This window comes from Zingiber officinale, chromosome 3A, assembly GCF_018446385.1.
Source record: "Zingiber officinale cultivar Zhangliang chromosome 3A, Zo_v1.1, whole genome shotgun sequence".
NCBI lineage: Eukaryota > Viridiplantae > Streptophyta > Magnoliopsida > Zingiberales > Zingiberaceae > Zingiber > Zingiber officinale.
This window is the reverse complement of record NC_055990.1, coordinates 88,039,025-88,111,113: the sequence shown is the minus strand read 5'-3', so window position 1 is coordinate 88,111,113 and position 72,089 is coordinate 88,039,025.

The window sequence follows — 72,089 nt, the reverse complement described above, 5'->3', positions numbered from 1 at the left end:
GTCACAAAAGGAAATAAAAGGAGTTTTTATCTTGTTAAAATCTTTCCTTTTATAAAGATCCATAAAAGGGATTTAAAAGAGAGAATTTAATTATTTAAATCTTTCCTTTTTTAGACATCCACAAAAGGATTTAAAAAAGAGATTTTAATTTTATAAAACATTCCTTTTATAGCTATCCATAAAAGGGATTTTAAAAGGGAGATTTTAATTTTATTTAAAATCTTTCCTTGTTTGATGAAAAGGGTGTGACCGGCCATGATAGAGGATTAAAAGGAAGTTTTAATTTTGTTTTAAAACTTTCCTTTTTTGCATTCACCAAGGATTATAAAAGAATAGGAGGTGGTGCCTTATGGTTTAACACATCTTCTATTTCCTCTTCTTTTCCTTGGTGGTCGACCCTTCATATTCTTCTTTTCTTCTTCTTCTTTGTGGCCGATGGCATCAAGCTTGGAGTTCCATTGGTGGCCAGATACTTGGAGGTGAAGAAGAAGAGAAAGGAGGTTCTCAAGTTGTGAGATCCCTTTGGTGTCTGAAAGCTTGGAAGGAAGAAGAAGGTTTGTGTGGATTTCATCTTGGTAGATCGTCACCAACACAACGTCCAAGAGGAGGAGAGGAATATGTTAGTTAGAGCCCTAGAGCCAATCATTTGATGATTGTTGGACTCATTGTATCATATTCTTGTATATATAAATAAAGGCCTTTGTTTTGGTTATTATACTTACTCGTATTGGTGCCAAATAACTAAGTATAATAGCGTCCTTGAGTAGAGGGTTCTTACCTATATCAATCGGTTAGTTGAACCGATAGTGAGATGATATAGGGAACACTACTCTTAATCATTCCTAGTCGAGTATTAACATTCAGGGACAATGTTAATGCTACGAGACTAGCATGTAGGTCAACTCAATGACTTGATCTCACAAGTCATGGATATGGAGATATCAAGTTGACACATGGGTATGCATTGGAGAATGTATACTGAATGACCCGTCATGAGAAAGTATCATGGATCGTTATATGAGTGTCATATACTTTCTCATATGGCTATTAGTATGACTACTAGTCCTTGGACCTGAAGTCACCATGGATCCCTACATAAGGAGTTACGTACTTTGATTTCGTCAAACGTCACCCGTAATTGGGTGGACTATAAAGGCGATTACTGGGTATGTAATGAATTATGCAGAGGGATGTGAGTGATGTAGATGGGATCTATCCCTCCTATATGAAGGGAGTGACATCGATATTCTTGATAGAGTGAGACCACTAAGTGCATGGCCATGCCCAAATGAGTCAATATGAGATATTGAGCTCATTTGATCGAGTCTGCTTGGAGTTCAAGATTTAGATTGATTAGAGAATGACACGGTCTATGCCTCACATTGATCAATCTAGATGTCTAGGATAGAAGGACACTTGTCATATATTGTGAGGAGTCACAATTAGTAGTCACAAGGTGATGTTGGATCTCAACATTCTTGTAACTTGGGTAGTAATGATGTGTTGCTAGATACCACTTATTACTTATGCTTCTAAATGAGTTTAGGAGCATTGCCAACGTTACAAGAACCTATAGGGTCACACACAAAGGGCAATTAGATGGAGATTAGGTTCATTTGATGAACCTAAATGATTAGGTTCATATGATGAACCAAATTGGATTAAGAGTAATCTAAATTGAGCTAATTGAGTTGGACTCAATTTGGTTCATGTGTTAAGTGAGTCTAATTTGGACTTAGACTCATTTAATTAATTTAATTCAATGAATAGAGATTTATTAAATTAAAATTGACTTGAACCAATGGTTAGATTAGATCAACCAAGGGAGAGAAGTGGTCAACTTTGACTTGACTCAAGTAGGAAGATGAAGAGTCAAGTTTTGACTTGACTTTGACTTGACCAATGCCACATCATCAAGGCTTCTTCATTTAGTCAAGTTTGACTTGACCAAATGCCACCTCATGGAGGAGATCAAGAGACTTGACTCTTGATATTCCATGGGGATTACAAGCCTTGAAGTGGCTGACCACTTTTAGTGTTGAATGAGATTGACTTTTTCATTCAAGGCATTCATTCCATCTTCTTCCTCTTGCTCTCAATTTTCTTCTCCCTCTCCTCTCTTGGCCGAACACTTCATAGGTGCTAGCACACCTTTTGTTTGGCCTCTCCATCTCTTTCTTGTGTGGATACACATAAAGAAGTGTCTACTTTGACACTTTCGAGATCCGGCGAACCGAGGACTAGCGGGATTGCGAAGGGCTTCGCATCAAGGGAAAATTCCTTCTCCTAGTGTAGATCTAGTCTTTAGTAAACTCGTACATGAAATTTTTTTTATAAACTTCGCACGAATCTAGTGGCATGGGAGATTCGGGGTTTCCGCAACGCAAAAAGCGGTTTTTGCGGTCCAAAAATCCCAATATAATACAATAGAAGATCAAGAGGTTATTAAATCTTCAAAGAAAGGTATAACTAATTATTAGTTTTCGCTTCATAATTAGTTCATATTCTTTGAATGGATTCTGAAATACCAACACAAGAGGCTAGCGATTTTGTGTTTCGATTTAGTGTTTAGATCTTGTGCTTCTATTGAGATCTTTATAGTTAAACCTAGGGTTACCGTAAGAAGTTTAAATATCCAATTTCTTTGAAAGACTTTGTCTAGGAAGTAGTGGATGATCCCATACCCAAGAAGGTCGAGTGCCTCGCCATGTTTAACCTGGAAGCCAATCCTTGAAATAGATATTTAATCAACTTTTGTAACATGGGATGAACTTGGATTAATAATGTTAAGTATCGTTTGCAATGCAAGTTTTAACTACCAAAGAACACATGAGTTGAACTTGAAGTAAAGATGTTAAGTTCCGTTTCCAATTCAAGTTTAACTCATGAGGAACACATAGGTTGTTAGGAAAGTTCTGTGCTTGTACAAATTTTTATACAAGGGAAGCAGAACGGAATTCTGAGTAGCATCCAATAATTGGTATCAGATCAAGGTTTTCTACCTCTGTGTATTTGGTTTTCAGTTTAATTATGCACAAGTCATACATAATTTAAGTAGGATAATAGTAGGATTTTGCAAATAGACTAACTCTGTGGTTGCAGACATCCTAAATCCAACTATTATGGCCTTATTGGGTTTTTTGTGTGATTGGACCCTCGGATATGTCGAGGGCATTTTATATGTGTGCATGATTATATTTATTAAATACATCAGGAGCTGTATTAGTTTTTGGATTTTACATTCTATTCGACCTAGGTTATATGTACATTCCCTTGTGGAATATAGGATCGATAAATGTAAAATTTTATTTTTATCGCGGATTGTATCCTTGTGAGGTGTGGTGCTATTTGAGGACCAGAGGTGTAGCGGAAAAGGAAGCAAGATAGACGTGATGACATGACCTGTTGGCGGCGGCTAGGGTTAGCAGTATACGGAGAACAGCTATGGATGAGGCCATAATAGTTGGAAAATTATTTTTCATATTTATTACCTTTTATGCTGTCTATATATGCTACATGTATATGTATGTTAAAATTCCTCATTTTAAATAACTAAGTGGGAGAGGAATTATTTAAATTCCACGGTCTCCATTACTGATTTGTAAGTGATGCATTCAAACTTGCGCGTTGGCTCTGAGTGCCTTCCTTCACATCGGATGAGTTTGTTTGTGGATCACTAGATCAAACTTCCTTTATGGATAATTTTAGGAAATTATTTAGGTTTGTGTGATCTTCTCCATCTGAAGGGGCACAATCTTATTTAATGGACTAAGTATCAAGTAATGGTATACACTTAGGCGCATTTAATAGTATCTTCTCCATCTGAGTCACTACTATTATTTGTGTGAATAAAGAAAAACTAACTATTAATTTTATTTGTCATAAAGTTATATTGACAAGATAATAAAATTAATGGGTAAAACCCCCTATTACAAATGTTTGAATTTGTATACGTCCATACTATCGTGGTATACAAAATTCACGGTGTTTTGAAGTGTTGGTGAATTTAAATGATATTGTTTGAGGAATCAATATTATTTTAAATTCTTATGTTTTGACCAAATATTTTGTGATTCTTAGGATTTCAAATGGCCTTCAATCCTCTTGCTATTATATTGAAAGAGAACAAACTTACTGGACCCAATTATATAGATTGGAAGAGAAACTTGGACATTGTCTTAACTGCTGAAGACTACAAGTTCGTACATTATGAGATCTGTCGAAGCTTGCCTAATAGTGATTCTAGTAAAGAGGAGATTGAGTGTCATAAGAAATGGGTCAGGGCAGATGAGATGGCGCGGTGTTACATTTTGGTTTCTACGTCTAATGTATTGCAACATCAACATCAGGCCATGCCTACTGCTTATGACATGATGCGCAATCTCAAGGAACTCTTCGGACACCAGAATTGGGCTGCTAGACAATAGGCTATGAGAAACTTGATGACGACCACCATGACTGAGAGGACACCCGTAAGGGATCATATCCTCAAAATGATGGCTATTTTAAATGAGATAGAAATCCTTGGGGCTGAAATCGATGGGAAAACCCAGGTCGATATCATTCTCCAAACATTGCCTAAAACTTTTAAGCAGTTCTGCTTGAACTACAACATGAGCAAAAGGGTTTATTCGTTGGCAGAACTTCTAATAGAACTTCAAGCAACAGAAGGGTTATTTCGTCAAAGCTCTCAAATTCACATTACTGAAAATGTTTTTGCTTCTAAACCGAAAGGTAGAAAGAATAAAAAGAAACAAATTGGTTCAACAAAGAAAGTGAATCGATCTCTAGGGGCTGGATCGAAAGCAGGTGTGAAGAAGCCGATGGGCAAGTGATTCAAATACAAGTAATCTGGGCATTGGACGGTGGACTGTCCTCATAGATAGGAAAACAATAAAGGTATATCTTATTCTCTAGTAGTTGAAACATGTTTAGTGGTGTTATCTACCAGTACCTGGTGTGTAGATACGGGATCCACTGATCATGTCTATAATTCATTGCAGGGGTCCCAGGTAACTCGACGACTACATGAAGGGGAGATTACCATCCACATGGTCAATGCTTCAAAAGTGGTGGTTGTTGTAGTGGAAGATGTTTAATTATCTTTTGATAGGAATAAAAGATTAATTTTGAGAAATTTCCTTTATGTACCAAGTTTTAGAAAGAACTTAATTTCAGTTTCTAAACTCTTTATGGATGGATATTCTATTTCTTTTGATAATAAACTAGTTGTCAAGAAAAATAGGGAAGTTATCTATTCTGGTACATTGGTCGACAATTTGTATACTCTAAATCCAATTACTCCCATGATGCAACAAATGAAAATTAATAACACATCATCTAATTCTAATAAGAGAAAGCAACCTTCGGAAATGAACCAAACATATATTTGGCATCTAAGGCTAGGTCATATTAACTTAAGTAGGATTCAAAGGTTAATAGCTGATGGACTTTTGGGTTCATTAGTGGTGAAAAATTTTCCAACCTGCGAATCTTGCTTAGAAGGAAAAATGACCAAGAGACCTTTTAAGGGAAAGGGTTATAGAGCCAAAGATGTGTTGGATTTGGTTCATTCTGATTTGTGTATCCAGGCAAGAGGTGGTTTTGAATATTTTATCCCTTTTATAAATGACTATTAGAGATACGGGTACATTTACTTGATACGCCGCAAGTCTGAGTGCTTTGATAAGTTTAACGAGTACATGGCTGATGTGGAGAAATGTCATGGTAAAAGTATCAAGACATTACGGTCTGATTGTGGTGGCAAGTACCTCTTAGGATAGTTTAGGAGTTACTTATCAAAGGTCGGGATTCAATCCCAATTGTCTGCACCTGGTACACCCCAACAGAATGGTGTGGCAGAACGAAGGAATATGACTCTTATGAAAATTGTTAGATCAATGATGAGTTATTCAAAATTACCAAATTCATTTTGGGGATATGCTCTAGAAATAACAGTGTACATTCTAAACTTGGTACCTTCTAAGTTAGTACCCTCTACTCCCATAGAATTATGGAATGGGCGTAAGCCTAGTCTGAAGCATATTCGAATTTGGGGTACTCCAGTACATGTGCTGAAGGGAGACACTGATAAGTTGAAATCATGTACAGAAGTTCACTTGTTTGTGGGTTATCCTAAAGGAACAAAAGACGATTTATTTTATAGTCCTAAAGATCATAAGATCATTGTTAGCACCAATACCCAATTTTTAGAAGAGGACTATGTAATGAACCACAAGCCCATGAGTAAAATTGTTCTTGAAGAAATAAGAGAAGACACGTCTACCTTAGTACCAATGGTATAAGATGAGATACCACAAGAAACTATGACACGTGTCACAAATGATGCACTATTACAAGAAGTGTCATGTCGTAGTGGGAGGGTTGTTCGACAACTTGATAGATTCATGTGTTTTGGGAGAGTCTTCGGACTTGATCCCTGGTAAACATGAACCTGATCCCTACACATATGATGAAGCACTCCAAGATAAAGATGCAGCATCTTGGCAAAGTGCAATGAACTCTGAAATAGAATCTATGTATTCTAATCAAGTCTGAGAGCTTGTAGAACCACCAAATGGTGTAAAAGCCATTGGTTTTAAATGAGTCTACAAAATAAAAAGATGGACAGACGGGAAGGTGGAAACCTTCAAAGTAAGGCTTATTACAAAAGGGTATACTCAGAAAGAGGGAATCGATTATGAGGAAACCTTTTCGTCGGTAGCCATGCTTAAGTCTATCTGGATTCTTTTATCTATTGCCGCTCATATGGATTATGAGATTTGGCAAATGAATGTCAAGATAGCTTTCCTTAATAGAAGTCTTGATGAAAACATCCATATGAAGCAACTAGAGGCGTTCATTGCAAAGGGCAAAGAACATCTTGTGTGTAAGCTCAATCGGTCTATTTATGGACTGAAGCAAGCTTCGAGATCTTGGAACATCCGATTTAATGAGGTGATCCAGTCTTATAGTTTCATTCAGTGTCCGGATGAGTCTTGTGTATACAAGAAGAGTGACGAAAACGTGGTGGTATTTCTTGTACTATACGTAGATGACATTTTGTTCATTGGCAAAAATGTCAAAGTATTGTCAGACGTAAAGGTATGGTTGTCCAAATAGTTTGATATGAAGGATTTGGGAGAATGTGGACATATTCTTGGGATTAAAGTAATAAGGGATCACAAGAAAAGAATGTTGTACTTATCCCAAGCTTCATACATCGATACTATCCTAGCTCATTTTAGCATGCATAACTCCAAGAAAAGTTTTCTACCTTTTCGACATGTAGTACCTTTATCTAAAGAGATGTGTCCAAAAACATCAAAGGAGATAGAGGATATGAAGGCAGTTCCTTATGCATCGGCTGTAGGAAGCCTAATATATGCAATGCTATGTACGAAACCAGATATCTGTTTTGTCGTGGGCATGGTTAGCAGATATCAAAGTAATCCAGGACAGGGATATTGGACTGCCGTAAAGCATATATTAAAGTACCTGAGAAGGACTAGAGATTATATGCTAGTTTACCAGGTAGATGATTTGCTCTTTATGGGTTACACAGATTCGGATTTCCAATCAGACAGGGACAATAGTAAGTCAACCTCAAGGTATGTGTTTACTTTGGGAGATGGAGCCATTACATGGAGGAGTGTTAAGCAGAAATATGATTCGGACTCCACTATGGAAGCTGAGTATGTAGCAGACTCTTAGGGAGCCAAAGAAGTTATATGGCTTTAAAACTTTTTAATGGACTTAAATGTGATTCCTGGTTTGCACAAAATTATCACAATTTATTGTGATAATAGTGGTGCAGTAAGAAACTTGAAGGAACCACGAGCCCATATGTCTAGTAAACACATTGAGCGTAAGTACCACCTGATACAAGACATCATAAAGCGAGGAGAAGTTGTTGTCGCCAAGATTGCATCAGAAGATAACCTGGCAGATCCTTTCACTAAGACCCTTCCGGCGAGAACTTTTGATAGACATGTTGAGGGGATGAGAATCAGATGTATAGTAGCATATATGGTAGCATAGTCTTTTAATATAAGTTGGAGATTGTTAGAATATATATTAAAAACCTAGCTTTTTGTATGAACAGTTATTGAATGAACATTTATTTTGTAATAAGAATCACATTGGTCAAATGTCTCTATTTATGTTAAATGTAGTTGTCCATTTAATTTATATTGTAGATAGCATGGTGTGTGGTGTCACACAGAAGATCATGTTATCAGTTCCTTATAAATTATAAATAGTAGCTCACAACCAAGATAGATTGGGATAAACCATTGGAATAGGTGTAGTGTAATTTGGTATTAGTTTATCTTGACTATAAAATTACACTAGTACACTATGTGTGTATTGAATAGGACCATTTGAGGTTGTTCCTTTTATACTGACTGCATTAAAGAACATAACCTTTGTTATTATGGATGTGTGTACTCTTAATCCCGATATAATAACAACCACATATACTTAATATTTATTTCTTTAATTTATCAATGGGTGAGATTTATTCATTAAATCAATAGGCCCGATAAGTTAGGAAATAATATTATTTATATGGTGTGTTGTTGATTATAAAAGGAAATTATATCCAAATTATCTAGGTTGATGATGCCCCCTTGAGAAGCTCATAAGGATTATCATGTAAACCCTGTAGGTGAACTTAGTCCGGCATAACAATAAAGTTGAGTCATACTACTCTTGGAGCTAGATGTTAATTAAGTGAGTGTCAGTAACTCATTTAATTAATAGACATTCGATATCTTAAATACAGGGAGATTAACACATTCATGATAAGAAGGAGCCCATAATATAATTTGGGATAGGTATGGTAGTTCAATAATAACTCTTTAGTGGTATGAGTTATTATTGATGAACTTGAGTTGGGTGTTGGGGGCGAATACGGGAAGCTCAAGCTCATCGGGAGATCAAAGTCAATTCCTCCTCTAGATCCCTATTGTAGCCTCTTATATAGAGCCTTATATCCACCCAAAGCCAAGCTTCTTAGCTTAAGCTAGGGCCGACCAAGCCTTGCTTGGTGTCCAAGCAAGGGGCCGACCAAGCCAAGCTTGGAGCCCAAGCTAGGGCCGGCCAAGCCTTGCTTGGTGCCCAAGCAAGGGGTCGACCACACATAAATTAGAAAAGGAAGTTTTATTTTTTGTTAAATCTTTCCTTTATAGAGATCCATAAAAAGGATTTAAAAGAATGATTTTAATTATAAAATTTTTCTTTTTTAGATCAGTCACAAAAGGAAATAAAAAGAGTTTTTATCATGTTAAAATCTTTCCTTTTATAGCGATCCATAAAAGGGATTTAAAAGAGAGATTTTAATTATTGAAATCTTTCCTTTTATAGACATCCACAAAAGGATTTATAAGAGAGATTTTAATTTTATAAAACATTCCTTTTATAGCTATCCACAAAAGAGATTTTAAAAGAGATATTTTAATTTTTGTTTAAAATCTTTCCTTGTTTTATGAAAAGGGTGTGGCCAACCATGATAGAGGATTAAAAGGAAGTTTTAATTTTGTTTTAAAACTTTCCTTTTTAGCATTCACTAAGGATTATAAAAGAAGAGGAGGTGGTGCCTTATGGTTTAACACATCTTCTATTTCCTCTTCCTTTCCTTGGTGGCCGGCCCTTCATCTTCTTCTTTTCTTCTTCTTCTTTGTGGCCGGCGGCATCAAGCTTCGAGTTCCATTGGTGGCCGGATACTTGAGGTGAAGAAGAAGAGAAAGGAGGTTCTCTAGTTGTGATATCCCTTTGGTGGCTGAAAGCTTGGAAGGAAGAAGAAGGTTTGGATGGATTTCATCTTGGTAGATCGTCGTCCACACGACGTCCAAGAGGAGGATAGAAATACAATAGAAGATCAAGAGGTTATTAAATCTTCAAAGAAAGGTATAACTAATTATTAGTTTCCGCTTCATAATTAGTTCATATTCTTTGAATGGATCCTGAAATACCAACACAAGAGGCTAGCGATTTTGTGTTTCAGTTTTGTGTTTCGATTTAGTGTTTAGATCTTGTGCTTCTATTGAGATCTTTGTAGTTAAACCTAGGGTTACTGTAAGAAGTTTAAATATCCAATTTCTTTGAAAGGCTTTGTCTAGGAAGTGGTGAATGATCCCATACCCAAGAAGGTTGAGGGCCTCGTCATGTTTAACCTGGAAGCCAATCCTTGAAATAGATATTTAATCAACTTTTGTAACATGGGATGAACTTGGATTAATAATGTTAAGTATCATTTGCAATCCAAGTTTTAACTACTGAAGAACACATGAGTTGAACTTGAAGTAAAAATGTTAAGTTTCGTTTTCAATTCAAGTTTAACTCATGAGGAACACATAGGTTGTTAGGAAAGTTCTGTGCTTCTACAAATTTTTGTACAGGAGAAGCAGAATGGAATTCCAAGTAGCATCCAATATCCCCACCCTGGTCTTTGATCACTAACGCTTTGTTGGCTCGTCTCACTATGCACAAGAGCATTGAGGAGTTTCTTCAGATCTTCGGAGTTCATTTTCATCAGAGGTCATCATCATTCATCGAAGTCAATGCTCATCTTCCTAGATTTCAAACAGGATCAGTGAACTTCAATCTGTCTGTAGTCAGATGAGATGGTGCAGTGCTACATTTTGGCTTCAATGTCAAATGTGCTGCAACATCAGCATCAGGCCATGCCCACTGCCTACGACATGATGCAAAATCTCAAGGAACTCTTCGGACACCAGAATCAGGCTGCTAGGAAATAGGCTATGAGAAACTTGATGACGACCACCATGACTGAGGGGACACCCGTAAGTTTTAGAAAGAATTTAATTTTGGTTTCTTAACTGTTTATGAATGGATATACTGTTTCTTTTGATGACAAGGTGGTTGTCAAGAAAAATAGGGTAATTATCTGTTCTGGTACATTAGTTGGTAATTTATATACCCTAAATCCGATAACTCCCACAAAGCAACAAATGAAAATTAATAACACATCCTCTAATTCTAATAAGATAAAGGAGCCTTCAAAAATGAACCAAACATATATTTGGCATCTAAGACTTGGTCATATTAACTTGAGTAGGATTCAAGGCTAATAGCCGATGGACTCTTGGGTTCATTAGGGTTGGAAAACATTCCAACCTGTGAATCTTGCTTGGAAGGAAAAATGACCAAGAGACCTTTTAAGGCGAAGGGGAATAGAGCAAAAGATGTGTTGGAATTAGTTCATTCTGATTTGTGTGGACCTATGACTATACAGGCGAGAGGTGGTTTCGAATATTTCATCTCTTTTATAGACGACTATTCAAGATATGAGTACATTTACTTGTTGTGCTGCAAGTCTGAGTGCTTTGATAAGTTTAAAGAGTACAAGGCCGATGTGGATAAACGTCACGGTAAAAGTATCAAGACACTACAGTCTGATCATGGTGTCGAGTACCTCTAAGGAGAGTTTAGAAATTACTTATCAGAGGTTGGGATTCAATCCCAATTGTTTGCACTTGGTACACCCCAACAGAATGGTGTGGCAGAACGAAAGAATAGGACTCTTATGGCAATGGTTAGATCGATGATGAGTTATTCAGATTTACCAAATTCATTCTGGGGATATGCTTTAGACACGACAGTGTACATTCTGAACCTGGTACCTTCTAAATCACTAACCTCCACTCCCATGGAATTATGGAATGGGCGTAAGTCTAGTCTGAGTCATATTCGGATATGGGGTAGTCCAGTACATGTGCTGAAGGGAGATACTAATAAGTTGGAATCTCATACAAAAGATTGCATGTTTATAGGTTACCCCAAAGGAATGAAAGGTGGTTTGTTTTATAGTCCTAAAGATCAGAAGGTCATTGTTAGCATGAATGCCCAATTTTTAGAAGAGGACTATGTAATAAACCATAAGCCCTTGAGTGAAATTGTTCTAGAAGAAATGAGAGAGGATACGTCTACTTTAGTACCAACAGTGCAAGATAAAATATCACAAGAAACTGCAAGACGTATCACAAATGACACAACTATAGATAGTGCCTCGTCGTAGTGGGAGAGTTGTGAGGCAACTTGAAATATTCATATTTTTGGGAGAGTCATCAGACTTGATCCCAGATAAACATGAACCTGATCCCCAAACATATGACGGAGCACTCCAAGATAAAGATGCAACATCTTTGCAAAGAGCAATGAATTCAGAAATAGAATCTATGTATTCTAACAAAGTCTGGGAGCTAGTAGAACCATTTAATAGTGTAAAAGCTATTGGATGTAAATGGATCTACAAAAGGAAAAGAGGGATGGACGGGAAGGTGGAAACCTTCAAAGCAAGGCTTGTTGCGAAGGGGTATACTCAGAAAGAGGGAATCGATTATGAGGAAACCTTTTCGCCAGTAGCTATACTTAAGTCTATCCGGATACTCTTATCTATTGTTGCTTATATGGATTATGAGGTTTGGAAAATGGATGTCAAGACATCTTTCCTTAATGGAAGTCTTGAAGAAAAAATCCATATGAAGCAACCAGAGGGGTTTATTGCAAAGGGCAAAGAGCATCTAGTATGTAAGCTCAATCGGTCTATTTATGGACTGAAGTAAGTTTCAAGGTCTTGAAACATCTAGTTTAATGAAGTAATCCAGATGAATGGATTTATTCAGTATCCGGATGAGTCTTGTGTATACAAGAAGTGTTATGGAAACATGGTGATATTTCTTATACTATACGTAGATGACATTTTGTTAGTTGGAAACAATATCAAAGTGTTGTCAGAAGTAAGGGTATGGTCGTCTAAGCAATTCGATATGAAGGACTTGGGAAACCACAAGTCCATAAGGCAAGTAAACACATTGAGCGCAAATACTACCTGATACGAGACATCGTAAAGTGAGGAGAAATTGTTGTCACCAAGATTGCATCAGCAGATAACCTGACAGATTCTTTCACTAAGGCCCTTCCAGCGAAAGCTTTTAATCGGCATGTTGAGGGGATGAGAATCAAACGTATGGCAGCATTTATGATAACATAGTCTTTTAGTATAAAGTGGGAGATTGTTAAAGTGTATACTAAAAGTCTAGCTTTTTGTAAACAATTATTTTGAAATAAGAATCACATTGGTCAAATGTCTACATTTATGCTAAATGTAGTTGTCCGTTTAATTTATATTGTAGACAACATGGTGTGAGGAGACACATAGAGGTGCATGTTATCAGTTCCTTATAAATTATAAATAGTTGCTCACAACCAAGATGGAATGGGGCAAACCATTGGAGTAGTTGTAGTGTAATTAGGTATTAGTTTATCTTGACTAATAAATTACACTAGTACACTATGACTGTATTGAGCAAAATCATTTGAGATTGTTTCTTTTTATACTGAATAAATTAAAGAACAAAATCTCTATTATTATGGAAATGTGTACTTTTAATCATGATATAATAACAAGCACGTATACTTAATATTTATTTCTTTAATTTATCAAATGGTGCGATTTAGTTCGTTAAATCAATAGGCCCGATAAGTTAGGAAATGATATTATTTATATGGTGTGTTGTTGATTATAGAATAAAATTGTGTCCTAGTAATCTAGGTTGATGATGTCCCCTTGAGGAACTCATAAGGATTGTCATGTAAACCTTGCAAGTGGACTTAGTCTGACATGACAATAAAGTTGAGTGGTACTACTCTTGGAGCTAGATATTAATTGAGTTGTCAGTAACTCATTTAATTAGTGGGCATTCTATATCTTAAATATAGGGAGACTAACACACTCATGATAAGAAGGAGCCCATATAGTAATATGGGATTGGTGTGGTAGTGCAATAATAACTCTTTAGTTGAATGAGATATTATTGATGAACTTGAGTTGTGTGTTCGAGGCGAACACGGGAAGCTCAAGCTCATTGGGAGACCAAAATAAAATCCTCCTCTCGGTCCCTATTGTAGCCTCTTATTTATAAAGTATTATACCCACCAAAACTCAACTTCTTACCCACCACTTGGTGGCTGGCCAAGCCTATTTGGAGCCCAATCTAGGGCTGACCAAACCAAACCAAGAAGGGAGCCAAGTTGTGGCCAACCCTAGCTTGGAGCCCAAGGAAGGGTGGTCGGCCACATTAAGATTATAAGGAGGTTTTAAATTTTAAATCTTTCCTTATGTGGAATCCATGGTTTTAAAAGAGAGTTTTTTAAAATTTTAAATCTTTCCTTTTATAACTTTCTACAAACGATTAAGAGAAAGGTTTGGTATCTTTCCTTATTTGTAGTTAAAAAGAAGATTTTAATTTTTGATAAAACTTTCCTTTTTTGCAACCATCCACATGTTTTAAAAGAAAGATTTTAGTTTATATAATTTTCCTTTTATAACCAACAAGGGATTTAAAGAAAGAAATTTTTACCAGAAACAAATAAGGAAGTTTTAATTTTATGTTTAAACCTTTCCTTGTTTGAAGCAATAGATATGGTCGGCCATGACAAGAAGAAAAGGAAGTTTTAATTTTTTGTTTTAAAACTTTCCTTTTTAGTTATTGGCAAGGAATATAAGGAAGTTTTAATTATGTTTAAAACTTTCCTTATTTGCCAAGATCAAGGAATATAAAAGAGAAGGAGGAGGTGCCTCACCCAACAATACATCTATTATTCTTCCTCTTTTATTCCTTGTGGCCGATCCTTCCTATTCTCCTACTCTTCCTCTTTGGTGGCCGGCGACATCATCTCTTGGAGCTTTTTTGGTGGCCAGATTTTACTTGAAGAAGAAGAGGAGAAAGGAGGCATTGTTTCATAGTATCCCTTGGAGATTGGTTGGTGGCCAAAACTCATCATACTTTGGAGGTTGTTGGTGGTCGAAACTTGGAAGCAAGAAGAGAAGGCTTGGGTGGATTTCATCTTGGTAGATTGTCGCCCACACGACATCCAAGAGAAGGAGAGGAATACAATAGAAGATCAAGAGGTCTATAAGCTATAAAAGGTATAACTAGTTATTAGTTTCCGCATCATAACTAGTTCATCTTTTGTATAGATCTTGAAAAACCAAACACAAGAGGTTATTGGTTTAAGTTATCATTTTTGTTATCGATTTTATGTTTTCGATTTCATGTTTTGATATTGTGTTTCTATTGAGGTCTCTATAGTTAAACCTAATTTATTGTAAGATGTTAAATATCCGATTTCTTTGTGAGGCTTTATCTAGGAAGTGGTGGATGATCCCATACCCAAGAAGGCTTAGTGCCTCACCATGTTTAACCTGGAAGCCAATCTTAGAAATAGATATTTGATAACTTCTGTAATAGGGTTTAACTTAGGAAGATCACATCAGTTGAACATGGAGTAAGAATGTTAAGTTTCGTTCCCAATCCAAGTTTAACTTCTAAAGGGAAATTTGGATTAATAATATTAGGCATCATTTGCAATCCAAATTTAACTTTAGTAGAGCACATGAGTAGCTAGGATAGTTCTATACTTTTACAAATTGTTGTACAGGGGAACTAGGACGGTATTCCGAGTAGCAACCAACAATTGGTATCAGAGCTAGGTTTTAACCTCTGTGTGTTTGGTTTTAGTTTAATTATGCACATGTCATACATATTTTAGGCAGAAAAATTGTAGGATGTGCAAATAGATTAATTTTGTGGTTGCAGGCTCCAACTATTATGGCATATTGTGATTGTGTGTGATTGGACCCCCGATATGTCGAGGGCATTTTATGTGTGTACATGATTGTACTTATTAAATACAGCAGGAGCTATATTAGTTTAATGATTTTATATTATTGTTCGATCTAGACTCCATGTACATTCCTTTGTAGAATATAGGATCGATATATGTAAAATTTTATTTTTGTCATGAATCGTATCCTTGCGAGGCATGGTACTATTTGAGGACCAGAGGCGCAGTGGAAAAAGAAGCAAGATAGATGCGACGACTAGACCCGATTGTAGTGACTAAAGATGGCAGCAGCTAGGGTTGGCAACGCACGGAGGACAGCGATGGAAGAGGCCATAATAGTTGGAAAATTATTTTTCTATATTTATTACTTTTATTTGCTGTGATGTGTGTGTGCATGTTAAAAATCCTCATCTTAAATAACTAAGTGGGAGAGGGATTTATAAATAAATTTCACGGTCTCAATTACTAGTTTGTAAGTGATGCAAACAAACCTGCGCATTGGCTCTGAGTGCCTCCCTCCACATCGGATGAGTTTGTTTGCAGATCACTCGATCAAACTTCCTTTATGGATGGTTATAGGAAATTATTTAGGAGCATGTGATCTTCTCCAACTGAAGGGCACAATCCTATTTAATGGACTAAGTATCAAGTAATGGTATACACTTAGGCGTATTTAATAGTATCCTTCCTATCGGAGTCACTGCTATTATTTGTGTGACCAAAGGAATACCAACTATTAATTTTATTTGTCATAAAGTTAGGTTAACAAGAATAAAATTAATGGGTAAACCTCCTCTTACAAATGTTTGAATTTGTATACATCCACACTAACGTGGCATACAAAATTCATGATGTTTTGAGGTGTTGGTGAATTTAAATAATATTGTTTGAGGACTCAATATTGTTCTAAATTCTAAAGTATTGACCAAAACCTATTTTGTAATTCTTAGGATGATTTTCAACCCACTAGTTATTATTCTGAAAGTGAACAAATTTACTGGTCCCAATTACATAGATTGGAAAAGAAACCTAGACATTATCCTAATTGCTGAAGGCTATAAGTTTGTACTGATGGAGGTCTGCCTTAATATGCCTAATGGGGATTCTAGTGAAGTGGAGATTTAGTATCATAAGAAATGGGTCAAGGCAGATGAGATGGTGTGGTGCTATATTTTGTCTTCAATGTCAAATGTGCTACAACATCAGCATCAGGCCATGGTCACTGCCTACGACATGATGCAAAATCTCAAGGAACTCTTCGGACACCAGAATCGGGTTGCTAGGCAAGAGGCTATGAGAAACTTAATGACAGCCACCATGTTAGAGGGGATACCCATAAGGGATCATATTCTCAAGATGATGGCTTACTTGAACGAGATACAAATCCTTAGAGTTGAAATCGATGGAGAAACCCAGGTCGATATTATTCTCCAAATGCTACCCAAAAGTTTTGAGCAGTTCTGCCTGAACTACAATATAAATAAAAGGATTTATTCATAGGCAGAACTACTAACAGAACTTCAGACAACAGAAGGGATATTTCGTCATAATTCTCAAATTCACTTTGCTGAAAATGTTTCTACTTCTAAGTCGAAAGGCAAGAAGAAGAAGAAGAAACAAGCTGGCTCAGCAAAGAAATTGAATCGATCTCTAGATACTGGACTAAAAGTAGGAGTGAAGAAAGCCAAGGGCAAGTGCTTCATTTGCAAGCTGTTTGGACATTGGAAGGTGGGCTACCCTCGTAAGAAATAAAACAATAAAGGTATATCTTATTCTCTAATGGTTCAAACATGTTTTACAGTATTATCTACCAGTACCTGGTGTGTAGATACAGGAACCACTGATCATGTCTGCAATACATTGCAGGGGTTCTAGGAAACCCGACGATTATATGAGGGAGAGATAACCGTCTACATGGGCAATACTACGAAAATGGTGGCTGTTGCAGTGGGAGACGTCTACATATCATTCGATAGGAATAGAACTTTAATTTTGAGAAATTGTCTTTATGTACCAAGTTTTAGAAAGAATTTAATTTCAGTTTCTATATTGTTTGTGAATGGATATACTATTTCTTTTGATGACAAGGTGGTTGTCTAATAGGCAAATTATCTGTTCTGGTACATTAGTTGGTAATTTGTATACTCTAAATCCAATAACTCCCACAAAGCAACAAATAGAAATTAATAACACATCCTTTAATTCTAATAAGAGAAAGGAACCTTCAAAAATGAACCAAACATATCTTTGGCATCTAAGACTTGGTCATATTAACTTGAGTATGATTCAAAGGCTAATAGCCGATGGACTCTTGGGTTCATTAGTGTTGGAAAACTTTTCAACCTGTGAATCTTGCTTGGAAGGAAAAATGACCAAGACACCTTTTAAGGTGAAGGGATATAGAGCAAAAGATGTGTTGGAATTGGTTCATTCTGATTTGTGTAAACCTATGACTATACAGGCGAGAGGTGGTTTCGAATATTTCGTCTCTTTTATAGATGACTATTCAAGATATGGGTACATTTACTTGTTGCGCTGCAAGTCTGAGTGCTTTGATAAGTTCAAAGAGTACAAGGCTGATGTGGAGAAATGTCACGGTAAAAGTATCAAGACACTAGGGTCTGATTGTGGTCGTGAGTACCTCTCAGGAGAGTTTAGGAATTACTCATCAGAGGTTGGTATTTAATCCCAATTTTCTACATCTGGTACACCCTAACACAATGGTGTGGCAGAACGAAGGAATAGGACTCTTATAGAAATGGTTAGATCAATGATGAGTTATTCAGAATTACCAAATTCATTCTGGGAATCTGCTTTAGAAATAGCAATGTGCATTTTGAACCTGGTACCTTCTAAATCAGTACCCTCTAGTATCATGGAATTGTGGAATGGGCGTAAGCATAGTCTGAGTCATATTCGGATATGGGGTAGTCCAGCACATGTGTTGAAGGGAGATACAGATAAGTTGGAATCTCGTACAGAACTTTGCATGTTTATAGGTTATACTAAAGGAATGAAAGGTGGTTTGTTTTATAATTCTAAAGATCAAAAGGTCATTGTTAGAACGAATGCCCGATTTTTAGAAGAGGACTATGTAATAAACCATAAGCCCATGAGTGAAATTATTCTAGAAGAAATGAGAGAGGACATGTCTACTTTAGTACCAACAGTGCAAGATGAAATATCACAAGAAACTACAACACGTATCATAAATGACACAACTACAGACAGTGCCTCATCGTAGTGGGAGGGTTGTAAGGTAACCTGAAAGATTTATGTTTTTGGGAGAGTCATCGGACTTGATTCCAGGTAAACATGAACCTGATCCCCGAACATATGACGAAGCACTCCAAGATAATGATGCAACATCTTAGCAAAGAGCAATGAATTCAGAAATAGAATCTATATATTCTAACAAAGTCTAGGAGCTAGTAGAACCATCTAATAGTGTAAAAGCTATTGGATGTAAATGGATCTACAAAAGGAAAAGAGGGACAGACGGAAAGGTGGAAACCTTCAAAGCAAGGCTTGTTGTGAATGTTATACTTAGAAAGAGAGAATCGATTATGATGAAACCTTTTCGCCAGTAGCTATGCTTAAGTCTATCCGGATATTCTTATTTATTGCTACTCATATAGATTATGAGGTTTGACAAATGGATGTCAAGACAGCTTTTCTTAACGGAAGTCTTGAAGAAAACATCCATATGAAGCAACCAGAGGGGTTTATTGCAAAGGGCAAAGAGCATCTAGTATGTAAGCTCAATCGGTCTATTTATGGACTGAAGCAAGTCTCAAGGTCTTGGAGCATCCAGTTTAATGAAGTAATCCTGTCGTATGGATTTATTCAGTGTTCGGATGAGTTTTGTGTATACAAGAAGTGTGATGGAAACATGGTGATATTTCTTGTACTATATGTAGATGACATTTTGTTAGTTGGAAACAATATCAAAGTGTTGTCGGAAGTAAGGATATGGTTGTCCAAGCAATTCGATATGAAGGACTTGGGAGAATGTGCACATATTCTCGGGATCAAAGTAATAAGTGATCGCAAGAAAGGAATGTTATGTTTATCCCAAGCTTCATATATCGATATGATCCTAGCTCATTTTAGCATGCAAGACTCCAAGAAAGTTTTTCTACCTTTTAGGCATGGACTATCTTTATCTAAAGAGATGTCTCCGAAGACATCAAAAGAGATAGAAGAAATGAAGGCAGTTCCTTATGCTTCAGCTGTAGGAAGCCTAATGTATGATATGTTGTGCACGAGACTGGATATCTATTTTACCGTGGGCATGATTAGCAGATATCATAGTAATCCAGGATAAGGACATTGGACTGCCGTAAAGCATATATTAAAGTACATGAGAAGGACTAGAGATTATATGTTGGTTTACCAAGTAGATGATTTGCTCCCTATGGGTTACACGGATTTCGACTTCCAATCAGATAGGGACAATAGTAAGTCTACATCAGGCTATGTGTTTACTTTAGGAGGTGGAGTCATAGCATGGAGGAGTGTTAAACAGAAATACGTTTCAGACTCAACAATGGAAGTTGAGTATGTGGTAACCTTTGAGGCAGCCAAAGAAATTGTACAACTCAGGAACTTTTTGATGGACTTAGGTGTGGTTCCTGGTTTGCCCAAGATTATCACAATTTATTGTGATAGTAGCGGTGCAGTAGCAAACTCGAAGGAACCAAAAGTCCATAAGGCAAGTAAACACATTGAGCGCAAGTACCACCTGATACAAGACATAGTAAAGCGAGGAGAAGTTGTTGTCGCCAAGATTGCATCAGCAGATAACCTGGCAGATCCTTTCACTAAGGCCCTTCCGGCGAAAGCTTTTGATCGGCATGTTGAGAGGATGGGAATCAGATGTATGGCAGCATTTATAATAGCATAATCTTTTAGTATAAGTGGGAGATTGTTAGAGAGTGTATACTAAAAGTCTTGCTTTCACTACTAGAAAACTAGGCTTTTGAGACACAACAAAATATGTCTTAAATTATAAATTTACTGTCTCAAAATGTTTTTGAGACGATGTTGAGACAGTAATGTAGTCGTCCCTAATACAAGCGTCTCAAAAAAATATTGAGACAGTTGTACTGTCTCAAATGCTATTTAAGACGGTGATCAGACAGTTATTCAATTGTCTCACAAGTATTTAAGACAGTTATTGTTTTGTCTTAAATGTTATGTCTTATCCTGTGAAAAAACTAAAGACACTAAATCGAGATGGTAATGTGCTGTCTCAAATAGAAGTGAAGATAGTAAATTACTGTCCCTAATATTTTAATTTGTTAAATGCAATAATTATGACAAAAATTAATAATCTTTAAAGAACATTTATTATACAAATTAATCTAAATTAAATCTAATAAATTGTCATTTCAAAACAAAAGGAAAAACTCTCTTTTTATAAATTAAAAATGATATCCACAATATAAAATTCTATAATCATTAATTGAAGTGCATCCAACATTCATCCAATAAAAAAATAACTATTCCCATAAAAGTTACACAAAAGAAAGTCTAAACAACAACTCCTCGTGATCTAGAGATAACTTCTATAATCCTTCTTCACCAGAATCCTGAACATAAAAAAAACTCTTATTAGAGGTAAAAATGATTATAATATATATTGTTAAAAAAAATCAATAAATAGAGAATTTCAATAAGAAATCTAATCATCTAACACATAATCCTCTTTCTTGCAACTATATATATATATAACATAAACAACCCCAAGTTAAACAAACCTTTTCATCTCATAATAAGAAATGATGGTTTATGTGTTTGTCAATATCTTTGTGTCTTTCAAGTTGTTGCACCTGTAAAATAAATTTATCTACAGCTTAAAAATATGTATACTACTACTTCACCAAAATTGTTAATAAAACTAAAAAAAAATTATGAAAACGACTACCAATGTACCTGTTGGTTATACAATCCTTGTTCATGTGAAATAATATTATCTGCACCCTAAATAAAAAATAATGTACATATCACAAAACTATCAAAATTCATTATAAAAGTCAGTTATTTAAATAAAGTAAAGATACATTTTGATTTCTAAATTCACTGGATTCCATATCAAGATGAGTCAATGGGGATTCATGATTCTCTAACTTTGATTGAAGTGCATCTATTTGAAATTTCATTTGATTTAGAATAGGAGTCACTACTTTCATACACTCTGCTACAGCTTTTCTCTCCCTGGAGTACCATCTTCATTCTCTTGAAAATCAGAAAGATCAATCTCACTCGATTCAACACTGCATATGCATTGATTTATTTAAAACCACATAAAGAAACTAAAGCATTGTTTTTGTATATCTGAAAAAAGAACTTTCCTGATGATGGATGTTTTTAGTAGTTTTACCGCCATGCGAACATGGGCTGGAAGAACCTACGAACATAAACATATATTATCTTAACAAATTAAATTATTATCGCATATGTCTTTGTTGGTTTAGAAGAGTGGCAACTTTGCATTAGTTGACAGAGAAAGTTAGTTTGATACACCATGGATAAATGCTTACCACTTTCTCCAAATGGCTCCTAGCAATGGCTTCAGAAAGCCTAATCAATGCCTCGAGCTGTCTAACTGTCATTCGGTAAGCAACTCTGGTTCCAGGTGTACTATCACCTCTCCGCTGCGCTACATATGATTGTACGAGTACCTTTCTTGCTTCTGAACTAAGCTGCATTCAGGTAGCCCACTTAAGAATCAAATGATGAAGCTCACTTTTGTGATACAAAGGTAACACTAGTAAGTTCATGAACCTGAGGTTTTATAGACTTGGCATAAGCTATATATCGCTTCAACTATGCAGTCGTGAATGCAGGAGCAAGCGCATCCTCACTAATAATTTTCCTATTGCATTGATGATCCTCTTCAATATAATTAATAAAATAAAAAATATATAAAAACTTATAATGCATCACAAAATAATTACTTTATAATTATTCTTTCCAAATTAAACTCAGAAATCGATCTGCATAAAATTTTTTTAACTTGAACAAAAAGATTCTACAATGTTATTACTTATTAATTGAAACATATCTTCAGTTCATTTGTAGAATAGTTGAAGATGAATATACTTCTTGTAAATTCTAGAAATCATGAGAAGTATGTTTAAAAAAATGCACATTGTAGTTCTTGTCGACGACTTGAAAACATTAGGTATAGCTAATAGCTTCATAGTATTTCTTCTAATCAACACTTCACGATATGAATGCTTATAAATTGTAATAACTTTCCTACATTTTTCTGATACAACTGATATAAAAGCTAAACAGATATAATTGTAAAATAGTTACAAGTAGAAAAGAGGATAGAAACATATTAAAAGAGCACACACACGAAAACATCCAATGATATTACTTATTACCAGACCAGTTAACTAAATTGACATCAAACAATCTATCTCGAATTAACAACAATTTGAAAATAAAATAAAATTGCAAGCTGTATTGAAATAATTTGAATGACTTGATTAAATAAAAATAATAGCAGTTGGCAAAAAAAAGTTATTACAAAGATTTTTTATTTCAAAGCTTGTCTTCATCATAAAAACAATAGCTAGCAAAATAATACAACCGCAAGATCAGTCTCCAACTCATTCTTCTATTCCATATCTCCTTTTCTATGTGGGATGCACTGTTAATAAAGGTCAGTATCTTGCTAGGCTGCTATTTTTTATGGTACCAGTGTGGGCAGCTTCCCACACTAGGCTTGGGTAAGCTCCGCCCATGACTACTGCCAACCCCTGTTGTGCAATGCTTTGGCCGCGACAGTGGCCACGCTATGATCTTGGAAAAGCAGGAGTCTCCCATGGCCATGTGCATAGCAGGAGCCGCGGCTAAAGCATCATGCGGCATAGCGGCCGACGGATGCGATAAGAGAGGCAATCTCAATAGGTTGTACGGAGAGAAGAGAAAAACTAAAGAATTACCTGAGATTTGCTGTGGAGATCGCCGTTGCATCCATCGCCCTCGTCGCCCTCTTCGCTCGCTGTGTTCTCTTTTGTCGCACGAAAGAAATAAAAAAAAACCTAACCCCTTTAAACGCAGATAATAACTAATGCAAATTTAATGTTAAAATAAAAAACTTAAAACCTTTAATTATATTAACATAGATAATAAACTTATTAACCTAACCCCTTTAAACCTAGATAATAACAAATGTAAATTTACTGTTAAAATAAAAAACTTAAAACCTTTAATTATATTAACGTAGATAATAAACTTATTAACCTAACTCCTTTAAACCCAGATACTAACAAATGTAAATTTAATGTTAAAATAAAAAACTTAACACCTTTAATTATATTAACGTAGATATATAATAAATTATTATTTATTTTAGTATATATCCTAGGACTATCAAAAGATAGTATATTATTAAATATTTAATATGTTTTTTTCATAATTTTTAAATTATCAATAATCTAAACATAAATTATAAATTAAAAATTTTTATTAAGTTAAATTTGTAGATGTATTTTTCTATGTTATTATTATTATTATTATTATTATTATTATTATTATTATTATTATTATTATTATATATATATATTCGATCCGTGTCGTGATCGTTCCGTGAAAATATATTGGAACTAGAACGATAGAGTCTGTAATGATTATCGTGACCATTCCGACATACCATATTCAAGATAATTGGAGACAAATACTTTTTTATCGTCTTATTTGAATGTCTTATATAATTATATTTTTAACCGTCTTTATTAGGTGTTTTATTTAGTTGAATTTGAGACAAAATCTTAAATACTGTCTTAAAATTAATGTCTCCATGTAAAATTTTGAGACATCTATTATTACTGTCTTAATTACTTAATATTTGAGACGAATTTTGTCACTATCTTAAAACTTTTGTCTCAAAAGCTTAGTTTTCTAGTAGTGTTTTGTAAACAATTATTTTGAAATAAGAATCACATTGGTCAAATGTCTACATTTATGCTAAGTGTAGTTGTCTGTTTAATTTATATTGTAGATAACATGGTGAGAGGAGACACACAGAAGTTCATGTTATCAGTTCCTTATAAATTATAAACAGTTGCTCACAATTAAGATGGAATGGGACAAACCATTGGAGTGGTTGTAGTGTAATTAGATATTAGTTTATCTTAACTAATAAATTACACTAGTACACTATGAGTGTATTGAGCAGGACCATTTGAGGTAGTTTCTTTTTATACTGACTATATTAAAGAACAAAACCTCTATTATTATGGAAGTACATACTCTTAATCATGATATAATAACAAGCACGTATATTAATATTTATTTCTTTAATTTATCAAATGGTGCGATTTAGTTCGTTAAATCAATAGGCCCGATAAGTTGGGAAATGATATTATTTATATGGTGTGTTATTGATTATAGAATGAAACTGTGTCCTAGTAATCTAGGTTGATGATGTCCCCTTGAGGATCTCATAAGGATTGTCATGTAAACCTTGTAGTTAGACTTAGTCCGACATGATAATAAGGTTGAGTGGTACTACTCTTGGAGCTAGATATTAATTAAGTTAGTTGTCAGTAACTCATTTAATTAGTGGGCATTCTATATCTTAAACACAGGGAGACTAACACACTCATGATAAGAAGGAGCACATATAGTAATATCGATCAGTTATGGTTAGCCCCATTAACTCTAATCGTTCCACCATTCGGACCAATCCCTACTATCTTTGATTCAATTTGCACCAGTATGATAAAACAATGGATTGACCTCCAACAACTCATAAATTTCTAGAAGATTACCTGCTTGATCATTGTCGGAGCGCGTTCACTGCGGTAATGGTGACCGAACTAGTGCTATTTGGGAATTTGGCCAAAGCTTCATGTCGAACCAAATGAGAAGTCCATTACAGACCCTAGAGCTAGGGAACCAGCCGAATCAAAGGGTCTAGTGGCAGCAGCTATCCATGAATAGCCAATCCCTCGCCAGAGCTACAACAGAATAGTTGCACTCCTATGCTTAACATCCCAAAACAGAAAATACCACCCGATTCTGCAAATCTAGAACCAAACACATCTTACCCGAATTCCAACTCGAGCTTCCTCTCTGATGCAAATCTGGATGTTGCTGTGATGCGCGAGGAAGAAAATCTCATCACCAGGGACTAAGGGATGGGAAGTATATGGAAGAGAATCAATTGGCAGCCGGTGGTGACTGCGGCAGATCCACTAAGCTCAGCAAGGGCAGATCGACGATAATGGATCGTCGGCTAGGGCAAAGTGTGTCGGCTGTAGAATTCAGCCCAAGCGATGTGGTGGCTCTATGCCGGCACAAAAGAAACCCTCCGGATCAGAAAAGGGCAGAGAGGAGGCGTCGGGTTGCTGGCTGGTGCGAGGCCGAGAGAGGGATGTCCTCCTCTCCTGACACGGCGATTCTAGGGCTCACCTTCGGCGACAGCACAAGAAGAGGCAAGGCGATGCAAGTAGGAGTCGGCGCAAAGTGGAGAAGGAGAAGGGAGACGAAGAGAAGTGCTCGGCAGCGGAGGGGAAGAAGAAATTGGCGACGCCGGGTTGGGAGATGAACCGAAGTGAAATCGCCGAGGAAATGAAGAGATTCGGCGTCGGGGAAATGGAACGGGGAGAAAGAAAAGAAAAGGAAAAGAATAAAAATAAATAAACTTTTCCTCGCTTAAATGGGGTAGCCCAAACAGGCTTTCCCGGGCCCAGTTTTCATCCCTGTAAACTCGTCCATACGAGCTCTGAAAAATTCCCAGAAAATTTCTAAAAATTCCGGAAATTTTCCTTATGGTGCTTCACCCATTTTTAGTATTTTACAGCCAAGACCAAGGAATATAAAAGAGAATGAGGGGGTGCCTCACCCAACAACACATCTATTATTCTTCCTCTCTTATTCCTTGTGGCCGACCCTTCCTATTCTCCTACTCTTCCTCTTTGGTAGCCGGTGGAATCATCTCTTGGAGCTTTGTTGGTGGCCGGATTTTGCTTGAAGAAGAAGAGGAGAAAGGAGGCATTGTTTCCTAGCATCTCTTGGAGATTGGTTGGTGGCCGAAACTCATCATCCTTTGGAGGTTGTTGGTGGCCGAAACTTGGAAGCAAGAAGAGAATGCTTGGATGGATTTCATCTTGGTAGATCATCATCCACACGACGTCCAAGAGAAAGAGAGGAATACAATAGAAGATCAAGAGGTCTATAAGCTATAAAAGGTATAACTAGTTATTAGTTTCCGCATCATAACTAGTTCATCTTTTGTATAGATCTTGAAAAACAAACACAAGAGGTTATCGGTTTAAGTTATCATTTTTGTTATCGATTTTATGTTTTTGATTTCATGTTTCGATATTGTGTTTCTATTGAGGACTCTATAGTTAAACCTAGTTTACTGTAAGAAGTTAAATATCCGATTTCTTTGTGAGGCTTTATCTAGGAAGTGGTGGTTGATCTCTTACCCAAGAAGGCCTAGTGTCTCGCCATGTTTAACCTGGAAGACGATCTTAGAAATAGATATTTGATAACTTCTGTAATATGGTTTAACTTAGGAAGATCACATCAGTTGAACTTGGAGTAAGAATGTTAAGTTTCGTTCTCAATCCAAGTTTAACTTCTAAAGGGAAATTTAGATTAATAATATTAGGGATCATTTTCAATCCAAATTTAACTTTAGTAGAGCACATGGGTAGCTAGGATAGTTTTATACTTGTACAAATTTTTATACAGGGGAACTAGGACGGTATTCCGAGTAGCAACTAACAAATTCCATTTTTATTTTCCATCTCACCTGTTAGGGTCGATTTGTAGCAAGAGGGGGCGAATAGCTCATCGTGCTTGATTTGTTTGCTTCGGTGTTGTTGATTTGCAGTGGATAGAACTCGAAGCAACACTTACAATGCCAACACAAGGATTTACTTGGTATCCACATCAAGAAGAGGTGACTAATCCAAGGATCCACACACGACACACTCTCCACTAAAAAAAACACTCCTCAGTAAATACCGGAGGTGGAGAAACCTTGTACAACACTCACACAAAAAGATACAACACACGTAAAAAGAAAATACAAGTGTACAAAAGAAAAACCTCTTCTTGCTTGACCTTGTTGCTGAAGAACGCCTCTTGAACCTTGAAAGTGCAGTAGCACTTTTTCCCAAGTGCATCCAAGAACTGGCAGAGAGTGTCAGAGAAGATCATGTGTGATAGAAGAAGGCTCGAGAGAAGAGCTACTGAGAAGAAGGCTCACCACGGCTATATACACTGCGCCTCTAGGGCTTCCAATCAATTAGGCTTGCTCCCAATCGATTGCCACGTGAGTTCCACGCCATCCCAGCCGTCCAAAGCTCTCTACCTGCGCAACGGTCATATCCCAATCGATTGGGGAGGCTTAAATTGATTGGCTGATGGATTCAGAGAGCCTCTATGCTCTCGCTGGAAAAGGCTTGAATCGATCACCCGATCGATTCAGCCTTTCTCGCGTCGTGTGGGATTTCCAGCCCCCAATCGATCGACTAATTTATTAGCGGTACCCAATCGATCAACCAATCGATTGGGCTACATTCTGTGCTCGCGATAGAAATTATTTCTTATGGTTGACTTGACCTAAAATCCTCTAACCCTTGAGGATTGATTTTGGCACCCAATAGAAATTCTTTTTGATTGGGTTAACCAAATATTCCTTGGGGATCCATTTTCTATCTATGGTCTTAGTTTTTGATTGCCCCTAATAAGTAGACAATGGTAGATCTTTTCATTGTTGGGTTCATTGTATCCTAACCCATTTTTCTTAAAACTTGTCCTTTGGCTCCCAATGATAATGTTTAGGGTTTTAGAGCTAATTTCAAATTTTCTAAGGGCATTGGTAAGGTATTCTACCTTTTCCCTTAATTTCCGATTTTCTTCTTCTAAACATGAATCATTTGAAGAATTAGAAGAATCATGCATATTGTTGTCCTTAAAGCACATGGATTCTAATCTTTCTTCAAGCATGCAAATGTAACGACTCGCTTTCTACTGACTAAGCTGTAAGGCCGGAGGTTACATTATGCTAACTATTCTTGTGCGGAAATAAACTGAATTAATTAAAACTCTATGCTGTGTGCTATAAAATTCGAACTTTGTGTTCGAGATACATTGCTGAAGTTATACATTTGCTAAAGAAAGGATCTTAACTTTCTATTTGGTTGTAAACTGAAGTTAGGCACTTCTGGCTGAAATCAGACACTTCAATCGATCGGCTAATCGATTGGAGCTAGCTGATCGATCCACTGATCGACTCAACTCGCTACTGTGCGCAGAGTCAAGTCTGGATCGATCAGCTGATCGATCCAGCCTGGCCGATCGATCCAGCCTGGCCAATCGATCCGATGATCGATTCAGAAGCTCTCTGTTTGCAGGAATTAAATTCCCGATCGATCAGCTGATCGATCCATGGCCGATCGATCAGCTGATCGACTCATCAGCTCCCTGTATACGGCAGATCGCTTCCCAATCGATTGGCTGATCGCTTCCCAATCGATCGGCTGATCGCTTCCCAATCGATCGGCTGATCGATCGAGGGCTACTCAATCTATCAGCTGATCGATTCCATAGTGTTCTGTACGCGAGGACTTCATCTAATCGATCGGTTGATCGATCGAGGACTGCTCAATCGATCAACTGATTGATTGGGTTTTTGATTTCTACAGAAATCTCACCCGAACTCATACAGGACCTTTCAGAAATAAACTAAGAGCATAATATCCCTACTAGGCATATCATTACACATGGTTAGCTATCTGGGATCATGAAAACCAACAATCTAAGCATAACTTAGTGCATACCTTCATAATTCAAGACACTAACATTCTAGATGCAGAAAAGTAACAACATAAAGAAAATGCTAAGTTTTAGGATGTGCTAGTTCCCGAAAATCTTCATTCCAAGTTCCTCTTTCACACACACACCTTCATCACATTGCCTCCAGCCTCCGCTATTCCATCTTTCCTTTACCCTTATTTGCAATATAAGGAAAAATGCAACTGTAAGCTTGGGAGCTTAGTAAGAAACCATCTACCTCACAAAACATGCAATTACAGAAATCATGTTTTTTTTTTAAAAGATGCTATGCTGATACGTAAGCTGAGAATCATACTAGAAATGCTAAAATAGGGTGTATGAACATGTAAGTCATGCTAACCAATACTGAATAAAAAGCTATCCATTGTATCAACAAACTAACTAAATCGATACATAAGCTAAGCTAATTGTTATAACAATGAGAAAACTAAACTGAAGCTAAGCTGTATTCACATATCTAGTTGTGAAGTTTGAAAAACTAATTTCATAAGTAGATAAAAATACTAATCATGTTGCTGATGGGCCCGACAACTGTACTTGCTGTGCGCGCATCCCTAACTAGGTCCGAGGTAGCAAATCCCGAATCTAGTAGGGTTACTAGGTTATCTAAACCTAGGGACGACTATGGGAGCCCAATCCAAAGACAACTGAAGTCCAGTACAGTGTCACTGATAAAGTAAAATACTGTTTATAAACTGATTTATCATATCTTGTTTTTACTAGGTTATCTGAACCTAGAACTAGGTTATCTGAACCTAGAGGCGACTGTGGGAGCCCACCCATTGGACTGTAGTCCCATATCACTGAAGCAAAGCTATATTTGCTAATTAAAATGCATCTAGGTATTTAACTGAGCTATTAAAAATGCCTACTGTAATCTATAACTGTACTAGGCATTTTATCGAGCACTTGGTGTGCTCTAATTCTGCATATGGCTACCCTAAGACCATAAATGTAAACTAAGGGCATAAAAACATACAATTAGCTACTTATACTGCAGGTGAGGGGTTACTTATATCCTGCGCTAATTTTCTTACGAATCTGATCCCTTGGTTTCCGGAGAAGATGATCTCCTCGGCGATCCTCTCTCGTCTATGCGTTCTTCTTGCAGAGAGGAGTGTCCTCGTATCCGAGATGTCGCCGGAAGGTGCTCCTACGATCCTAGGGAGGGAACCCTAGGCTTCCTTGGGCTTGTGCGTCGAGAGGGTGAGGAGGAGAGGGGTTCGACGGTGAGGGTTTGAGGGAGAAGAGAAACTGTCGTTAAAATAAAACCTCCCACTTAAATTTCCTATTTATATTAAGTGGTAAAAACCCCCTACTAAATCTTAAGTATAATTGTTCTCCATTCCTTTCAGTACACCCCTGCTGGGGCCGCTTGGTTACCAGAGTCATCTATAAGCCGTAGGGTTCGCTAGGTCTCGGGTTCAATTCCCGCTTAGGCTATTTTACACTTTTATTTAATTTTGCTACTTCTGCTACTCCAAAATTTTCATAAAAATATTCTGAAATTCCTGAAAAATAATAGAATATTTCTAAAATTAATTTGAGAATTTTCGGGCGTTACAGCAAATATCATTTTTCAAGGATTTATTTTTCCTTTTAGCTTTATACAAATCATCATTTGTACTTGAAATAATTTTGATTAAAATATGGGGAGGAAGATTATGTACCTCATTTACTGAGAAGTTCGAATCCAAAGTTTGACCTCCCCCTTCACTTGAGCTCCCCTCTTCATCTTCACTTGAGCTCTTTCCCTCTTCATTTTCAGATGAAGTGGAGGCTATATCATCAATTCCCATTAGCGCAAAATTGATTACATGGTGCTCTTCTTCCTTCGATGATGAAGGATCATCCCATGTTGCTTTTAGGTTTTGAGCTTTCTTTCCCTTTTCTTGTCTTCTTCTCCTCCCTCTTCTTGCCTTCTTTCTTCTTCAAGAGGGGACAATCATCTCTTATGTGTCATTCTCCTTGACAATTATAGCAAATGATCTTCCTTGTCCTACTTTTGCTTCTAGAACTTTTCGTAGCACGAGATTTGTTAGAAGGAAAAGATTTAAATGCCTTTCTCATCTTCCTTACCATATATGCCTCTTGATCGCTATCCATTGAGGCACTTGATTCTTCGGAGTCGGAAGATGGTGGTGATGAAGATTTCTTTTTCTTTTCGTTTCCCTTGTTTGCCACAAGGGCTACTCCTCTTGATCTATGAGCTTCTCCATCTAATCCTTCAACTCTTGTTTCGTGAAGCTCCATTGTTGAGAAGAGTTCATCTAGAGAGGATTTTGTTGGGTTTTTCGGGTCGCGAAAACCACTTTTTTCACGTCGCGGAAACTCCGAAACCCCAAGCCACGGATCTGTGCAAAGAAAAATCTTTCGAAAAATATGAGTACGAGTTTCAAAACTTCGATCTAAAGTAGATCTACAAAGAGAATAACCTTTTATACCTTCGATGCGTGCCCTTTTCATATCCCGCTCGTCCAATGGCTTACCGGATCTCAAGATTGTCAACGTAGACAATCCTCTACACGTATCCACACGAACACACTAGATGGAGAAGGACCAAACAAGGTGTGCTAGCACCTAGGGTGTTCGGCCAAGGTAGGAGAAGGAGAGCAAGAAGAGAGAGCTCAAGGAGGAAAAAGAAGTGAATTGCCTTGAATGAGGAAAAATGAATTCCCTTCACTATGTGTGGCTGACCACAATTGTAACTCCTCTACAATTAATGTGGCCGACCACATTAAATGGAAAGGAGGCTTGTAACCTCCATGATGTGGCATACACCTAAGTAACCATGATGATGTGGAGCATCATCATTGGTCCACATCTTGCCAACTCACCAATGAGGTGGCATAAAGTTAAGTCAAACTTGACTCTTCATCTTCCTCTCAAGTCAAGTCAAACTTGAATTAATCTCTCTCATGGTTGATCTAATCCAACCATTTAATTCAAGCCAATTTAATATAATGAATCTAATTCATTTAATTAAATTGATTCAATGAGTCATAATCTAAATTAGACTCATTGAACACATGAATTAACTTGAGTCCAACTCAATTAGCCCAATTATGATTACTCTTAATCCAATTTGATTCATCAAATGAATCTAATCCTCTTGGTTCATCATATGAACCTAATCTCCATCTAATTGTCCTTAGTGTGTGACCCTATAGGTTCTTGTAACGTTAGCAATGCCCCTAAACTCATTTAGGGGCATAAGTAATGAGCGGTATCTAGCAACACATCTTTATTACCCAAGTTATAAGAATATTGAGATCCAACATCACCTTGTGACTACTAATTGTGACTCCTCACAATATATGACAAATGCCCTTCTATCCTAGACATCTAGATTGATCAATGTGAGGCATAGACCGTGTCATCATCTGATCAAACTAAATCTTGAACTCCAAGTAAACTCACTAAATTAAATGAGCTCAATATCTCATATTGACTCATTTGGGCATGACCATGCACTTCGTGGTCTCACTCTATCAAGAATATCGATGTCGCTTCCGTCATATAGGAGGGATAGATCCCATCTATATCACTCACATCTCTCTGCATAATTCGTTATATACCCAGTAATCGCCTTTATAGTCCACTCAGTTATGGGTGACGTTTGACGAAACCAAAGTACATAATTCCTTATGTAGGGATCCATGGTGACTTCAGGTCTAAGGACTAGTAGTCATACTAATAGCCACATGAGAAAGTATATGACACTCATATAACGATCCATGATACTTTCTCATGGCGGGTCATTCAGTATACATTCTCCAATGCATACCCATGTATCAACTTGATATCTCTATATCCATGACTTGTGAGATCAAGTCATCGAGTTGACCTACATGCTAGTCTTATTGCATTAACATTGTTCCTGAATGTTAATACTCGACTAGGAATGATTAAGAGTAGTGTTCCCTATATCATCTCACTATCGGTTCAACTAACCGATTGATATAGGTGAGAACCTTCTACTCAAGGACGCTATTATACTTAGTTTATTTGGCACTAATACAAGTAAGTATAATAACCAAAACAATAAATGCCTTTATTTATATAAGAATATGATACAACAAGTCCATAATACAATTATCAAATAATTGGCTCTAGGACTCTAATTAACAATCTCCCACTAGCACTAGTGCCAATCAGTGTAGGCTCTAAGCCCCAATGACCTAGTGTGACCATCATGCTTTCTCTGTGCCAAAGCCTTGGTCAAGGGATCTGCGATGTTAGCCTCTATAGGTACTCTGCATATCTTCACATCTCCTCTCTCGATAATCTCTCGAATGAGATGAAAGCGCCGTAGTATGTGTTTGGTCCGCTGGTGTGAGTGAGGTTCTGTCGCCTGTGCTATAGCTCCATTGTTGTCACAATAGAGCTCAATAGGGTCAGCGATACTGGGAACCACCCCAAGTTCAGTGATGAATTTGCGGATCCAAACTGCCTCCTTTGTTGCCTCTAATGCAACAATGTACTCGGCCTCTGTCGTAGAATCAGCTACTGTGTCCTGCTTCGAACTCTTTCAGCTCACAGCACCACCATTAATGCAAAATACGAACCCTGACTGCGATCGGTAATCATCCTGATCGGTCTGGAAGCTGGCATCACTGTAACCCTTTACAGCTAGCTCGTCATTGCCTTCATATATCAAAAAAATATTCTTTAGTTCTTCTTAAGTACTTAAGAATATTCTTGACCGCTACCAGTGACTTTCACCTGGATCTAACTGGTATCTGCTCGTCATGCTTAAAACATACGAGACATCAGGTCGAGTACATAGCATGTCGTACATGATAGATCCTATGGCTAGGCATAAGGGATCTGATCCATGCGGTCGCTCTCCTCTCTAGAAGAGGGATCTTGAGTATTCGAAAGACTCACGCCATGTGATATCGGCAGAAATCCCTTCTTGGAATTCTGCATGGCAAACCGAAGGAGTACCTTGTCAATATATGTACTCTGACTTAGGCCAAGCAATCTCTTAGATCTATCTCTATAGATCTGTATTCCTAGAATGCGGGATGCCTCACCTAAGTCCTTCATTGAAAAGCAACTCCTTAGCCAGGTCTTGACAGACTGAAGCATAGGGATGTCCTTCCTAATAAGTAGTATGTCATCCACATACAATATGAGGAAGACAACTATATCCCCTACAACCTTTTTGTAGACACAAGGTTCATCTTCGTTCTTGATGAAACCAAACTGTTTGATTGCATCATCGAATCGAAGATTCCAACTCCGAGAAGCTTGCTTTAGTCCATAAATGGACCTATGCAGTTTGCATACTCTGTTAGTATGCTGTGGATCTACAAAACCCTCATGTTGTGTCATGTACACATCCTCGAGCAGGTTTCCATTCAGAAACGCGGTTTTGACATCCATCTGCTATATCTCATAGTCATGGTATGCTGCAATAGCAAGCATGATCCGAATGGACTTAAACATCGCTACTGGAGAATGCCATGAATCTGCTTGAAATCTTTAGCTACCAAGCAACCCTTATAGATAAGTCCATCCATGTCAGTCTTTCTCTTAAAGACCCACTTACACCCAATTGGTTTAACGCCTTCAGGTGGATCAACCAAAGTCCATACCTGGTTGGTGTACATGGACTCCATCTCGGATCTCATGGCCTCTAGCCATTTCTCGGAATCTGGTCTCATCACAGCTTCCTGATAGGTGGTAGGCTCATCCTCTATGATCACAACGTCATCATGGTCAGACAAGAGAAATGAGTATCTCTCAGGCTAACGACGTACCCTATCAGACCTGCGAAGAGGTATGTCTACTTGAATTGGTCAGACAACATCATCCACAACACTTTGTGGTTCCAGTTCAACTTCCATCGAGACTTCAGTGCTATTATTCGCATCTTGAACTTCTTCAAGATCGAACGTACTCCCACTAATCTTTCTAGAAACAAACTCCCTTTCTAGAAAGACCCCAGTCTTTGCCACAACTACCTTGTGCTGACTGGGAATGTAGAAGTAATATCCCTTAGTTTCCTTGGGATATCCAATAAAATAGCACTTGTCGGATTTGGGTCCTAACTTGTCTGAGACTTGACGTCGAACGTAAGCCTCACAACCCCAAATCCTTATGAAAGACATCTGGGCATCTCTCCCAGTCCATATCCTATATGGTGTCTTTATCACGGCTTGGATGGAACTCGGTTGAGTATAAAAGCTGCCGTGTCTAGAGCATAGCCCCAAAGGTATGTCGGAAGATCTGTGTGACTCATCATAGATCGTACCATATCTAATAGGGTACGATTCCTCCTTTCGAATACACCTTTCCACTGTGGTGTTCCAGAGGGAGTGAGTTGGGATAGAATCCCACACTCTGCTAGGTAGTCACGAAACTCATGGCTAAGGTATTCTCCACCTCTATTTGATCGAAGTATCTTAATACTCTTGCCAAGCTGGTTCTGTACTTCATTCTTGAATTCTTTGAACTTTTCAAAGGATTATGACTTATGTGTCATCAAGTATACATAACCATATCTACTGAAGTCATCAGTAAATGTGATGAAGTACCTATAACCGCCTCTAGCAGCGACATTGAAAGGGCCACATACATCACTATGTATGAGTCCTAACAAATCAGTCGCTATTTCGCTGTGCCCACTAAAGGGAGTCTTGGTCATCTTGCCTAGTAGGCATGACTCGCATGTCTCGTAAGATTCAAAATCAAATGAGTCCAGCAAACCATCCTTATGAAGTTGGGATAAGCGCTTGTCATTTATATAACCTAAGCGACAGTGTCAGAGATAGGTTTGGTTCAGGTCATTTGACTTGAACTTCTTGGTATTTATGTTATAGATAGGGTTTTCAAGATCTAGAATGTAGAGTCCGTTCATCAGAGGTGCACTACAATAGAACATATCTTTTAAATAAACAGAACAATATTTGTCCTTTATAATAAAAGAGAAACCTTTCTTGTCTAAACAAGAAACTGAAATTATGTTCTTAGTTAATGCAGACACATAACAACATTCATCTAATTCTAATATAAGCCCAGAGGGTAGAGATAGATGATAAGTCCATACAGCAACAGCAGCAACCCGTGCTCCATTGCCTACGCGTAGGCCCACCTCGCCCTTCGCCAATGCCCTGCTATTTCTTAGTGTCTGCACATTAGTACAAATATGAGATGCACATCCGGTATCTAATACCTATGATGAAGAAATAGATAGATTGACTTCTATAATATATATACTTGAAGTGGAAGTCTCACTTCGCTTCTTCTTAAGATCTTCCAGGTACACCTTGCAGTTCCTCTTCCAGTGCCCGGTCTGACCGTAGTGGAAGCAGGTAGCATCCTTGGCGACTCCTCCTTTAGGCTTCAGTGCTTTGCCTTTGCCCTTGGCTTGGGACTTTCCCTTGCCTTTGGGCTTGTCCTTGCCCTTGTGTTTCTGAACCATCAGAATAGAGTGGGGCTTTGCCTTCTTAAGGTTCAGCTCAGCAGTTCTTAACATGATAAGCAGCTCGGGCAGTGACTTGTCAATTTCATTCATATTGTAGTTTAGAACGAACTGACTATAGCTATCCGGCAAGGATTGCAAGATCAGGTCAGTGGCCAGCTCTTGACCAAGCGGGAATCTCAACCTCTGTAGGTTTTCTATGTACCCAATCATTTTGAGTACATATGGGCTTACGGGAGCCCATCTGACATCTTGCACTGAAACAGTGCCCTTGAGATCTCAAATCTCTCATGCCTCGCTTATCCTTGATACAGTTGACGAAGATGTTCAACCATATCGTAAGCGCCCATTAACTCGTGTTGCTTCTGAAGCTCAGAGTTCATGGTCGCAAGCATTAGACAGGACACATCTAATGCATCATCTTGATGCTTCTTGTAAGCATCTTTGTCTGCTCGCGTGGCATTGGCAGGAGGAGCCTCCGGAATGGCTTGCTCCAGAACGTACAGATTACGTTCCTGGGTAAGAACTATTCTCAAGTTCCCGTACCAGTCCAGGAAATTTGCTCCGTTGAGCTTGTTCTCCTCAAGGACAGAACGCAGAGAGAAGGTGTTCGTATTCAACGTCATGGTTTATCTACAACAGAAAAATACAGAAAATAAATATCATATTATTTAAATCATTTAATTAGGCCTTTAATAAAATGATGCTCCCACTGAATTCTATAATTCATGTGGGACAAGATCCACATCATACTAACCCTTGAGTTAGCTTTGGCTAATACGCCCAAGACTTAGTATGATCGGTAGATAATGATTTACCAATTACATCTCTATGCAACTCTTGTTTATAAGATCATTATCCGCAGTTATACTAAAACTTGAGTTAGCTTTGGCTAATACGCCCAAGAATTAAAATAAATGTGATTTATGTCCTATCTTTCCAACCATTGGAAGAATGCCTATAGTTGTACTCGATTCAACCGAGTTAACTAGGAATACTCAATCTAATTGAGTTTATATTCGCCCATGCGTTGATAAGCGGGACCAAGATTGTCCCTCCGTACCCTACCAAAATAATATGTGTTGCTCTTCTTTGGCAGATTCAACAACACATGTGATCGAGGTAGTGATAGGTATCACGACACGGTAGACATTAGAGTTGACGTAATTTAGATCTAATCTAAACGATGATGCGTATCATATACTCGATAGATCTAATCTAATCGAAGGATGCATCATGTGCACGACTTAGATCTAATCTAATCGTTAGGCACTAATTAATTACTTAATCATGCATCACATATACAAAAGTAATTAATTAAATTAAGTTGTGATTTAGTCATGACCCTACTACAATCTTCTCAAGCCAATGAGAAGATCGGATGGTCAACCTAAGGTCAACAGCTTCTCAAGCTTCTCCGTTTGACCACCTTGTGTTGCTCGCGCCCTCCTCGTAACTCCGTCTCGTGTGGACCTTCCACAGCTCCAATTTTGTACATTACAATTTTGAAACTCGAGTTACATTCGAGTCTAAACTAATTTACAACAAGAATAAAAAGAAAGGCACGATGCGCAGGTCGCGAAAAATAAAAATACAACACGCACATCACATCACGGCACGCAGACCGTATTATGAATTACAACACATTTATTCCAATCCAATTGGGTTTTTTGAGCCATGACTATCACAAATTATACATAATTCTAAATTATGTATTTTCTATAATTTTCTGTAATTTTAATACCACTTTTTACAATTTTTACGAGTAAAAATTTCTGGCGGTCCTGTTTAGCGGTTTTCGGGCGCAATCGCGGAACGAATCCCCTTGCTGGGTCAGGGGCAGCGCCCCTACCCGTGATCTAACCATCGCGAGGGTTCCTTAGCGATCCTACAGCGCCTTAACCCGCTGTCCCAAAAGGATTTGGGGTGAAACCAAACCGTTTTAGAAAAAACTTCCCGGTAGCGCAAGCCTACAAGTGCCGAAACACTTGTGCTTCGCTTCTACGAGAAAATTACCCATAAAAATTATAAAAAACCTAAATTTACAGAAAATCTCAGAAGTTATATTTTTCATAAAAATCAAAAATAAACTTGTACAAGTCTTTGCATGTGGCTCTGATACTACTGTTGGATTTTTCGGGCCGCGAAAATCGCTTTTTTCACGTCGCGGAAACCCCGAAACCCCAAGCCACAGATCCGTGCAAAGAAAAATCTTTCGAAAAATATGAGTACGAGTTTCAAAACTTCGATCTACAGTAGATCTACAAAGAGAATAACTTTTTATATCTTCGATGCGTGCCCTTTCCGTATCCCGCTCGTCCAACGGCTTGTCGGATCTCAAGATTGTTAACGTAGACAATCCTCTACACGTATCCACACGAATACACTAGATGGAGAAGGACCAAACAAGGTGTGCTAGCACCTAGAGTGTTCGGCCAAGGTAGGAGAAGGAAAGCAAGAAGAGAGAGCTCAAGGAGGAAGAAGAAGAAGTGAATTGCCTTGAATGAGGAAAAATGAATTCCCTTCATTATGTGTGACCGACCACAATTGTAACTCCTCTACAATTAATGTGGCCGACCACATTAAATGGAAAGGAGGCTTGTAACCTCCATGATGTGGCATACACCTAAGTAACCATGATGATGTGGAGTATCATCATTGGTCTACATCTTGCCAATTCACCAATGAGGTGGCATAAAGTCAAGTCAAACTTGACTCTTCATCTTCCTCTCAAGTCAAGTCAAACTTGACTTAATCTCTCTCATGGTTGATCTAATCCAACTATTTAATTCAAGGTAATTTAATATAATGAATCTAATTCATTTAATTAAATTGATTCAATGAGTTATAATCTAAATTAGACTCATTGAACATTTGAATTAACTTGAGTCCAACTCAATTAGCCAAATTAGGATTACTCTTAATCCAATTTGATTTATCAAATGAATCTAATCCTCTTGGTTCATCATATGAACCTAATCTCCATCTAATTGTCCTTAGTGTGTGACCCTATAGGTTCTTGTAACGTTGACAATGCCCCTAAATCCATTTAGTGGCATAAGTAATGAGCGGTATCTAGCAACACATCATTACTACCCAAGTTACAAGAATATTGAGATCCAACATCACCTTGTGATTACTAATTGTGATTTCTCACAATATATGACAAGTGCCCTTCTATTGTAGATATCTAGATTGATCAATGTGAGGCATAGACCGTGTCATCCTCTGATCAAACTAAATCTTAAACTCCAAGTAAACTCACTAAATCAAATGAACTCAATATCTTATATTGACTCATTTGGGCATGACCATGCACTTCGTGGTCTCACTCTATCAAGAATATCGATGTCGCTCCCGTCATATAGAAGGGATAGATCCCATCTACATTACTCACATCCCTCTGCATAATTCATTACATACCCAGTAATCGCCTTTATAGTCCACCCAGTTACGGGTGACGTTTGACGAAACCAAAGTACATAACTCCTTATGTAGGGATCCATGGTGACTTCAGGTCTAAGGACTAGTAGTCATACTAATAGCCACATGAGAAAGTATATGACACTCATATAACGATCCATGATACTTTCTCATGGCGGGTCATTCAGTATACATTCTCCAATGCATACTCATGTGTCAACTTGATATCTCTATATTCATGACTTGTGAGATCAAGTCATCGAGTTGACCTACATGCTAGTCTTATTGCATTAACATTGTCCCTGAATGTTAATACTCGACTAGGAATGATTAAGAGTAGTGTTCCCTATATCATCTCACTATCGGTTCAACTAATCGATTGATATAGGTGAGAACCTTCTACTCAAGGACGCTATTATACTTAGTTTATTTGGCACCAATACAAGTATGTATAACAATCAAAACAATAAATGCTTTTATTTATATGAAAATATGATACAACAAGTCCATAATATAATCATCAAATGATTGACTCTAGGGCTCTAACTAACAGATTTCTCTAGGTCCTTTGATATGTAGTATGAATCTACAATGGAGCTCCAAGTTGTGGTTCCTGGGAAAGCATTTAGGGCTTTCATCATCATATCTCGATTTGAAAGTGTCTCAAGCTTGTTATTGTTGAGTTGAGTTCGAAGGAGGTCTCTTTTTGTCAAATTTTGCTTCCGATGTCCCTTCATGAAGCTCCACTAGCTTTTCCCACAAGTCTTTGGCACTCGTATAGTTTCCAATTCTTGTTACTTCTTGTTGTGGAAGAACATGTAGTAGGTGATTCATTGTCTTGGAATTTGGTAGTTGCTCTTCTTTTTGCCTTTTGGTCCATCTTGTTATGTCGATTGTCTCATTGCATTCATCCTTGGGTTCTTCAAAACCACTTCTCATGATTAGCATAATGTCAAAATCGGTATTGAAAAATACCTCCATTTTCTTCTTCCACCAAGAGAAGTCTCATTCGAATTTGGGTGGATGAATATTTGAGCCGGCCATTTTGATGAAATGCTCTTCTCGGCGATTAGTCCGTTGAAGGGCGTCCTCGCTCTGATACCACTTGTAAGGGATCAGTGGCCGACTAGAAGGGGGTTGGATAGCTAGGTCACCCCCAACTTCTTTTCTTCTCTACAAAAGATTAGTGCACAGGCGGAAATACAACTAATGAAAATAATAAAGAAAGAATACCAAATCGCTAATAAGCTCGATGTAACGTGGTTCGGAGATTACTTGCTCCTACTCCACGGAGTGTCCTTGAGGTGGACGAGCCCTTGATCCTTCAGTGGATCAATCCCCGGCAATCTCCGGCTAGAGCTTTCTCCTTCTCGGTGGAGCAAACCTCTCACAAAGGATATCTTCCTCTTTACAATGACGAACTTAGGTTTAGGAGGAAGAGAGTATACTTGGAAGCTTTGGGCAATGACCAGGAGTTATTCAACAAGCATGAGTAACCTCCTTCAAGCTCCAAAGCTTCCCTTAAATAAGAGGAGAGAGTTGATCATCATATCAACTCATCTCAGCACCAATCGACTGGCAAAACCATCAGTCGACTGGTGCTAGCGTTGGAGGTAGCCAACGGCTACTTTGCAGCACCAACGGTCATTTACCAGTCGACTGCATGTTTTATCAGTCGACTGGTCGCTGTCGAATGAGCGAACAGAATGCTTCTGTTCAATGCCAGTCGACTGCGCAGTCGACTGGTGCAGTCGACTGCTAAAACATTCAGTCGACTGCTAAAAGTTGCAATTGACTGAACTGCACCTTGTTACACACTCACACTCTTCCTCTCCGGAGTCACCCTTGAAGTCCTCTTCCTCGGCCTTTTCCTTCAAATGCACCCGAGTCCGCGGTTCCTCTCCTTGCCATCCTTCACGTTGCCTTGAAGTCTACTTCCCTCGGCTCCACTCCGTTGCTCCTCGTCCGGCGGTCCCTCGGATGTGTTCCACACCTCCTTCACCGACTCAAGGATCCGAGCCCTAGGATGAGCTTCCCAAGCTTAACTACACTAAGCTCCTCATGTTTGTTTTATCAAGTCCTGCAAGACTCAAACACGCATATCAAACACATATGAAAGCCTAACTTAAACTCTTTGACATACACATCAAAACAATATTCGTACCGATCAATCCTAGGTCGATTGCATCAACAATTGTCACATATTGTGAGAGTCACAATTAATAGTCACAAAGGTGATGTTGGATCTCAACATTCTTGTAACTTGGGTAGTAATGATATGTTGCTAGATACCGCTCATTACATATGCTTCTAAATGGGTTTAAGAGCATTGGCAACGTTACAAGAACCTATAGGGTCACACACAAAGGACAATTAGATAGAGATTATGTTCATATGATGAACCAAGAGAATTAGGTTCATATGATGAACTAAATTGGATTAAAAGTAAACCAAATTAGATTAATTGAGTAAGACTCGATTGAGTTAGACTTGAGTTAGACTCAAGTGAGACTTAATGATGATATTCATTGAATTTTGAATTCAATGATAAATGATGACATTAATTGAATTAAGAATTCAATTTGAATATTAGATTCAAATTTTGATTCAAATTATGAAGAGAAGAGGAGTTTCAAAATGACCATTTCATGAAGAATGAATATTTATTAAATACTCATTAAGACTCATTAATGAGGCTCATTAATAGAGTTAATGAGTATTAAGTATTTTCATTAGATGAAAATACTTAAGCTATTTTTACTCTTATTTTTCATGATGAACGGATCATCATTATTCTTCCTCATTTCTTGCTCTCTCTCCCTCTCCTCCATTGCCGAGCCACCCAAGAGTGCTAGCACACTCTAAGTGGTTCTTTTCCACCTATTGTCCGTGTGGATACATATAGAGAAGTGTACGCTTGACACTCTCGAGATTCGGCATCCTTTTGGATGAGTGGGATAAGCGAAGGGCTTCGCAACAAGGGTAACGCTTCTTATTCATGTAGATCTAAGGTAGATCTAGGTTAGAAACATGTACATGATTTATTTTTATATCTCCGCACAGATCCGTGGCAAGACTTCGACGTTTCCGCAACTCAAAAAGAGGTTTTTACGGCTCGAAAGTCCCAAAAGGAGGTGTGTCCAAAAGGAGGAATCGTACCCTATTAGATATGGTACGATCTATGATGAGTCACACAGATCTTCCTATATCCTTTTGGGGATATGCTCTAGACACAGCAGCCTTCACACTTAACCGTGTTCCATCCAAGGTTGTGATAAAGACACCATATAGGATATGGACTGGAGAGATGGCCAGATGTCTTTTATGAGGATTTGAGGTTGTGAGACTTACGTTTGACGTCAAGTCTCGGACAAGCTGGGACTCAAATCCGATAAGTGCTATTTTATAGGATATCCTAAGGAAACGAAGGGATATTACTTCTACATTCCCAGTCAACACAAAGTGTTTGTGGCTAAGACTGGGGTATTTCTAGAAAGGGACTTTGTTTCTAGAAAAACTAGTGGGAGTATGTTCGATTTTGAAGAAGTTCAAGATATAGACCATAGCACTGAAGCCTTGATGGAAGTTGAATTGGAACCACAAATTGTTGTGGATGATGAGATTGCTTCACAAGGAGTTGAGGAACAAAACCAGTTCAAGTAGACCTACCTCTTCGCAGGTCTGATAGGGTACGTCGTCAGTCTGAGAGATACTCAGTTCCCTTGTCTGACCATGATGACGTTATGCTCGTTGAGAATGAACCTACCTCCTATCAAGAAGCTGTGATGAGACCAGATTCTGAGTCATGACTAGAGGCCATGAGATCCGAGATGGAATCCATGTACACCAACCAAGTATGGACTTTGGTTGATTCATATGAAGGCGTCAAACCCATTGGGTGTAAGTGGGTCTTTAAAAGAAAGACAGACATTGATGGACTTATTACCTATAAGGGTCGCATAAGGGTCGCTTGGTAGCTAAAGGTTTCAAGCAAATTCATGGTATTGACTATGATGAAACATTTTCTCCAATAGCGATGTTTTCGTCCATTCGGATTATGTTTGCTATTGCAGCATACCACGATTATGAGATCTGGTAGATGGATGTCAAAACCGCGTTTCTGAATGGAAACTTGCTCGAGGATGTGTACATGACACAACCTGAGGTTTTTTTAGATCCACTGCATACTGGCAGAGTATGCAAGCTGCATAAGTCCATTTATGGACTAAAGCAAGTTTCTCAGAGTTGGAATCTTCGATTCGATGATGCAATCAAACAGTTTGGTTTCATCAAGAATGAAGATGAACCCTATGTCTACAAGAAGGTTGTTGGGAACACAGTTGTCTTTCTTGTATTATATGTGGATGACATACTACTAATTGGAAATGACATCCCTTTGTTGCAGTCTGTAAAGACTTGACTTGGGAATTGTTTCTCAATGAAGGACTTAAGTGAAGCAGCCTGTATTCTAGGTATAAAGATCTATAGAGATAGATTTAAGAGATTGCTTGACCTAAGTCAAAGTACATATATTGACACGGTATTACTACGGTTTGCCATGCAGAATTCCAAGAAAGGATTTTTGTTGATATCTCATGGTGTGAGTCTTTTAAATACTCAAAGTCCCTCCTTTAGAGAGGAGAGAGACCGCATGGATAAGATCCCTTATGCTTCAGCCATAGGATCTATCATGTACGGCATGCTATGTACTCGTCCTAATGTTTCGTATGCTTTGAGCATGACGAGCAGATATCAGTCAGATCCAGGTGAACGTCACTAGATAGCGGTTAAGAATATTCTTAAGTACTTGAGAAGGACTAAAGAATATTTCTAGATATTTGGAGGCGATGGCGAGCTAGCTGTAAAGGGTTACAGTGATGCCAGCTTCCAAACTGACCAGGATGATTATAGATCGCAGTTTGGGTTCGTATTTTGCTTGAATGGTGGTGCTGTGAGCTGGAAGAGTTCGAAGCAGGACACAGTTGCTGATTCTACAACAGAGGCCGAGTATATTGCTGCATCAATAGCAGCAAAGGAAGCAGTTTGGATCCGCAAGTTCATTACTGAACTTGGGGTGGTTTCAAGCATAGCCGATCCTATAGAGCTCTATTGTGACAACAATGAAGCAATTGCACAGGCTAAGGAGCCTCGCTCACACCAGCGGACCAAACACATATTACGGCGCTTCCATCTCATTCGAGAGATCATCGATAGAGGAGATGTGAAGATTTGCAAAGTACCCACAGAAGCTAACGTCATTGATCCCTTGACCAAGGCTTTGGCACAGAGAAAGCATGATCATCACACTAGGTCATTGAGCCTTAGAGCCTACACTGATTGTCATTTGTGCTAGTGAGAAATTGTTAGTTAGAGCCCTAGAGCAAATCATATGATGAATATTGTATGGACTCGATGTATCATATTCCTATATACTTATAAAGGCATTTTTTTATGATTATTATACTTACTTGTATTAGTGTCAAATAACTAAGTATAATAGCGTCATTGAGTAGAAGGTTCTTATCTTTATCAATCGATTGGTTGAATTGATAGTGAGATGATATAGAGAATACTACTCTTAATCATTCCTAGTTAAGCATTAACATTCAGGGACAATGTTAATGCGATGAGACTAGCATGTAGGTCAACTCGATGACTTGATCTCACAAGTCATGAATATAGAGAAATCAAGTTGACACATGAGTATGCATTGGAAAATGTATACTGAATGACCCGCCATGAAAAAGTATTATGGATCGTTATATGAGTGTCATATACTTTCTCATGTGATTATTAGTATGACTATTAGTCCTTGGACTTGAAGTCACCATGGTTCCCTACATAAGGAGTTACATACTTTGACTTCGTCAAACGTCACCCATAATTGGGTGGACTGTAAAGGGGATTACTGGGTATGTAACAAATTATGCGGAGGGATGTGAGTGAAGTAGATAGGATCTATCCCTCGTATATGACGGGAGTGACATCATGATTCTTGATAGAGTGAGACCACTAAGTGCATGACCATGCCCAAATGAGTCAATATGAGATATTGAACTCATTTGTTTAGAGTGAGTCTACTTGGAGTTCAAGACATAGATTGATTAGAGGATGACACAGTCTATGCCTCATTTGATCAATCTAGATATCAAGAATAGAAAGACGTTTTCACATATTGTGAGAGTCACAATTAATAGTCACAAAAGTGATGTTGGATCTCAACATTCTTGTAACTTGGGTAGTAATGATGTGTTGCTAGATACCGCTCGTTACTTATGTTTCTAAATGGATTTAGGAGCATTGTCAACGTTACAAGAACCTATAGGGTCACACACAAAGGGCAATTAGATGAAGATTAGGTTCATATGATGAACCAAGAGGATTAGGTTCATATGATGAACCAAATTGGATTAAAAGTAATCCAAATTGGATTGAGTAAGACTCGATTGAATTAGACTTGAGTTAGACTCAAGTGAGGCTCGACTTGAGTTAGACTCAAGTGAGGCTTAATGATGATATTCATTGAATTTTGAATTCCATGGTAAATGGTGACATTCATTGAATTATGAATTCAATTTGAATATTAGATTCAAATTTTGATTCAAATTATGAAGAGAAGAGGAGTTTCAAAATGGTCATTTAATGAACAATGAATATTCATTAAATACTCATTAAGACTTATTAATGAGGCTCATTAATGGAGTTAATGAGCATTAAGTATTTTCATTTGATGAAAATACTTAAGCCATTGTTACTCTTATTTTTCAAGATGAACGGATCATCATTATTCTTCCTCTCTTCTAGCTCTCTCTCCCTCTCCTCCATTGCCGAGCCACTCAAGAGTGCTTGCACACTCTAAGTGGTTCTTCTCCACCTATTGTCCATACATATAGAGGAGTGTACGCTTGACACTCTCGAGATCCGACATCCTTTTGGACGAGCGGGATAAGGGAAGAGCTTCACAATAAGGGTAACACTTCTTATTCATGTAGATCTAAGGTAGATCTAGGTTAGAAACATGTACATGATTTATTTTTATATCTTCGCACGGATCCGTGGCAAGACTTCGAGGTTTCCGCAACACAAAATGCGGTTTTTGCGGCTCAAAAGTCCCAACATAGTTTTTATTTCTCCTATCTCATAGATGTTCATTTATACATATTGGATTGTTCTTGCTGGGTCGTAGACTCATGATGTCTATGTTACAGGTGAGGATGATTCTCAAGATATGATGAGAGGCCCTAAGACAGAGTAGACGAGGAGGCGGGATGGACGCAATGTACTGTCCGTTGTTCGGGGGTGTAGAGCATATTGGATTTACCGTGAGAGATTTTCATTTTCTTTACCATTCGGGAGAGAAATGTTTGGGATGTTATTGTTCTTAGTTGGTAAACATTTGTTGATACAGTTATGTCTATTGGCTATGATAGTTATCCCTAATGGTACTTTGTCATGATCATTTAAAAAGTAGGTGATGAGGGAGATTAGAAAAAAAAACTGGGGATGTTTCAACGATTTTCACCTAGCTTCACTCATCAGGATTTTCCCACTGCACGGCTTCACTCACTAGAACTTTCATCACCAAGTGTCCGGTCCTCAATGACACACTTGGATTTTTACTTCTGTCAACCTTCTTGTTGGATTTACCTTTGCCTAACTTCCAGTTAGGACTTTCCCAGTTAAGTAACCGATCAACCTTGACCTATTTGACTCTTCTTCACATCTAATTGGTCAAACCTTGACTAGAGGAGAATTGCACCAACAATCTCCCCAATTAGACTATTGCACCTGCAATCTCTGTTGGATCGAGATCGCGCTAGAGGGGGGGTGAATAGCGCTCGCGGCTATTTTTGTCGTATCGGAAACGTAAAACTACCAAAGTAAATATACGCTGCGGAAGTAAAGAATGCAATCACAGAAAGACACAGATAGTTTTACTTCGTTCGGAGCCTAGGTCGACTCCTACTCGAAGGCCCGCGATCCTTGATCGCTTTCGGTGGGCAACACTTATAAGTACGAAAAAGAGTACAAGATTTACAATCAGTACAGTAATTAAAAACAAGTTTACCGACGACAGAATCGTAAACTCGAAGCTCCTGGTCGTCGTGGACTTGTAACAGCACTTCAGGGTCGTTGAATGAGCAGCACGCAGCACAAGGATTGCTTGGAAGTTCTGTTCTGAAGCTGCTGGTCGAGACCCCTTATAAAGGGGGTTCAAGGCGCCTTACACTGTTCACCAAGGCGCCTTGAACGAGCCGAGTCACCCGCGTGGATCAGCACGGACCTGGTCGAACTCTATCTGGTTTAAGGCGCCTTCAGCCTATCCAAGGCGCCTTCAACCTCCGGTTCAAGGCGCCTTGAACCCTATTCAAGGCGCCTCCAGTCTGCTGCGCTGGCCTCTTCCTGGCTCGCACCCGAGGCGCCTCCAAGCTCCATGGAGGCGCCTCGGACACTGTTCATCCGAGTCCTTCTTTGTGTTTTTGGTACCTGCAAGTATGTTAATCCAAAGATACCTGCAACACAAAGTTAACACAACATAATAGTATGAATATGAAATTATGACAGTCTCCGGACTTCCAACCGGAAACCCTAGGTCGACCCGACGCCTACTGTTCCCTCTACGGGGAACGCGTCCTCACCTACTCCTCTCAGGAGATTTTACCTGTTGCCAGTGCGATCCTCCAGATCGACTGGACTTTTGCTCGGCACTCGATGCTCCCGGACTTTCTGCTGAACATCCGCTTCACCGGCCAGTTCAGACTTTCACCTGGTTCGCGACACCAGGACTTTCCACCTAGGGTTACCACCCCCTAGGACTTTTGCCTGAAGCCATCGACCTGCCAAGACTTTCCGCATAGGGTTACCACCCCCTATGACCTAGGGTTACCACCCCCTAGGGTTTTACCTTGCCTAACCGCAGTTAGGACTTTCCTGAAACACTCAGCAAAAGCTGTCAGATAACAAAGCACCTTAACTTTGAATCCTTTGCCATTATCAAAACTTAGGTTCGATCGTCGGATGCTTCCCGCACCAACAATCTCCCCCTTTTTGATTATGGCAACACGTAATTCAAAGTTAAGAAAAACAACATATGTAATAACTGCATAAAGTTAACCAAGCTTAAGTAAATAAACTTCAAATGCAATAGAGGTTAAGCTGGAAACTTTGAACTTTGACATATTAGACTCCCCCTTAATAAAAGCCCTCCTTTTATCAAATACTTTGAATTTAACTTTAATTTACCTACTCTCTGCTTTTATTAAATACTTTGATTTTTCCATTAACTTTAAATCTACTCTCCCCCTTTGCCATATATCAAAAAATAAACTAGTTTGAAAGTAGATTTGTATTTTTCTGAAGGAAAATTTTCAAAAGAGGGAAAAAGAACAAAAAACGACTTAGCTTTTTGAGTTTTGGGATTTTCTAAATTTGAAAATACTTAGCTATATATTCAGCTTCAAAATGATTTGTATTGAGAAAATATTTTGCCAAATAGCTAAGTTTAGAGTACAATCTAACTAAGTGTAGTAAACTTATTCTTAAAATTAACTAAGTTTGAAGATATGAGTTTTTGAATTTTCAATAAAAAAGTTTTGCTTAGAAGTTATAAAATTTGAGGTCACTTTAAAATTTTATAATTAGTTTACTAGATTTGAAAAATAGTTGAATATTCAATTTCATGGTCAAGTTTTTGAAAAAACTGTAAATGAGTTTTGAATACTCATTGTGAAGAAAATTAACAAAATATTTATTTTTAGGGCAGAGGGAGTAGTAGGAGTTTGTTTTCAGTCCAAGCATAAGTCAAATTAAATTATTAAGTTTAATTTAATTAAGTATCAGAGCCCTAAAATAATCAGGTAAAGAAATTTGATTAGAACCGTAAAGTATAATCATGCTTAAATTGAAACACATTTTTCCAACTGTCTAACCTTTAGCTACTTGCTGATTGCCTAGAGGGCAGTAGCTTTCACATGGTTAGTCAAATTAAGTCCATTTGGTCCAGTTAGATTTGTCTAGAGCTGGAAGACTTGACTTGATTAATATTTATGATGTGTTTAACGCCTAGACTCATATTGATGCACAAATATAAGCATTCCTGAGTCCAGGCTGTACCCTATGCATCTCACGCCATTCTAAGTTTTTCAAACACAAGCAAGGTAGACCTAGGTGTTTGTGAGATGCTCTGGCTTTAATCTAGGGGAACATGATTTCTAGGGGAAAACTTAGGCTAGTTCCAAATGTTGAAAATTCTAAGAAATTGGAATTTTGAAATAAGTATTTTCCTAGAAATTTAAAAGCAAATGATAACCAAACATTGTCTATTCTACCCAGCACATTCCTATTTGTCTTCTAAGTGCACTGAACTCAAGTTCAGGTAAGGGTTTTGTGAAGATGTCAGCTAGATTTGATTTTGACTCAACATAGTTGAGTGTAATGTCACCCTTAGCTACATGATCCCTTACAAAATGGTGCTTTACTTCTATATGTTTAGTCCTTGAGTGATGAATTGGGTTTTTTGTTAAATTTATGGAACTTATATTATCAATTGAGATTTTTGTGTTATGATAGTTCAGTTGATAGTCTTTAAGAGTGTGCATCATCCAAAGCAATTGAGATGTGCATTCACCTAAGGCTATATATTCAGCTTCAGTGGTAGACAAAGCCACACAATGTTGCTTTCTACTTGACCAGCTTACTAGGCATTGTCCTAGAAATTGACAACTACCACTTGTGCTTTTTCTGTCTAACTTGCATCCGGCGTAATCCGAGTCAGAGTAGCCAAGAAGGTCAAAGGTGCAAGTTCTAGGGTACCAGAGTCCTATATTTAGAGTACCTTTAATGTACCTAAGTATTCTTTTAACATAGGTTAAATGTGACTCTTTTGCACAAGACTGGTATCTTGCGCACATACCAACTGCAAATAATATGTCGGGTCGGCTTGCAGTTAGGTAAAGCAGGCTTCCTATGGCACTCCTGTAGTACTTTGGGTCTACTGGTTTGCCTTCAGGGTCAGAGTCTATGTTAATGTTGGTTGCCATGGGTGTATTTATTATTTTTGAATTTTCCATGCAGAATTTTTTAATTAATTCCTTTGCATATTTAGTTTGATAAATATATATTCCATCTTTAGTTTGTTTTATTTGTAGGCCTAAGAAAAAATTAAGTTCACCAACCATGCTCATTTCGAATTCATTTTCCATTAATTTAGTGAATTCTTTTAAAAATTTAGAGTTATTTGATCCAAAAATTATATCATCAACGTAGATTTGAGCTATGAAGATGTCTTTGTCTACAGTTTTTACAAATAGAGTTGGATCTATTTGACCTTGGTTGAAACCTTTGGATATTAAGTGATTTGACAATCGTTCATACCATGCCCTAGGGGCTTGTTTAAGTCCGTACAAGGCCTTTTTTAACCTAAATACATGATTAGGATATCCTAAGTCCTCAAATCCTGGGGGTTGGCTTACATATACTTCCTCCTTAATAAATCCATTTAAGAATGCTGACTTGACATCCATTTGGTATAGTTTAAATCCTTTGTTTGCTGCATAGGCTAACAACATTCTAATGGATTCTAGTCTAGCTACTGGGGCATAGGTTTCATCATAGTCCAAACCTTCAACTTGGCTGAATCCTTTAGCTACAAGCCTAGCCTTATTTCTAATTATTTCGCCTTGATCATCTAGCTTGTTTCTAAATACCCATTTTGTATCGATTATTGATTTATTTGAGGGTTTAGATACAAGTTCCCAGACTTGATTTCTCTCAAATTGGGCTAACTCTTCCTGCATAGCTATGATCCAGTCCGGGTCAGGTAGTGCTTCTTCTATTGTTTTTGGTTCGATTTTAGAAATTAGGGCAATTTGACTGTGAATTCTGTAGGAGGATCTAGTTCTTACCCCTAGATTTGGATCACCCAAAATTTGATCAGATGGGTGAGAGGTACTGACCCTAGTTAGTCTTGTAAGTGGGTCAGGGGCTGGTTCCTCTGGTTTATGAAGACTTGGTTGAATTTCATCATCTTCTATATTTCTTGGATCAATATCAACATTCTCATTTATATTTGGTAGATTATTTTCTTCATCAAATATTATATTAGTTGTTTCTTCAACTTTTAGGGTGTTTTGATTGTAGACTCTATAGGCTCGACTGTTTGAGGAGTATCCTAAAAATATTCCTTTGTTAGATTTGGGTGTGAATTTTCTTAAATAATCTTTAGTGTTTAAAATGTGAACTTTACATCCAAATACTTTTAAATAATGTAAGTTAGGAATTTTATGATAATATAGTTCATAAGGGGTTTTCTTGTGAAATTTGTTGATCAAAATTCGGTTTTGAATATGATTTGCAGTATTTATTGCTTCTGCCCAGAATTGGTGATTTAAGTTATATTCATTTAACATGGTTCTAGCGGCTTCTTGTAGGGTTCTATTTTTACGTTCCACCAGACCATTTTGTTGGGGGTTCTAGGACATGAAAATTCATGTTGATATCCATTTATTTTACAAAATTGGGTAAATTTATGATTTTCAAATTCCCCTCCGTGATCACTTCTTATTCTTTTAATTTTAGTATCTTTTTCATTTTCTATTAATTTACAAAAGTTACTAAATATTTCATAGGTTTCATCTTTAGTTTTTAGGAATTTTACCCATGAAAATCTAGAGTAGTCATCAATTATTACTAAGCAATACTGGTTCTTGCTTAGTGACTTAGCTCCATGTGAATCAAATAAGTCAAGGTGAAGGAGCTCAAGTAAGGAGCTGGTTCTTTCAAGATTTGTTGATTTGTGTGTTGACTTAGTTTGTTTTCCTTGTTGACAAGCATTACAGATTGAATTTTCAATGAATTTTAGGTTTGGTAAACCTTTAACTAGACCATTTTGACTCATTTTTGAAATGAGTCTAGTGTGAGTGTGACACAATCTTCTGTGCCACAAAGCAGTTTCCTCTTCTTGTGTTAGAAAACACTTTGTTGAGGATGTTGGTAGATTAATGGAATACATATTATTTATCCTAAGTCCCTTAAGTAAGATTTCAGGATTTTCAATGTTTTTAACTAAACACCTGGTTTTGTCAAAAGTTACTAAGTATCCGTTATCACACAATTGACTTATACTTAGTAAATTAAACTTGAAATTTTCAACTAAAAGGACTTTTCGAATAATAAAATCGGAGTTGAGTTCGATATTACCTCTTCCGATTACCTTAAGTTGACCTTCGTTACCGAATGCAACTGATCCTAAGTTGTTGTATGTGAGTTTAGTAAACTTCAATTTATCTCCAGTCATGTGTCTGGAGCAGCCACTATCCAACATCCATTGATCCAATTCCTACATAGGAAGTGGTTGAATTGTTTTAATGGATTGCACGATAGTTAAGTTGAAGTAAACTTGTTAGAGATAAATTTTGAAGGAGTTTTGAAATTGAAAATAATTTTGAAATTTAATTTTGAAATTGAGTTTTAAAAATAAATTTGAAATTTGAGTTTTAAAAATAATTTTGAAATTGAGTTTTAAAAGTAATTTTGAAATTGAGTTTTAGAATAATTTTGAAATTAAGTTTTAAAATTAAGTTTTAAAATAATTTTGAAATTAAGTTTTTAAAATAATTTTGAAATTAAGTTTTTGAAATAATTTTGAAATTGAGTTTTAGAATAATTTTGAAAAACAATTTTGAAATTAAGTTTTTAAAATAATTTTGAAATTGAGTTTTAAAATAATTTTGAAATTAAGTTTTTAAAATAATTTTGAAATTGAGTTTTAAAATAATTTTGATATTAAGTTTTTAAAATAATTTTGAAAAGATTTTTCAAATTGTTTCAGTTTTGAAAATAATTCAAGTTAAAATAACTTGATTTAAGTTAAGTCAATTTAAATAATTTAAATTCCTAATCATCTCACCCGATCTAAAATTGTCAATCAGGGAACCCTATAATTGTTGTGAGATGAATTATAATTCAACTTTAAGGTTTGGGTTAACTTTGTGTTAGATTCAGGTTTGGCTTTGGGTTCAACAAGTAAGCATTCTTTGGATAAACTTCTGGGCTATGGTGAGTCACAAGGAGCTCATTAAAGTAACCATGCCTTCGAGGTTTTCCAAATAGTCCTACCCATTGAACTTAATACCAATCCTTGGTCTAACTAGTTAGGATTCATTTAAGGGTAGCTTCGGTCAGTTCCACTTGGCCAATTGCACCTAGACATGCGATGCCCAAGCTTCCCTAACGTACTATCATCCAAAAATTTCACCAGTACTGTGGGTCAAGTTAAACCTAGCCCGTTTTAATCTAACCTTAATTACCCTGCCGGGTAATCTACTCTTGTTTTACCCATCTCGGGTAGATTAGGTTTAGTTACCCTGCCGGGTAGTTTAGTTGGGGGTGCCAACGAGTCTGGATCCTCCATTTTTATTTTCAGTGTTAACTAAATTTCGACTCTTGAATATCTTAACTTGATTTTAATTTTGAGTTTTGAATTGATAATTTAATTTTGAATTTTGAATTTAATTTTTAATTTTAAATTTTGAATTTTAAATTTAATTTTAGTGTTAAATTTCGAATTTTGAATTTTAATTTTTAATTTTAAATTTCGAATTTTGAGTTTAATTTTAGTTTTAAATTTTGAATTTTGAATTTAATTTTTAATTTTAAATTTCGAATTTTAAATTTTTAGGATTGTTTTTCGTTTTGCTCCCCCTGAATCATGGCCTCGATATGGTCTATCGAGGTAGTATATTTGATCCTTTGGAACCCAGTATTGGTCAGGTCTAACTTGATTGACCAAGTTAGACTTGGAGACCCATGCTTGGACTGATTTAACACTTTGTTTGTTTATTAATGATAAATAAGATCTATATTTACTTTTGTATCCCAGCCCAGTTCTGTTGTAGACGGCTCTTTGTGTCCCAAGAATCAAGTCCAAATTCTTGGAGCCCAAAGTAAACCGTTCTAAGGTATTTTCTAAATCTTTAACCCGATTTGTTAGACTTGAATTTTCTTCCTCAAGTTTTTGAACTTGAGTTGGAAATTCAGTCTGACTCTGGTCAGGTAAGGGTTTAGCCACTTCTTTAAGGACACTTACTTCCTTTAGAAGTGACTTAACCTTCAGGTTTGACTTAGCTAATTTGCGCAATAAATAGCTAACTAAAGTGTTCAACCGGGAGATACTTACAGCGGGGTCTGGTCCTTCGGAAATGGATACGGATCCGTGGCTTTGCTCGGACTCTGCCTCAGACTCGCTCTCGCATCCGGATTCGACGACTTGGTCCCGGGCCATTAATGCAAGTAGACTCGTTTGTTCGAGCTCGTCGTCGTCGTCCTCCGATGAAGATTCGTCCCATGTTGCCTTAAGGACCTTTTTCCTTCTTTGCTTTTTGACCTCCTTCAGGTTAGGGCAGTTGGTTTTGATGTGCCCTTTTTGGTTACACCCGTAGCATGTAACTTCAAACTTCATCTTTGTATTTTGTGGGCCTTCCTTTGATTTCACTGCCTTCTTTAGATCTCTTTTGTCGAATCCTTTCGTCTTGTAGAGCTTCTTCACGAGATTTACCAGCTCGGTTGTAATGTCACCTTCTTCATCATCAGAGTCTGGTTCAGCTTCCGATGCTGGTTCGGTTCTCCGTCGAGGTCTCGGTTCCCGGGTTCGGCTTGTACCTGCAACCAACGCAATACCTTTCTCGGTAGGCTGTGCATTAGTCTGCTCATGAAGTTCAAATTCACTAAAAAGTTCATCTAGTTTTAAAGAAGATAAATCCTTGGAAACTTTGTAGGCATCTACCATTGATGCCCACAATGTATTCCTTGGAAACGAGTTTAAGGAATACCTTATTACGTCCCGATTTTCTATCTTCTGGCCAATTCCGTGAAGAGAGTTAAGGATGTCTTGTATTCTTGCGTGAAGAGAACTCGCCGTTTCGCCTTCCTGCATTTTTAGATTATATAATTTATTAAGTAAAAGATCTCTTTTACTTACCTTAGTGTCGTCAGTGCCTTCGTGGAGTTCGATGAGCTTTTCCCAGAGTTCTTTTGCGGAGGAGAATGGACCGACTCTGTTGAGCTCTTCTTTGGTAAGACCACATTGGATGGTGCAGGTGGCTTTTGCGTCAGCTTCCACCTTTTTGATAAATGTTGGCTCCCAATTTTCACAGGGTGTAGGCTTACCGTCGGTACCAGTTGGCAGTTCCAGTCCTGTTTTGATGATCATCCAGGTATCGAACTGGATCTTCAGATATATCTCCATTCGCCCCTTCCAATACCCGAAGTCTTCTCCGGAAAATAGTGGGGGACGAACGGTGCTATATCCTTCTTGTTGGGCCATTTTAGATCTAAAAGAACAAAAACAACAAAATCTATTCCAAGACTGAGTCTTGGATTAGTAGTGCGAGAGTAAAGGATAATAAAAACGAACTCGAGTGGTGTTGCACCTACTTCGAGCAAAAGTCGATTCGAGGGAAAAAAAATTAGAATATAGCTATAAGGCTAAATTCTAATTTGACTCCGAAAACGAAAAAAAACTGCGAAAAATTTGTTTTGAAAGGTGGTTGCACCAATTCAAAACGACCCCGCTCTGATACCAATTGTTGGATCGAGATCGCGCTAGAGGGGGGGTGAATAGCGCTCGCGGCTATTTTTGTCGTATCGGAAACGTAAAACTACCAAAGTAAATATACGCAGCGGAAGTAAAGAATGCAATCACAGAAAGACACAGATAGTTTTACTTCGTTCGGAGCCTAGGTCGACTCCTACTCGAAGGCCCGCGATCCTTGATCGCTTTCGGTGGGCAACACTTATAAGTACGAAAAAGAGTACAAGATTTACAATCAGTACAGTAATTAAAAACAAGTTTACCGACGACAGAATCGTAAACTCGAAGCTCCTGGTCGTCGTGGACTTGTAACAGCACTTCAGGGTCGTTGAATGAGCAGCACGCAGCACAAGGATTGCTTGGAAGTTCTGTTCTGAAGCTGCTGGTCGAGACCCCTTATAAAGGGGGTTCAAGGCGCCTTACACTGTTCACCAAGGCGCCTTGAACGAGCCGAGTCACCCGCGTGGATCAGCACGGACCTGGTCGAACTCTATCTGGTTTAAGGCGCCTTCAGCCTATCCAAGGCGCCTTCAACCTCCGGTTCAAGGCGCCTTGAACCCTATTCAAGGCGCCTCCAGTCTGCTGCGCTGGCCTCTTCCTGGCTCCATGGAGGCGCCTCGGACACTGTTCATCCGAGTCCTTCTTTATGTTTTTGGTACCTGCAAGTATGTTAATCCAAAGATACCTGCAACACAAAGTTAACACAACATAATAGTATGAATATGAAATTATGACAGTCTCTGGACTGTCCGGGTCTGACTTCGGGTTTCCAACTCCTCTCAGGAGATTTTACCTGTTGCCAGTACGATCCTCCAGATCGACTGGACTTTTGCTCGGCACTCGATGCTCCCGGACTTTCTGCTGAACATCCGCTTCACCGGCCAGTTCAGACTTTCACCTGGTTCGCGACACCAGGACTTTCCACCTAGGGTTACCACCCCCTAGGACTTTTGCCTGAAGCCATCGACCTGCCAAGACTTTCCGCATAGGGTTACCACCCCCTATGACCTAGGGTTACCACCCCCTAGGGTTTTACCTTGCCTAACCGCAGTTAGGACTTTCCTGAAACACTCAGCAAAAGCTGTCAGATAACAAAGCACCTTAACTTTGAATCCTTTGCCATTATCAAAACTTAGGTTCGATCGTCGGATGCTTCCCGCACCAACAATCTCCATATATTGTCAAATATCGAAACTCACACATCAAGACTCAAGCTTAAGCCAACTCAAGCTTAGTCAACTTGGTCAACCCTGAACGAGGGATATTGCACTAACATCACCCAATCTATGCTGTTAATCATGTTTTACCTATGGGTGATTGTGAGATGGTCAATTGAGTTTAACTTAATTAGGTTTGATTAAATTAGGTTTAAGTTAATATTGATTTAAGTTTACTTAGATTTCATTGAATTCGGTATAAGTTAATTTAAGTTTAATTAGATTAGGTTTAAGTTAATTTAAGTTTAATTAGATTTGGTTGAGTTAGGTTTAAGTTAGTTTAAGTTTAATTATATTAGGTTTAAATTAATTTAAATTTAATTATATTTGGTTTAAGTTAATTTAAGTTTAATTAGATTTAGTTTAATTAACTAATTTTTATTTTAAACCTAAGTCTATCTCACCCTTTTCTAGATTATCAATCAAGGAACCTTATAAATTTTCTAAGATGGTGAATTTTATTTTCAATTTAGATTAAAATCTAAGGATAGATTTATATTTGAGTTAAACTAATATTTAATAATTAGTTAATTAAATATTCATTTCCATAATTGGTTTCCATGCTGTGGCGAGACACTAGACCATCTTGGATATTGAAGCAACAACTACTTTTAGACAAAGCCTTTTAAAAAAATTAAATATTTAATTTTTTTCTGAGAATCCTTGGTCTAACTAAATAAGTATCGATCAAATCTAAGTCCTTATCTATCCTAATCTAAGCATGTATAAGAAAATCGGTTAATTAGACATTAAACAAGTTTATTTAATAATAAAAATGATCTTTCTATTGGATCCCCCTGAATCATAGCTTTGATAAGGTCTACTAAGGTAGTGGATTTGATCCTTAGGGATCCAATATTTATCAAGTCAAACTTGATTAACCAAGTTAGACTTGAGAACCCATGCTTAGACTACTTTTCTATTTGTTCGATTAACAAGAGACAGGTAAGATTTAAATTTATATTTACCCAATTCCAGATCGATTGTATACGACCATTTATTTTTCAAGAATTAGGTAAAGGTTCTTGGAACCCAAAGTGAATCATTCTAACGTTTTCTTAAGTTCTTTAACTTGAGTTCTCAGATTGGAATTTTATTCCTCAAGTTGGACTTGAATTGGAGTTTCAATTTGTGTCTACTCAGTTAATAAACTTGGGTTAGTCTTTTCCTTGAGGGTTTTTACCTCCTCTTGGAGTGACTTGACCCGGAGGTTGGATTTAGCTAATTTTCTATACAAGTAGGAAATTAAATTATGTGATCCGATTAAAAAAATACTTACAGTGGATTGAGACCTTCTGAACTAGATATGGGTTTGTGGCCTCATTCAGACTTAGCTTCCAATTCATTCTCAGTTTTGGATTCATCGACTTGTTCTTGGGTTGGAAGTGCGAGGAAGCTTGCCTGTTTGAGATCTTCATCAGAGTCTTCTGATGAAGACTCATCCCACATTGCTTGTAGAGCCTTCTTCTTCTATTACTTATTTGTTTCCTTCTGGTTTGGATAGTTTTCCTTGATATGCCCTTTTTTGTTGCAGTCATAGCAGGTAACTTCGGACTTGGCCTTTGTGTTCGATTTTGGACTTGGTTGTGTCATCTTTGACTAGATCACCTTCTTGATATCTCTTTTGGTGAATCCCTTCTTCTTCTTGCATATTTTCTGAACTAGGTTATCAAGTTTGGTGGTAATTTCATGATCTTCTTCTGATTCGGATTCGCCATCAAACTTGTGCTCGATTTAGTACTTCTTCCTAGACTCCTTTGTCTTTCTTGTATCTACAACTAATGCAATACCTTTCTCGACTGGATATGCATTAGTCTGCTCATGAAGTTCAAATTCTGAGAACAACATCTAACCTAATTAGAGAGAGATCCTTAGAGACTTTGTAAGTATCCACTATGGATGCCCACAAAGTGTTCCTTGGAAAAGCGTTAAGGGCATACCTTATAACATCTTGATTTTCCACCTTCTAACCAATTACGTGAAGACCGTTGAGCAGATCTTGGAACCGAGTGTAGAGTTGACTCGCCGACTCACCATCTTGCATTTTAATATTGTATAACTTATTTAAAATTAAGTTTTGTTTACTTACCTTAGTGTCGGATGTGCCCTCATGCAGCTCGATTAATTTTTCTCATAATTCCTTGGTGCTATTGAAGGGGCCAACCCGATTCAACTCTTCTTTGGTTAAGCCACACTAGAGGGTCTGAGTTGCCTTTGCATCGGCTTTGATCTTCTTCATTATGCTTTCGTCCTAATTTTTTGCATGATATTGGTTTTCTAGTGTCGTTGAGTGGAAGTACGAAGTCGATTTAGATGATGACCCACATCTTGACTTGTGTTTTGAGGTGGTACTCCATTTGGTTCTTCCAGTAGTCAAAATCTTCACCAAAGAAGAGTGGTGGATGTGTGGTGCTATAGCCTTCTTGGTATGTCATTTGAAAAACAAATCTAGTACACAACAAAATAAGTAGACTTGTCCCAAGACTTGGTCTAAGATTAGCAATGCGGAATAAGAAACTTTATGAAAAACTAAAAGAACTCGAGTGGTGCACCAACTTCGATAAAAAACTCGATTGTGAGAAAAATGATTGGAAGGGACAATTGTACCGATTCTAATTGACTCTAAAAAAATTAAAAATAATACCATAAAAATGGCTTGAATGGTGATTTCACCGATTCGAATCGGTAGAGGGGTGAATAGCATTGTGGCTTTCACATTTTTTGAAAAACATTTGTGTAAAAGCTCAAAGAGCGAAGAGTCAGTGGAATAAAGACAGAAAGAAAGAGACAATGCTAACATGATCAAGATTTACTTGGTTCGGAGCCTATGACGACTACTACTCCAAGACCCGCATGTGAGAGTGCTTTCGATGGACAAATACTAATCAATCCGAAGGTTACAAAAATGATTGCAATTTTAGTACAAGTAATTTGAATAAAAATAATACTGGTGACTTCAAGAATCAGATCTTCAATGTAGTCATTATTGAAGTAGCTTTTAAGCATCGTAGAGGCCTTTCGGAGCATGCGCAGAAGCTGAAGATCTTTGGAATAATGTGTTCAAGGTGTTGATCTAATCCTCCTTTTATAGTCCACTCCAAGCACGTGGAACCTCCCTTAGGCACTCTCACAGGACTGACGTAGCGTGCTCTCATCGAAACTTGATCCGGCAAACCTTATCTATCTCCAGGCACCCGAACCACCGCCGGGTGCCTGGACTATGACATAGGTCCACTAGTCATCGCGCTCCAGCTCACTATGTCAATTAAATTTTGGCTGTCCGGAGCCTGGAGCAACTCTGGCGCCTAGCCAGACACCCTCCTAGGCACCTCTTCACTAAAGCCTTCCTGGGCGCCCAGACCGATTTTTTGCTTAAACTTTCTTTCAACAAAATAAAGTTAGTCTTGGTAAAACAATATATATAAAGTATGATTTTCACAGCCTTTGGACTATCCGGTCTTGACTTTGAGTTCGTTGAAACACTAAGTCGAACAAACACTTACTATTCTCTCTATGGGGAACACAACCTCACCTACTCCTCTTAGGAGAGATTACCTTTTGGTAGACTGGTCCTCCTCTTTTTCTCAGTGTCTGAGACTTCAGAACTTTATACTGGACGTTTTATCCCTGACCCATCCAGTGTTCCACCTAGTGTCAGTGACCCCCAGGATTTTCACCTAGCATCTTTGACTCTAGGATTTCACTCAACGTCCTCGACCTATCAAGACTTTAGCTAGTCCTCTAGACTAGGATTTTACTACTTAACTGCAACTAGGACTTTCCTTTTACTTAAGATCACTTATTAGATCCCTGACCCTATGAAGTCCATTAGAGAGACTGCCTGTCACTAGCGTCCCTAGGTCATACGACATAGAAACACATCTCTACTCAATCCACATAATCATGTAGGTAATAAATACATTCAACCATCCCACCTCCTAGTAGAGACTTGCTTCACCTTTCAAGAAGACACTCCAGATGTCCGTTAGCAAGACTGCCTGTCACGAGTGTCACGAGCGTCCCTCGGTCATATGATCTATGACATTCCTCTACGGGATTTACAAGCATCACAAATATTCAATGAAACATGGTAATTAGGTCCAAACACATGAATCCACACAAGATCAAATAGATATAAAACATGCTAACATTATCTAGAGAGGAAATTGGCATATCCATGAGATCTTACATTAAATCACACCACAAATACTCCCTTAATCTTAAACAATAGATCAACTCCATAGCAAAAAGATAAAGATATGAAGATAAGAAGATTACAAGCATTTCAATCCCAATCCAGAGAAAAGAGAATAAAAAAGCTTATTTAATGTCGACGAGTGATCTTCAGAACCAATCCTTAGCTACTGGAGTCGATGTGGAGATGGAGATGGCCTTGGATTGATGGATAATGGATGAAAAAACATCACCAAGTTGGATCTCTCCAAAGTGAGAGCCTTTCTCCTTTTGAAAGGGAAAGAAACCCCCTTTTATAAAGCTGGGGCACAGGCACGACACGACCCGTGACACGACTGTGTGCCTCTCACACGACCTCTTACATTCTCCTCTCAGCTAGGGTGACATGGCCATGTGGATCCACATGGTCGTGTTCTGCTTTGGCTCTGGATGGCCTACACGGCCGTGTGGCTCACACGACCTAACCATTTTTGGTCTCTGGAAATCCTACACGGCAGTGTGGACCACACGACCAATTTCTACTTGCTCTCTGGAAGTGTTACACGATCGTGTGGATCTACATGACCATGCTCTGGATATGCTACTGGGTGATATGACCGTGTGGTTCTCACACAGCCATGTCATTCTCCTCTGGTGAAGCCACATGGCCTGCGTGCACCACACGACCAAGGTCATTTTCCTCCTTACTTCTTTGATACCAGTGCGGTTTTCCTTCGGTTGTTGACTAGTTAAACCGCGAACATCGTTTCATCTCTAAATTCGACTCCTGTCAACAGAAAATTTACAAGAGCATATCTCCACATAAAGAGGAGTAATTATGTTGAAAATAAGATAAAGAGTATGAAAATAAATAGACAAAGCATGCGTAAAATATGTGAATGTGCACCAAAACATGTTAAATAGGTGTATATAATCTCCGCACATCACACCCACAGACTTAAATCTTTACGTGTCCTCAAACAAAATGTCGCAATCTAAATTCATGTGCTCCATAATGCATCATAATCCCTAGTGCATTTTCCTAACTCTTTTTACAAATTTCATTAATGAGGATGATCATGGAAATAACTCAAGTATGGCCTAAGCATAAGTTTCCTGTGCACAGTGCAATAAGTAACCCAAACTCTTCAAGTTTCAATCCTTGTCCTAATCAAGTCATCATCCAATTGAGTTCCTAATGTCCCCGGTGATAGACACTTACCTGCCACACACTTGGTTCATATTCCTCAATCTACCCAAGTGTTAGAGTGTAAACTAAAAGCCTAGCTTTTGTATAAATATTTATTTAGAAATAAAGAATCACAGTGATCAATATCTATATTTATTTGTTAAATGTAATTTGTTCAATTAATTTATATAGTAGACAACATGGTGTGTGGTGTCACACACAGAAGATCATGTTGTCGGTTCTTTATAAACTATAAACAGTTGCTTGCAACTAAGATGGAAAGAACAAACCGTTGAATTAGTTGTAGTGTAATTAAGTATTAGTTTATCTTAATTAATAAATTACACTGATACACTCCAAGTGTATTGAGTAGGACCATTTTAGGTAAGTTCTTTTTGTACTGACTTTATAAAAGAATTAGACCTTATCTATTATGGAAGTGTGTGCTTTTAATCTTAATATAATAACAAACACATATATTTAGTATTTATTTCTTTGATTTATCAATGGGTGAGATTTAACTCGATAAGTCGATAAGCCCAATAAGTTGGGAAATGATATTATTTATAGTGTGTGTTGTTGATTATAGAAGGAATCAATGCCCTACTTATCTAGGTTGAGAATGTCCCCAAGAGGAGCTCATAAGGATTGTCATGTTAAACCCTGCAGGTGGACTTAGTCCGACATGACAATGAAGTTGACTGGTACTACTCTTGGAGCTAGATATTAATTGAGTTGTCAGTAACTTACTTAATTAGTGGACTTTCGTAATCTTAAACACAGGGAGACTAACACACTCATGATAAAAAGGAGCCCATAATGTAATTTGGGATTGGTGCGGTAGTGCGATAATAACTCTATAGTGGAATGAGTTATTATCGATGAACTTGAGTTGTGTGTTCGGGGCGAACACGGGATATTTGTGCTCATCGAAAGGCCAAAACCAATTTCTCCTCTAGGTCCCTGTCGTAACCTCATTAAAGCCTCAAGTCCATCCAAATATAAGCTCATCTTGGTATCCAAGAAGGGGGTCGGCTCAATGCTTGGTGACCAAGCAAGGGCCGACCACATTATCCTCTTAAGGGGCTGGCCCCTTGCTTGGTGTCCAAGCAAGAGGGGGCCGACCACATTAATTCAAACAAGGTGGGGTGTTTTGAATTTTTAAAAATCTTCTCTTTGTAGAAAACTATAAGTTTTAAAAGAGAGATTTAAAATTTAAACTTTCCTTATTTGAATTAGGTCATATGTTTTAAAAGAAAATTTAAAAGTTTTAAAACTTTCCTTTTTTAAACCATCCTTATGGTTTAGAAAAAAAAGGAAAAGAAGTTTTAAAATTTAAATTTTCGATCACCATGTTTAAAAAGGAAATTTTTTAAGAGAAGTTTTAAATTTTAAAACATGGTTTTAATTTTTTAAAACTTTCATTTTTTAACTCCTACTTTAGAAAATTGAAAGAGAGCTTGTAAAATTTTATAAGAGGATTTCTTCTTGTAAAATTTTATAAAAAAATAATATATTTCCTTCCTTATATGGGTCAGCCACCCTTGCTTAGTGCCCAAGCAAGGGGCCGACCAATAGGATTAAATCATCATCCAATTAAATATATGATTGGTGATTGATTCAATCAAGAGAAAAGAAAAGGAAAAATTAAAAGGGAAAAAGGAAAAACATGAGAAAGATTTTAATTTTTTGTAAAAAGTTTTTCCTTATTTGCCTTGGTCAAGTATTATAAAAGAAGGGGAGGAGAGGCTTCATGAATTAATGTTTTTTTTTCTCTTCTCTCAAGTCTCCTCCTTAGGGCCAGCCCCTAGCTCTTTATCATGCTAGGGCCGACCACACATTGCTTGTGGTTTCTTTAAGTGGCCAGATACAAGAAGGAGAAGAAGAAGAAGAAGAAGAAGAAGAAGAAGAGACATCTAATTCTAATCTCTTGCTTGTGCTCTCTCATGATGGCTGGATCTCTCCCCTTCCCTTTCCCTTGCTCTCTTTGGTTCTTAAATTGGTGGTGGTGGCCGTAATTTAGAGGAGGAAGATGAAAGCTCTTTGGGTGGTGTTCATCTTGGAGGATCGTCGCCCACACGACGTCCAAGGCGAGACGAGGAATACTGCAGAAGATCTCGAGGTCATTAGCATACAAAGAGAATGTATAATTAGCAATTGTTTTCCGCATCATGCTAGTTATTTCTTTTTTAAGAATTCTAAACACAAGAGGCATTAGATCTAATATTTCGAATTAGTTTTTCGAGTTTGTGTTTTCTTTGTTTTCGAATTTGTGATTCGATTGTTCTTTTTGGTTAACCTAGAGTTATTTAAGGAAATTAAATATTAGCTTTCCTTAAAAGACTTTGTCTAGGCGGTGATGATTGCTCCCATATCCAATAAGGTCATGTGCCTCGCCATGCAATCCTGAAAGCCAATTTTTGAAATTACTATTTATAGAATTAATAACATAGGTGGATTTGAATCAATAGTGTTAAGTTTCGCTTGCAATTCAAATCTAAACCATTTAGAACAGATAAGTTAAATTTGGAATCAATGATGTTAAGTTCCGTCTGTGATTCCTAATTTTACTTTTAAAGAACACAATAGATTATTTAAGGAAAGGTTCGACACTTGTACAAAATTTTTGTACAGTGTAACCGGTACGTTTTCCTAGAACTAACCAACAATTGATATCAGAGCTAGAGTTTGCCTCTGTGTGTTTAGAATTCAAATAGGTTATGCACATGTCATACATAATTTAGGCAGGATAATAGTAGGATGTGCTAACTTTTTGGTTGCAGACTTCAACTATTATTGCTTATAGATGTTGTGTGTGATTTGACCCTTGGACATGTCAAGGACATTATTGTGTGTGTGTATGATTGTATGTAACTAATACAACAAGAGCTGTATTAGCCCTAGGATTTTAGAATTTTATTTTCGATCTAGATTTCATGTACATTCCCTCGTGGAATATAGGATCCACACATGTAAAATTTTATTTTTGTCGCGGATCGGATATTTGCGAGGCGTGGTACTTTTGAAGGACTAGAGGCGTAGTGGAATAAGAAGCAAGATAGATGCGACAACTCGACCCGAAGGTGGTGGCTAAAGATGGCAGCAGCTATAGCTGGAGCATACTGAAGACAGTGATGGAAAATACCATAATAGTTGAAAAATTAATTTCAAAATTTATTGCTTTTATTTACTATGATGTTTATGTGCATGTGATGTATGCTAGCATAGGTTAAAATCCTCATTTTAAATAACTAAGTGGGAGAGATATTTTAATAAATTCCACGGTCTCCATTACTTGTTTGTAAGTGATGCAACAAGCTTGCGTGTGGCTCTGAGTGCCTCCCTCCACAACGGATGAGTTTGTTGCAGATCACTAGATCAAACTTCCTATATGGATGGTTTTATGAAATTATTTAAGAGCATGTGATCTTCTCCAACTGAAGGGACATAATCCTATTTAATGGACTAAGTATCAAGTAATGGTATACACTTAGATGCATTCAATAGTATCCTCCCCAACGGAGTCACTGCTATTGTTATGCGGGACCTTAGCAACACCAACTATTAATTTGTCATAAAGTTAGGTAAAACCCCCTTCTTACAAATGTTTGAATTTGTATATGTCCACACTAACGTGACATACAAAATTCAAGGTGTTCGAGATAATTTTATGTCATAAAGTTAGGTTGACAATATAAAATGGGTAATATCTCCTCTTACAAACAATTGAATTTGTATACGTCCACACTAACGTGGCATACAAAATTCATAATGTTTGAGGTAATTCAAGGTTGACAAGATAATTAATGGGTAAGACCCTTCTCTTACGAATGTTGAATTTGTATACGTCCACACTAACGTGGCATGCATAATTCCCGGTGTTTGAGGTGTTGGTGAATTTAAATAATATTGTTTGAGGAATCAATGTTATTTTAAATTCAAAGTTTTGATCAAATATTTGATCAAAGACAGACCAACTATTAATTTTATTCATCATAAAGTAAGGTTGACGAGATAATAAAATTAATGGATAAAATCTCCTCTTTGATTTTGTATACGTCCACACTATCGTGGCATACAAAATTCACGAAGATTTTAAGGAATTGGTCTTGACAAAATATTTTTGTGATTCTTAGGATTTCAAATGTTAGTCAATCTCCTAGTTGTTATACTATAGAAAAGACTTAGTAGTCCCAATTATAATGATTGGAAATAGGACATGGACATTAAGGTAGACTGTCTTCTTAGAACTGAGAACAATATAGGTGTATTTAATTCATTAGTTGTTGAAACATGTTTAGTGGTGTTATCTACCAATACCTGGAGTGTAGATACAGATGTCATTAATCATGTCTGTAATTTATTGTAGGGTTCCAGGAAACTCAACAACTATATGAAAAGGAAAATACTGTCTACATGGGCACTACTACAAAAGTAGCAGTTGTTGCAGTGGGAGATGTTTATCCTCTGATAGGAATAAAATATGGATTTTCAGAAATTGTCTTTACGTACTAAGTTTAGAAAGAACCTGATTTCATTTTCTAAACTATTAAAGAATAGATATTCTATCTATTTTGATAACAAACTTGTTATCAATAAAAATAGGGAAGTTATCTGTTCTGGTATGTTGGTTGACAATTTATAATCCAATAACTCCCAAGATACAATAAATGAAAATTAATGACACATTTTCTAACTTTAATAAGAGAAAGTAACCTTCAGAAATGAACCAATCATATTTTTGGCATCTAAGGCTAGGTTATATTAACTTGAGTAGGATTCAAAGGATAATAACCCATGAACTCTTGGCTTCATTGATAGTGGAAATCTTTCCAACCTGCGAGTCTTACTTGAAAGGAAAAATAACCAAGAAGCTTTTAAGACTAAGGGGTATGAAGCCAAAGATATGTTGGAATTGGTTCATTCTGAGTTGTGTAGACCTTTGACTATCTAGGCAAGAGGTTGTTTCAAATATTTCATCTCTTTTATAGACGACTATTCGAGATAAGGATACATTTACTTGACGCGCCACAAGTCTAAGTGCTTTGATTAGTTCAAAGAGTACTAGGCTGATGTGGAGTAACGTCAAAGTAAAAGTATCAAGACACTACGGTGAAATCGTAGTAACGAGTATCTCTTAGGAGAGTTTAGGAGTCACTTATCAGAAGACGGGATTTAATCCCAACTAACTACACCTGGTACACCCTAACAGAATAGTGTAGTAGAAAGAAGGTATAAGGCTCTTATGGAATAATTAGATCGATGATGAGTTATTCGAAAATTACCAAATTCATTTTAAGGATATACACTGGAAATAGAAGTGAACATAGTACTTTCTAAGTCAGAACTCTCTACTCCAATAGAATTACAGAATGGGCGTAAGCCTAGTCTGAAGCATATTCGGATTTGGGTGGTCTAGCACATGAGAGACACTGATAAGTTGGACATGAGTTCACTTGCTTGTGGGTTATCCTAGAAAAACGAAAAGAGGTTTATAGTCCTTAAAAATCAGAAGGTCATTGTTAGCACCAATGCACGATTATATTCCTTAATGGAAGTCTTGAAGAAAACATCCATATATAGCAACCAGAAGGGTTCATTGTAAAGAGCAAAGAGCATCTTGTGTGTAATCTCAATCAGTCTATGAAATGAAGTAAAGCTTCAAGGTCTTGGAACATCTGGTTTAATAAAGTAATCCAGACCTATGGATTTATTTAATAACCGAATGAGTCTTGTGTATAGAAGAAGTGTGATGGAAACGTGGTGGTATTTCTTGTAATATACGTAGATAACATTTTTGGTAGTTGGAAACAATATCAAAGTGTTGTCAGAAGTAAGGGTATGGTTGTCCAAACAATTCGATATGAAGGACTTGGGAGAATGCAAATATTCTTGGGATGAAAGTAATAAGGGATCGCAAGAAAAGAGTATTTTACTTATCCTAAGCTTCATATATCGAAACAATCCTTACTCGTTTTAAGTATGCAAAACTCCAAGAAAAGTTTCTTACCTTTTTAGCATGGAGTAGCTTTATCTAAAGAGATGTCTCCGAAGACATCAAAGGAGATAGAGGAAGTGAAGGCAGTTCCTTATGCTTCGGCTATCAGAAGCTTAATGTATGCTTTGCACGAGATCAGAAATCTGTTTTGCGGAGGGCATAATTAGCAGATATCAGAGTAACCCTGGATAAGGACATTGGACTGCGGTAAAGCATATATTGAAGTACCATAGAGGCACTAGAGATTATATGCTAGCTTACAAGGTAGATAATTTGTTCCATGTTGGTTGCATGGATTTAGACATCTAATTAGATAGGGATAATAGTAAGTCAACCTCGGGGTTTTGTGTTTACTTTAAGAGGTGAAGTCATAACTATGGAAGAGTGATAAGCAAATGTGCTTTTTCGGACTCCACCATAGAAGATGAGTAAGTGGCAGCATCTGAGGCAGTCATAGAAGCTGTATGACTCAGATACTTCATGATGGACTTAGACATGTTTTCTGATTTACCAAAAAATTATTACAATTTATTGTAATAATAGTGGTGCAGTAGCAAACGCGAAGAAACCATAAGTCCATAAGGCAAGTAAACACAATAGAGCGCAAGTACCACCCAATATGAGAAATCGTATAAACGATGAGAAGTTGTTGCCGCCTAGATTGCATCAAGTGATAATCTGGAAGATCCTTTCACTAAGGCCCTAAGGCAAGAGCTTTTGATGGGCATGTTGAAGGTTTAAGAATCAGATGTATGGAAGGATATATGGCAGCATAGTCTTTTAGTATAAGTGGGAGATTGTTAGAGTATATACTAAAAGCCTAGCTTTTGTATAAACATTTATTTAGAAATAAAGAATCACAAGAATCAATATCTACATTTATTTGTTAAATGTAGTTTGTTCAATTAATTTATATAGTAGACAACATGGTGTGTGGTGTCACACACAGAAGATCATGTTGTCGGTTCTTTATAAATTATAAACAGTTGTTTACGACTAAGATGGAAAGGAACAAACCGTTGAAATAGTTATAGTGTAATTAAGTATTAGTTTATCTTAACTAATAAATTACACTGATACACTCTAAGTGTATTGAGTAGGACCATTTTAGATAAGTTCTTTTTGTACGGACTTTATAAAAGAACTAGACCTTAGTTATTATGGAAGTGTGTGCTCTTAATCCTAATATAATAACAAACACATATATTTAGTATTTATTTTTTTGACTTATCAATGGGTGAGATTTAACTCGATAAGTCAATAAGCCCGATAAGTTGGGAAATGATATTATTTATAGTGTGTGTTGTTGATTATAGAAGGAATCTATGTCATAGTTATCTAGGTTGAGAATGTCCCCAAGAGGAGCTCATAAGGATTGTCATGTTAAACCCTGCAGGTGGACTTAGTCCGATATGACAATGAAGTTGAGTGGTACTACTCTTGGAGCTAGATATTAATTAAATGAGTTGTCAGTAACTTACTTAATTAGTGGACATTCGTAATCTTAAATATAGGGAGACTAACACACTCATGATAAAAAGGAGCTCATAATGTAATTTGGGATTGGTGCGGTAGTGCGATAATAACTCTCTAGTGGAATGTGTTATTATCGATGAACTTGAGTTGTGTGTTCGGGGCGAACACGGGATACTTGAGCTCATCGGAAGGCCAAAACTAATTTCTCCTCTAAGTCCCTGTCGTAGCCTCATTAAAGCCTCAAGTCCATCCAAATATAAGCCCATCTTGGTGTCCAAGAAGGGGGCCAGCTCAATGCTTGGTGACCAAGCAAGGGTCGACCACACTATCCTCTTATGGGTCCGGCCCCTTGCTTGGTGTCCAAGCAAGGGGGGCCGGCCACATTAATTCAAACAAGGAGGGGTGTTTTGAATTTTTAAAAATCTTTTCTTTGTAGAAAACTACAAGTTTTAAAAGAGAGATTTAAAATTTAAACTTTTCTTATTTAAATTAGGCCACATGTTTTAAAAAAAAGTTTAAAAGTTTTAAAACTTTCATTTTTTAACCATCCTAATGGTTTAGAAAAAAAGGAAGAGAAGTTTTAAATTTTAAATTTTCTATCACCGTGTTAAAAAAGGAAATTTTATAAGAGAAGTTTTAAATTTTAAAACATGTTTTTAATTTTTTAAAACTTTCCTTTTTTAACTCCTACTTTAGGAAATTGAAAGAGAGTTTGTAAAATTTTATAAGATGATTTATTCTTGTAAAATTTTATTAAAAAAAATAATATATTTCCTTCTTTATAGGGGCCGGCCACCATTGCTTGGTGCCCAATCAAGGGGTCGGCCAATAGGATTAAATCATCATCCAATTAAATATATGATTGGTGATTGATTCAATCAAGAGGAAAGAAAAGCAAAAATTAAAAGGGAAAAAGGAAAAACATGAGGAAGATTTTAATTTTTTGTAAAAAGTTTTTCCTTATTTGCCTTGGACAAGTATTATAAAAGAAGGGGAGGAGAGGTTTCATGAATTAATGTTTTTTTTTTCCTCTTCTCTCTAGTCTCCTCCTTAGGGCCGGCCCCTAGCTCTTTATCATGCTAGGGCCGGCCACACATTGCTTGTGG